The sequence below is a fragment of the Lacerta agilis genome, chromosome 18, assembly GCF_009819535.1.
Source record: "Lacerta agilis isolate rLacAgi1 chromosome 18, rLacAgi1.pri, whole genome shotgun sequence".
Lineage (NCBI taxonomy): Eukaryota > Metazoa > Chordata > Lepidosauria > Squamata > Lacertidae > Lacerta > Lacerta agilis.
Genome location: NC_046329.1, coordinates 148,023 through 217,729, shown reverse-complemented (window position 1 = coordinate 217,729; position 69,707 = coordinate 148,023). Strand labels below are relative to the sequence as shown.

General features: G+C 48.2%; 4 protein-coding genes across 4 annotated transcripts in view; 1 reads left to right on the top strand and 3 right to left on the bottom strand.

Moving 5' to 3' along the window:
* Positions 1–1,277, bottom strand: part of GDF1 (growth differentiation factor 1) — a 5,957-nt gene extending 4,680 nt beyond the window's left edge. The window contains exon 1 of the mRNA XM_033136830.1: positions 818–1,277. Coding sequence (XP_032992721.1) covers positions 818–1,103 — 286 coding nt within the window. The 5' untranslated portion in view covers positions 1,104–1,277. The remainder of the gene's footprint in view (positions 1–817) is intronic.
* Positions 1,278–9,388: 8,111 nt separating this feature from the next.
* Positions 9,389–32,439, bottom strand: CERS1 (ceramide synthase 1). The gene is made up of 7 exons (XM_033136804.1): positions 32,189–32,439; positions 16,811–16,970; positions 14,042–14,222; positions 12,224–12,385; positions 11,757–11,904; positions 10,609–10,742; positions 9,389–9,489 (listed from the first exon to the last, which is right to left on the bottom strand). Exons 1-7 carry the CDS (start codon positions 32,408–32,410, stop codon positions 9,447–9,449), a joined length of 1,050 nt encoding a protein of 349 aa, XP_032992695.1. The 5' UTR covers positions 32,411–32,439; the 3' UTR covers positions 9,389–9,446.
* A 5,750-nt stretch (positions 32,440–38,189) lies between these two features.
* On the bottom strand, positions 38,190–53,250 carry COPE (COPI coat complex subunit epsilon). Its single transcript, XM_033136520.1, has 10 exons — positions 52,879–53,250; positions 51,974–52,036; positions 51,677–51,777; positions 48,684–48,836; positions 46,697–46,750; positions 43,788–43,869; positions 42,272–42,427; positions 41,454–41,522; positions 40,036–40,110; positions 38,190–38,462 (listed from the first exon to the last, which is right to left on the bottom strand). The coding sequence occupies exons 1-10, from the start codon at positions 53,233–53,235 to the stop codon at positions 38,415–38,417; spliced, it is 1,158 nt and encodes a 385-aa protein (XP_032992411.1). The 5' UTR covers positions 53,236–53,250; the 3' UTR covers positions 38,190–38,414.
* Positions 53,251–53,563: 313 nt separating this feature from the next.
* On the top strand, positions 53,564–64,990 carry DDX49 (DEAD-box helicase 49). Its single transcript, XM_033136519.1, has 13 exons — positions 53,564–53,701; positions 54,093–54,216; positions 54,872–54,957; positions 55,414–55,535; positions 57,616–57,803; positions 58,391–58,531; positions 59,544–59,619; positions 60,002–60,078; positions 60,422–60,519; positions 60,687–60,761; positions 62,000–62,088; positions 63,225–63,296; positions 63,796–64,990. The coding sequence occupies exons 1-13, from the start codon at positions 53,587–53,589 to the stop codon at positions 63,964–63,966; spliced, it is 1,434 nt and encodes a 477-aa protein (XP_032992410.1). The 5' UTR covers positions 53,564–53,586; the 3' UTR covers positions 63,967–64,990.
* The last annotated feature ends 4,717 nt before the right edge of the window (positions 64,991–69,707 follow it).

Genomic DNA, 69,707 nt, shown 5'->3' with positions numbered 1-69,707 from the left:
GAACATATAGCGAACAGCTGGCTATGGTTTTCTTGAGGTTTTTTTTTATAATATTGCCCAATCCACACTCATGCTAATTTATTTATCTTTCTTTGTTAATCACTTTCCACACAGGGATTTCAAGGTGATGTACAGAATGCAGTAAAAATGCCTTTAAAAAAAATCCCCGAGTGAAAATAAGGACAGGGAATAACTATGGAAATATCACAGAGGAATGATCAGCCGCGATGTTTTTATTGTGATTTCATAGAATCTTAGAACTGCAGGGCAGGAAGGGATCCTGAGGATCATCTAGTCCAACCCCTTGCAAAGCAGGGATGTGCAGCCATCCCATATGGGGATCAAACCTGAGACAAAGCACAGCTTTTATAATAATTGCAGACTACTTTCAACACCTCTGGCCTGGTGAATAGTTATTTAAAAAGCAAGAACCCTAAATCAATCAAAACAGTTTTTGTCCTGGACTTGGGACTATGCTCTCTGGTGAACTAAGTTCTATTCAGAATAGACCCAATGAGCTCGGTTAGCCATGCCCAATAATTTCAACGTGTCTACTCTGAGTAGGATTGACATTGCTTACCATCCTGGGCTTTTATTCCCCAAACTGGTCTGATTTTATGAATTTTAGGAGAATTTAGGGGATGCAGAATCCATTTCTGGTTTTATTGGGTGAAGAAAAGCAAGCTATAAAATGACCTCAGTGGGACTTGCTTCTGAGTAGAGCTGTGCAGAATGGCACCTCTTCTAACCTCAGGGCCATTTCAAACCAGAAACCCACCAATCAAACAGACCTCCCAAAACCTTTGCAACAACGTACCTTGATCTGGGAAGACTCGGATGATATTCCCAGGTACCCTGAATTCTTCCACCCAGCAAGGCGTCTTCCCTTCCTCGGAAGCCGGAGAGAGGTTGGCTCTCTTGTGGAACATCTTCCAGAGCAGATGGGGCACGGGAGGTGGAGATCTGGGTCTGGGCCTTGTCGTGAGTCCCAGAGATTTCAGCACCAAACTTTCCTGCCTTTGCAAATCCATCCCTCCGACCAGCAAGACCCAAAGCATCCCAGCTGTTGCCAGAGTTATTTGGAAATAGTGCGAATGCTCCATTCTATTCTGTTCTGTTCTATTTTGGGGAGACGCTTGAGTTTTTCAGACCACCCTTTGCTGGTGATGGGGAGAACTGGGGCAAGAAAAGAGATCTGAATATTCCCTACTTGCTTTTGCGGGGTGGGGAGAGAAGCCGGAGAAAGGCGTGGAGGAAGAGGCAGCTGATCGGGGTTGATTGGCTAATGGGGACCCTTTGATCTTTTGGCAGCTGGCAAGGAGCCGAGGGGGCTTCTGGGTAAGGACCCGACCTGAGGGTCTGGGTGATGGGCGCATCTGGTTAACCCTTCCCCGCCCAGGGCAGAGGGAACTCGCAAACCAGGTGAGTTCAGTCCTGGGTGCTGCTTTTATTCTACTCAATTTATCCTCCATATATGGATGCAGTTGTTTTTAACCCCAGGTGATTGCGCAGGATCATAGAACTGTAGGGTTGGAAGGAACTTGAGGGTCATCTAGTCCAGCCCAGAGCTGTCAACCTTCCTTTTTTGCATTGGGAAACAGCCCCCTACAATCCAGGGGTCTCAACTAAAGCACCATGACTGAGGGCTGCCCAACCACTGGAGGGGCTTTGGGTGTTTTTTCCCCCATGTGGCATTTTTACACATCAGTTTTGTTTGTTGAGACATTAGGAAGAAAGGGGGGGAGAGAGGTGGGGGGATGAGGAGATGGGTGGGGTGGGGTGGGGATGTTTCTACTTTACTTAATATATGTAGGGTTTGGTGTCAGTGTCCTTTGTGCAGGTTCTCTGTTGTTCGCTTGTGCTCCTTTGATGGTGAGAGAGTTCGGGGCTGGCGTAGGGTGATTGTTCATTTGTGGTTGGTTGTGGTGGTCTTTGGTTTCCTGTGTGAGTGGGGTGGGTGAGTGTTTTTGGTCAGGTTAGCCATATTGATTTGTATGCTGTCGGTAGATTTTTGTCATTGTCTTTTTGGGCTGCGTGTGTGATGAAGAGGAACCATACCGGGGTGAAGTCGTCTTCTTCTGTTTGTTCCCGGGTCTGTTTCAGCTTACTGGATAGCTTTTCTAGTAGGGCTGTTTCCCATACTGCTTGGTACCATTGGTCCATGCTTACTCCTGACAGGTCTCTCCAGTGTCTGGTTATGATGTTTCTGGCTGCCAAGACTAGGTGGGTTATTAGTTCTTTGTGGTGTAAGTGGGCGTTGTTATCTTGGAAGGTGTTTAGTAAGACCAATTCTGGGGTGATTTCTAGCACTTGTTTGGTTATCTTACATACTGTATTTCTCATATGGTTGTTGTCCAGAATAATTGGATTTTGGGGCACTCCCACCACATGTGGAGGTATGTGCCTGTGGAGGTGCACCCTCTCCAGCATTTTGATGAGGTTCCTGGACGTATTAGCACTAGATTTCTTGGCGTTAGGTACCACCTGTAGGTGAGTTTCAGAGCGAGTTCTTCTCTTTTCATTGATATGGATTTAAAGGGGGGGTTAGACCACATTTTGGTCCATTGGGTGGGGTTGATTTCATATCCTATGTCATCCTCCCACTGTTTTTTGATTGTGTCTAGGGAGTTTGTGGGATTTTGGAGCAGTATTTTGTATATTGCGGATACCACCCCTCTGCCGTGTCCCTTTGTCATTAGGAGGAGGCTTTCGAAGGCTGTCAGGGGTCTAGTTGCTGCTGATTTTACTGCTGGGTTAAGAGGGCATGTAATTGGTGTCTTCTAGTTTGTCTTGTATTTTCCTGTGTTGACAAAGGTTTGTTATTTTTATAAAAGTCTGTTAGGCAATATAGGCCTTTGGTTTGCCAGGTTTTTATTTGGAGGTTTTGTGCTGTGTGGTGGAATAATGGGTGGTAGGCCAGGGGAGTTAGTGGGGATGGGGTTGGGGATAGTTTGCCTGTTTCTGTTTTCCATGCTTTGAGCATGGTTTGTGTTTACCTGTTGAGTGTTGTGGGGATTTTCCTTAGTTTGTTTGGGAGGAATGGGTATGCTGTGGAGCAGATATTTTCAATTGTGTCCCTCTCTAGGTGTATCCATTGTTTAGTCTCATCTTCTAGTATATACGGGATTATATGGCATATTTGGTTGGCACTGTAGTATGCTTCTATGTTGGGGATTCCCCATCCTCCTTCTGAGGTGGGGAGGTGCAGGTATTTGGTACTTATTCTTGGTTTTTTGTGTGAGAAGATAAAAGAGTGTAGTTTTCTCTGCCATCTGTGAAGTTGGGTTGGGGGAATCCAGATTGGGAGGGTTTGGAATAGGTAGGTTAGTTTTGGGAGGGTGATCATTTTGATCATGGCTATTTTGTCTGAGAGAGTGGAATTCATATTGTTCCATCTCTTTAGGTCTTTGTTTATTTGTTGCCACAGGGGTGTGTAGTTGTGGAGGCATAATATATTGAGGTTTCTGGTTATTTCTACTCCTAGGTATCTGAACTTGGTGTGACAGAGTTTTATCTTGGTGGTATTAGTGAATTCTTTTTGGGTGTGAGGAGGGGTGTTGAAGCATATGGCTTCTGATTTTGAAAAATTTACTTGTAGGCCCGACACCGTTGCAAATGTGTTGAGTTCTCTGATTAGGGAGGATGCTGTGTTTAAGGGATCTGGTGTTGTGACCATTAGGTTGTCTGCAAAAAGCCCTAATTTATAGGTTCTGCCTTTTATTTCCACTCCTTTGATGTCTGTGGCTGCTCAGATTTGGATTGCTAGGGGTTCCAGGGCCAGGATAAATAGGAAGGAAAACAGTGGGCATCCTTGTTTTGTGTCTCTTTGGGTTGCTATGGTGTTTGAGTCCATATTATTGATTCTGCATTTTGCTGAGGCTTGGGAGTACAGCGGTACCTCGGGTTACATACGCTTCAGGTTACAGACTCCGCTAACCCAGAAATAACGCTTCAGGTGAAGAACTTTGCTTCAGGATAGGAACAGAAATTGTGCTCTGGCGGCGCAGCGGCAGCGGGAGGCCCCATTAGCTAAAGTGGTGCTTCAGGTGAAGAACAGTTTCAGGTTAAGAACGGACCTCCAGAACGAATTGAGTACGTAACCAGAGGTACCACTGTATATTTGTTTGAGGATTTGTAGGAAGTTGGGGCCAAATTTCAATCTTTAACGTTTTGTAAGGTATCTTGGGAACCCACTGAAAGTGAAGAGAGGCAGTGTGGTGTAGTGGTTAGAGTGTGAGGCTGGGGTCTGGGAGAGACCATGGTTGGAATCCCCCACTCCACCATGAAGCTAGTGAGTGGTGTGGTCCTACCTCGCAGGGTTGTGTGGGGATGAAAGGAATGTGGGGAGGGGAGAGACCCCTGTGTGTCACCTTGAGCTCTTGGAGCAAAAAAACTAGAATATAAATGCAATAAATTAATAGAATAGCAAATCGTTATCCCGCTATTATCTTGCAACCTTGGTTCTCCTTTCCAGTTAAGATGCAGCTCTCTCTCCCCTCTTGTCCCCTCTGTCAAGCAGCAGCAGAAAACCCATATCAGGAATACAGAACTCTACGCTCAACTTTAAGCGGCTAGAAAGGTACCGGTAATAAACAGCTCTTACGACAAATATGATTTCTCCTTCTTTTAATGAGGATTCCGCCACAAGAGTTGGCATTTAAATTAACACAGAAACAAACACAATGCCTCGGATCCCTCTCACAGACAAACACCTTTCTGAAGCAAAGCCACAAGTCATAAAAGAGCAGGGGAGGAAGTGTGAACATTGGTGCAAGGGATGGATCCGGACCAGGCCTAGGAGTCTGGAATAAACTTTGTCATAAGACTCTCCTTGCACCAAACAGGAACCTTTTGTGTGTGAAGAGATAATCCACCTGGATGGGATTTGACCCCCCCCCAAAAAAGCTTGCCTCTAACTTACTCAAGAGTAGACACATAGAAAGGAATAGGTACAACTAATTTGGGCCCGTTAACATCAGTGGGCTGCATCCACTATCCAGCACAACCTGCCTAGGACCATTAACTTCAATGAGTCTACTCTGAATAGGACTACTGCCAGGAGCAACCCATTGAAGTTAATGGGGCCCTTAGTCACATCCATTCATTTCAATGGGTCTACTCTGAGTATGATTCAGTTAGCTGCAACCTTGTTTTGCCCGGAAGCATCTTGGGTCCCATAGCCAGAAACTTTTCCCGACTTACTCAGAAGTCAACTGGCCTTTAGGATTGCAGCCTTAGAAGGGGAGATTTCTGTCCACACATTGGAGATGGGGGGGCAAATTTAACTTGACAACACATCCTCACATCTTTTGAGCTAATTACACTCTTCCAGGATACCCATTGCAGATGAAGAATCTGGTGTGGTTCCTGAAGTCTGAACATTTATTTTTTTAAAAAAATACAGGCTTTAGGTTTTTTAAAGGGAAATATCTGGCAGGGTGCCACCTTCTTTCGTCCCAACATCTGGAGAGTCACCAGTTCCCCATCCCTGTTGCACCTGGGTGGCCACATGAGAACAATGGGCCCTTAGTAACCACATTTAGAGGTTCACAAATCCATCCGTGTCTTATTTTCCTTCCAAGGGAAGACTCACCAGAAGTCAACAGGCTGCTGTGGACAGGCATGCACAAAACTCAAGTGGCAAGGGATCCTCTCTCTCTTGGCCTTCTGTAGGACAGATTTGGTCAAGGAACAAGCCGCGTCACCAGCGCAGTCAGACTACGGGACACAATTTATTTAAGGTATTCCTAAACTTTTGCTTAATGTTTAAAATCTCTAAACAGTGTGCAAAACAAATTACAGTGCAGGAACACCAGGTGTGTGTGTGAGCACAGCATATTGTTTGTGGCATATGGCTTGCAGAGAACATCGGTTTTCACTAGAGAAACCAAGGTGCTAGCCCCTATGGATGCAATGGTATGCCTGAATCCTTTGGGAGCTGTGCACCAAATAAGATTCCCAGTGACAGGGAGGGGTTCAATGCTTCACACTTCTTCCCTAGGAACGAACCTCCAAACCAGGGTTTCCCAAAATTGGGTCTCTGGCTCTTTTTGGACTACAACTCCCATCATCCCTAGCTAGCAGGACCAGTGGTCAGGGATTATGGGAATTGTAGTCCCAAAACAGCCGGAGACCCAAGTTTGGGAAACTGGCAGGTGTGTGCAAAAAATCAGAGAACTTGTTCAAATTCCCATCATTTATGCAAGTCAGGGAATCTAACTCTCCCCCCTCCCCAGTGGCGTACGGAGCAGCTTTGTTCAAAGATTGTACACTTGTGGGATATAGTGTGTGAACACCCTGAAAATGCAACTTCTGGGTCCAGGGATGCTTTTGGGTACAAATGTCCTCATCTGCATTGCAAATTCCTCTCCCTCCTGTGTCTTCTTCCACCTTAGCAAGCAATTATTTGCGTTCACATCTACTGTTGCTAACACAGGGTGAGCAGAATATGAGGAACACCAGCAGTTGCCCTATACCAGGCATGTCCAACAGGTAGATCGTGATCTACCGGTAGATCACTGGACGTCTGTGGTAGATCACCGGTAGATCAGTGGCTCCCCCCAAAGAAGCAAAAAAACTTTGGCTCCCCTAAAAAAAAACCTCAACGTCTTTGCCCTGCACCCCTAAAATCACCTGAACCACCAAAACAGGGCTTTCCTTCCTAAAAAAAGCTCAATGTTGCTTTCCTCCTCCCTAAAGAAGCTCAACAACTTTTACATGAACTCCTAAAAAACAGGGCTTTCCTTCCTAAAAAAAAGCTCAACAACTTTGACCTGAACCCTCCAAAAGAGGGTAGATCACTGCCAATTTTTAACTCTGTGAGTAGATCGCAGTCTCTTGGGAGTTGGCCACCCCTGCCCTATACAACGACGTCAGACCATTGGATAAAACGAGATCAAGATTGTGTGCAGCTCTCCCAGGTTTCAGGCTTGGGGGTCTCTCCCAACCCAAACTGGAGACGCCGGGGATTGAACCCCAGGCCCTTCTGAATGCAAAGCAAATGATCTACCGCTGAGCTGTGGTCATTCTGGTCCTCATGGAACATAGAGCTGGCTTAAATAGGAAGCCAGTAAACTGCCTTCTGTTGCATCAATGGGTCAGCAGAGTTCAGTACTGCCTACGCTAATTGGCAGCAGCTCTCCAGGCTTCCAGACCTGGGATGTCCTTTCACGGAGATGCCAGGATTGAACCTGGGACCCTCCACATGTGAGACAGCTGTTCTAAGCTCAACCCTTTCCTGGTAGATCTCTTGGAGATGGGCAACTGTTTCCGACTCTGGGGTGGCTGTTGGTAGAGCATAAGACTCTTAATCTCAGGTTCCTGCATTGCAGGGGGGTTGGACTAGATGACCACTGTGGTCCCTTCCAACTCTGATTCTGTCCCCTGCCAGCCTTGCGTTTGCCACTCGGGTTTTCCGCCCCCAAAGTATTCTTACCAACTTCCTCTGCTTTTCCCTGGGGTTAAGGATTGGAGTGTGGGAGCACCAGGGGGGGGGGGTAGTAGCATGACATGGATGGGCGCTGTCCCAAAGCCAGCTCTGGGGAGCCCAACTGAGCCACAAACATCAATTGGTGCTGTATTAGTGCGCTGGGACTGGCGGGCAGACCCACGTTCGAACCTCTGCTCACCTGGTGCCGTGAGATCCTTGGAGGCTGGGTAGGATAAAGATAATAAATCTGCCACCAGGGGTTGCAATAACATATATATGTCAGGGAACTATCCCCGACTCAGCGCAGAGTGGTGCAAGGGCTCTCAGGATGTTCCAGAGAGCCCCAGTCCCACCTTGCCAGCAGCACCTCCTCTAGCAGCGGGAGGAGTGGTGAGGCATCCAGCGAGGAGGGGAAGGTCTCTCAGGGGGAAAGGAGTCGAGGCTCTGGGGATGCACGAGAGACCCAGCACTCACACAGTTCTGCGGGCGATACAGGGGGCGCGCAACTTCCGTCACCCCAAAGGCGTTGTGGGGTGAAGCGAAAAGATGGGAGGTGGGGTTTTTTGTATCCCTAAGCTCTTTTGTTGGGGTCAGAACCGGAAGGAACCATTCCCGGATTCTGACACCACTTGATACAGACTTGAACTTTTTAGCTCTGCACTGTACATAGTTTGCACAATAAAAACCTTAAAGGAAACAGCGGAGTTCTGGCTGCTTACTCATGAGCAACTAACTGAGAACCTTACAGTATATATATATATAACTTCATTGGAGATCCATGCTGGTGCTGCTTCAGGGTACTCCCTCGCAGGAGAGAGAAAGCAAAATGGGTGTCACCTCCGTCCATCTGAATAGACAGACGCCAATAGTTTGTGCTGTCTGAATGAATGGCACCCACATGCACTGGCAGGAAAAGAAGCTGTCCAGCTGACTCTGCTCATTGGATGCTATCTCACTCACAGACACTCCTTTTTCCTTGTGGGGTGCTATGGTACAGTCCTTGCAGATAGACTCTGAACGCAGAGGCTCCACACAGCCCCATTGACAGGCTTCCCTCCAGGGAAATAGGGCAGACACAGCCCCTACCCTCTGTCTCCCCATATTCCTGGTCCCCCGTTTTTTCATCACAAACATTTTAGATATAAAAACAGGCAGCTGATTTCACCATCGTCTCCCCCCACCCGTCGCTCTGCCCTTACAAACAGAATGTTTTAAAAGTCTGTTTTCAGAAACTGTTTTGGAAAATTAGTTTTGGATACTTCCTTTGCACACAACAGGAAAAAAGCACACACAACCCTTCTAACGATATCCAGTAAAATATCTGAAGAAGTGTGCATGCACACGAAAGCTCATACCAAGAACAAACGTAGTTGGTCTCTAAGGTGCTACTGGAAGGATTTCTTTTTTCTTTTCTTTTTTACTATGGCAGACCAACACGGCTAAAATATATATATTTTTAAAAAGCGGGGTGTGAGTGCTTGCAAGGCAAGGAATAAAGTGCCGCAGAGCATTGTGGGATAACCGTCCCCAGGTGAACACCACCACTCCTCCTGTCAATCAGTTCACATGTGTGATTCCCCACCCCCTCAATCTGATTGGCCACTCGCTTCACTTAACCAGTCAGGGCTCTGGAGAACGAGGAGGGTGGGGAAAGCTGTTGCATCCTCTTGGGGGCGCAGGGCAGAGCTGGTCTTTACAAGGGGACGTTGGTGGAGGAGGGACTTTTGCCGCTCCCTTTGTGGGTCTCTCTGCTGGGCATGCCGGATCCACCCCAGGTCTGTGAAAAAGGCCCCCTTTCAATCCACTCCATGTGAGTCCTTACCGCCAGCGCCAACTCTGGCCAAATGCAAGAGGTTTTTTTAAAAAAAAAAACAATGCAACCGCCAGTGAGTTGCCTGCAGACCTCCCCACCCCACAGCTCTAGGTATCAAGGCAGAGGGCTGGGGGGGGGCGGACTCTTCTCTGGGTTGCCAAGCAAGCTGGGGGTCCTTGCCAGCGGAGATTCAGTGGGTGCCATCTACAACCGCTTGTCTTTCACGAGTCCGTTCTTCAAATGTTTCCTGTGGAAGAGAGAGCAAGAGAGCAGTTGACACAGAGGAACCCCATGGAATTAATGGGCCTTAGTCAGCCCTGGCAAAAGAAGCCAAGACTAGCCTGCTGGATCAGGCCCAAGGTGGCCCCTCTAGTCCAGCATCCTCTTCTCACTGCAGCCAACCAGACACCTGTTGTGGGAAACAGGCAAGCAGGATTTGAACCCCGAGCCACATGCCCTCCTGCATCTGGGATGCTTCATTAGATTCTTCCAAGTTGTAGCATTAGGAAAAAAGGTCTTTCTCCCTCTCGCCTATAAACTTTCTCTATGCCATGAATCATTTTTTAATATCACGCTGCCTCTTATTCACCTTTTCTTGAATAGAAAAAGCCCCAAACACCCTTTGCCTCATAGGGGAGCCAATCCACCCCCTTGAGGGAAAGGGCCCTTTTCTGCCTATTGATTTCAATAGGACGACTCTGAGTAAGACTATTGTAAGGACACAACCCTATGCTTCCGTATAGCAACCTTCCAGAGGCTTTAACACAACTTTTGTGTGTTTTAAATTCCTGTCACAACAATGGCTGCAATTTACTTAACATGCTAAAATTACAAACCACTTTGAGAAGCTTACGCTCCAAAAACCCGAATGGGAATAGTTGACACTAAAATTCAGATTTAAAAAATGCATTTGTCAAACCCTTAATAGCGGGTCGCCACGCACCCCTGGCCTGGATGCTTTTATTGCCGCCTGCCTCCCCCTGGGAAAAACACCCCCCACGCCTTTCAATGCAAAATAGCAGAATGGAACATCCACATTCAGACACAGTCTACCTCAGAGTGGTTTACATGCTCCACTTCTGGGCTTCAAACTAACAGAATGATGGCCATGGGTAGTGAAGGTTTCATCCAACAAGACGATTCTTGTGGAGGAAGAACTCCACATCCAGGAGCAAACTATCCCTGAATGCTGGCGGCGGCGGGGGGGGGGTGGGTTTGCAGGGAGGGCAGCTAGACGTGTGGGAGAGGGTGAGTTTCTGGAAACTCGTAGGGTTTCCAGAAGAACGTGGCTGTCCACTGATGGAAGCAGGGAAGCCAGGCGAAATGAATTTGACTTTCTTCCTCCCTCCCTCCCTGGCACACTAACCCCTCCTTCCAGCAGCTGGGGATGTGAAACTCCCGGTCTCTCTTCTTGCAGGCTGCGTCAACATCATATTCCCGGACGTCGTTCACTTCCCGAACTTGCCCCAGCAAGACCTTCACTATGAAGAGGGTGATGTACTGCAAAGAGGAAGGCAGAGGGGACAATCATAGAAATGCAGACCCCAAGGTTCATCTAGCCCACCCCCATGCAATTCAGGAATCTTTTGCCCAACATGGGGCTCGAACTCATGACCCTGAAATTAAGAACCCCATTCCCCTCTCCCCACTTTCCTGAGAACCTGGTTCATCCCAGCCAGGGTGACTTGGGCCTGCACTCCCATGATAAATAAAAGCGTAATAAAAAGCATACTGGCCGACAGACAGACAGACAGACAGCCTAATAGTAAAAGAGCCATTATGATAACAGTCCTCTTCTTTTCACAAAGCAATGTGTGTGGCTGTTATTTTTAAGGGGGAGAAAAAAGGCAACAACAGACAAAATCCAGTCTGCCTTAAAGCATCCTGGATTATTATTTTTAAATCTTCCTTATTAATTTTTCACCTAAAAGAAATCTTTACATATTTTAACATAATCCATAAATTACTTTATCTGTTGACTTCCTGTCCCCCATTTCCATGGTTTTCATATTTACCCTTAAATGCTGCATATTTTGCCTATACTATTGAATACACACAATTTTACGTATTTATCTTAATAACTTGTGCTGTCACTCATATTTCAAGTCCCGGTCATCTCACTATAGTAGTTCTTTAAATCCCCAATAAAAAAAAATTCAGTCCTCAAGGCATTTTTAATCATTTTGATCTCTAATCTTTGCTGTTAATCTTGCCAGTTGCACGTACTGCATCATTTTCAAAAGCCAATCTTCATTTGTTGCTAGATTGGGAAGGTGGATTGTTGTTTCTAGAAGGTTAAATCAACCTTGTCTTAGCTTCCAAGTTTATGCTGCAAAGGATGGTCCTCTGCTGCCCTCACTCAGGTGAGCAAGGACAGGTGATAACTAAACAATATATCCTTTCCTAGTATCTAAATCCTTTCCTACAGGACTGAGGCTCACGAGGCCTGTCAGCTGGAGGTTCCCAACGCCTGCATTCCTGCAGGGAAATGCAATGGTGAGGCTCGCTACTCACCAGAAACCAATAGATGTTCATCAGAGTCAGGATGAAGAGCAAAGCATTGAAAAAGAAGTAGAAGGGGATGTCCGGGACAGTCTGGAGGCTGGTGTGGCAGGTGGCATAGAGCACTTTGAGAGGGAACCAGTACAAGCGGAACCAGAACCTGCAGGGACAAGCGACCTATGAGGACTAGAATCTTGTTCTTTCACTTAATAAAATCTATATATGGTTTGATTGTAAATAATAATAATAACCTCCAAGCGATTTCTAATTTTGGAAAACCTTTTGCACAAGAGCAGTCTATCTGAACAGCAAAATACTGGGATTGCAGCACCACAGCGATTTATTTTAGCCACAACCAAACAATAATTTGTAATACGCCTTCCTACTGGGTTTTCTTTTTGAGGGGAGTGGGGTTTGCAGAACCGCCCTCCCTCACAATGGGCTGTGTATGTGTGGAGTTTGAGGGCAGCCAAACTCACCAGCTTATGCTGAAGGAGACGCAACCGGCGTTAGAGATCAAATCGTTCAGACGATGGTAGACCCCGCCCCGATATTTGAAGTAGACATTGAGCTTTGTGAACTCCAGCTGAACGTCGCTGATGTCATGAAGGAAGAGGACGAGGATTCCCACGTTGTGGTACCTGAAGGCAATGTTGCGAGGAGGAGAGGATACAAGCACAGGTGAGCCAAGCACAACCCTTTATGCACACCTGGGTTCGATTAATGGCATGTAGAGTTAAAGTGCATATACTGCATGGAAAATTTCTGCCCGAGACATCTGCAAAAGCCACAGTGCTGCCCAAAACAAGAATAATAGAATCGTAGGGTTAAAAGGGACCCAAGGGTCATCTAGTCCCACCCCTGCAACCAGGGCACTGAATGTCCTGCCATAAATTATGTGGTGCGGCAGCATCCTCAGTCACTTGTTCCTGGCCTCCTAAAATCTTCGCAGTGGTTTGCGGATGAAATATTAGATCTCCAGTAAACACTGACGCCGGCACCAACTGATTTCCGAATAATCACCTGGAGACTCTCCAAGCAGCCGGTGGTGTCTAGAATGAGCCCCACCTTTTTCTACTTTTGAATTTGGAACATGGAAGAAGCTGGTGCCAAGCGCCTTTGTCTGCTTTCCTCTGGACCCCGTCCGCGAGGCCAAGAGGGGGGTCTTGTTGCCTGGGCAGACCGGGACCTCCAGACACACGGCCAGCCACTTCGGAGCAGCAAGAGCAGTTAGGCGGAGGTGCTGGTTCCCTGTTTCTCATAAAATAAGACGTCCCTATAAAATAAGCCATGGCAGGATTTTCAAGCATTTACGAAATGTAAGACATACCCTGAAAATAAGCCGTAGTGCTGGGCGCAGTTCTGGGGGGCGCCAAGGAGGAGGCGAGGCTGCCCGCACCTTAAAGCCTCCTTCCTGCTGGAGGAGCCGCCCTCCAGCTGCTGCCCATCTTCTTTATCGCAGCGCCGCACCGAGCGGAACAGCCAGCAGCCTCGCCTCTGCCTGGCCCGGCCGAGGCCTGCCAGCTCGGCGCCCAGAACCGGCTGCTGCTGCTGTAGCAGCACTGCAAGGGACGTTCAGCAGTGCCGCGTGGAGCGCTCCGAGCCAGCGGCCTGGCCTCCGCCTGCCAGCTCGGTGCCCGGAACCAGCTGCTGCAGCGCTGAGCGTAACGCCCGACAGCGCTGCGCGGAGCGCCCTGAGCCAGTGGCCTCCCCTCTGCCTGGCCTTGCCTCTGCCTGCCAGCTCGGCGCCCGGAACCGGCTGCTGCTGCAGCGCCACATGGGATGCTGAGCAGCGCCGCATGGAGCGCCCCGAGCCAGCGGCTTCGCCTCCGCCTACCAGCTCGGCGCCCGGAACCGGCTGCTCCTGCAGCGCCAAGTGGAACACCCGGCAGCGCTGTGTGGAGCACCCCGAGCCAGCAACCTCGCCTCCGCTTGGCTCGGCCGAGGTCTGCCAGCAAGGCACCAACAACCGGCTGCTGCTGCAGCTGTGAGAGGGACACCTAGCAGCGCCATGTGGAGCCCCGAGCCAGCGGGACCCAGCAGAGAACCCAAGAGGTTAAACTATTGGGATTGGGACTAAATTACTCCTCCCCCCCCAAAAAAAAATACTTGCCATTGTATTTGAATTTCCTGGAGAGCTGCTGCCAGTCAGTGCAGACAATGCTGAACTAGAGGGACCTTCGTCTGGTTTGGAACACAGGACTTTCTGCATGTACAGAGTGCGCTCTGCCACCAAGCAGAGGTGTAGCCAGGAAGGAAACAAGGGATGGAGGGAGCATGTGTGGATGGGGACGCACCTGAACATATAAGAGAAGGTGATGAGCATTAGGGCGACTATGTGGTGGACGAGCATGACGACTGAGTCCCTGCGCCAAGCGTCCATGTAGAATGTGGCATAGAGAGAGTGGCCATAGAAGCTGCCGTGCATCAGGTAAGCGATGGCAATGTCTGGCGGGACCTCCATGCCCCTCTTCCAGCCTGGAAAGCCGCAAAGGAGAAGGGAGAAAGCAGGGTCAATGAATCATAGAAGGGACCCCCAAGGGTCATCCAGCCCAACCCCCCGCAGTGCAAGAATCAATTATTATTCTAGCTGCCATGGAGAATTTGATCTCACACTCTGGCTTTCCGTCTACAGCCCCCTACCAACTGAGCCAATGGCTGTGGGAAGCTTTCAAGCAGGGCCTGGGGGCAAGAATAATACAATCAAAGAATTGCAGAGTTGGGATGGACCCCGAGGGTCATCCAGTTCAACCCCCTGCAGGGCAGGAAACTCAGCTAAAGCATCCAACCTCCAAGGAAGGAGAGCCCACCGCCTGTTCCACTGTCGAACGGCTCTTACTGTCAGAATCTCCTTTCTTGTAACTTGAAGCCATTGGTTCGAGTCCTACCCTCCAGAGCAGAAGAAAGCAAGCTTGCTTCCTCTTCCACATGAAAGCCCTTCAGATACTGGAAGATGGCTACCGTACCTCCTCTCAGTCTCCTCTTTTCCAGACCCCTGAACATCTCATTCGCCCTCCTCTGTGCATATTCCATCTTGTCAACATCCTTCTTAAATTGTGGCGCCCAGAACTGGACACAGGACTCCAGGTGGGGTCTGGCAAAGGCAGAAGAGAGCCTTTCCCTTGGTCAGCCTGCTGGGAGCCAAAGCAATTCAAGGAACAGAGTTGCCACACACCCAGATCCACTCTCACCCCCATCAGGAACCGCAGATGCCCCAGAATCCCGCAAAGTCATACCAACAAGGAAAGAACAAAGCGTGCTAGCTAGGGGCGCATCCTGAATGCACATTCCAGGCTGTGACCACAAGGGGGCATTGCTGCAAAAAAGTGAATTAAGATTAATTCACTTTTGGGTCCCATCCTGTACCCAGAGACACCTGTGATTTTGCAGCTGCAGAAATGCAGGAACCCACATTTTCTATTTTGCAAAAGACGAAGGAAAAAAGAGGCTCGTTGTGAAGTTAAGGGAAAACATCTAGTGAAAGTGAACTATTAGGTTTTCATACACGCAGAAGGAAGGAAAGGAAGTTTATTTTAGAAATAATTGTTGAACTAATTTGATGAACAGCCTCACTTGTGGATACTGGAAATGTTAAAATATTGTACGTGCAGGAATTGGCAAGCAGACAGCTGATGGTTCAGGGGGGAAAGTTAAAAGCAACAACAAAAATTGTAATATAAGATTAATTATAGAGAATAGAAGGCGACTAAGGAATAACTAGGAAAATAATGCAGCAACAAGAAGAAATTATTGGCACAATGAGAATGGAATGTGGGAAGCCAGTTTTTTGGGGGGGAAATTGTATTAAATTTGCTTTGATTTGTTACAATTTGGAAAATCAATAAAAAAAATTCTTAAGCAAAAAAAAAAGAGGCCCTCTTTTATTTTCTTTCAAGGACCAGAGCGTTCTGTGCAGAAGGTTCCTGGTTTAAGCCTCAATGGTATCTCTGTGTAGGGGAAGGAAACCCCAGAGAAGCTGCTGCTGAAGGAAGGAAGAGCAGCTGTAAAGCAGCTTCCTTTGTTCCTGTGACATCAGCTCTTCATTCATAACCTTGAGGACTAGCACCCTGTCTTAATTTTAGGGGAGGGGTGTTAGCTTAGTGGCACAGTTCCTGCTGCCAAAAGCAGGCAGGGCAACAAATGTAAATTTTGCCAAGTTTCTTCAAACACGGAGTGAGACACCCAGCATCCTCCATCCTCCATCCAGGGAAGCAGAGAAGCATCACTGGAGTTGTAGGAGACATGCAGGTTCAACTGGCAGCTGTCCTATATAATACAGGATTGTCACGTATAAAATGCTATGCCCTGGACTGATACGGTTTTGTCCTGTATTCCGGGTCTTCTCTCTCTCTCTCTCTCTCTCTCTCTCTCTGCAAATTAGGGATCCTCTCCAAACACATCTTTGAAAGGCGAGTGAAAGCTCATGTATTTAAGCTCTGGGTAGCCAAGCACAGACAGATTCACAAATGTCTCTCTGTGTTTGTGTGTGTGTGTCAAATTCTGGAGGGGCCATCCTGTTAGGCTGCAATAGCAGACCCTCCCCATGTTTCTATTTTCCAGGGACAGTCCCAGATTTACAGAAGCCACCCCAGTTTCTCATTTGATCCCGAAATGTCCAGCTTTTCCTCAAGACGTTCCTATTTTCATCGGAGAAAATTAATGTTGGCAGGTATGCAATAGATTGTAATTGATTGCTTTGAAGTCACTTCAGCACCAGATAAAAAAAAATATCGCCCCCCAACCACCCCGCCCTGTTCTGTATTTTGCCAGGACAAAGGTGGCAACCCTAATCTCCATATAGGATAGCTGCATATTCCTGCATCGCATGGGATTGGACTAGATGATCCTCAGGGTCCCTTCATACTCTCCAATTCTATGATTCTAAGTCCATTCTGGTGAAAACACCCAAGGTGGGGGGAGGGGTCAGGTGAGGGGGTAGCCTAGACTCTCAAGGGTTGGACAGAGAGGTTTGCAGGGCCTGAGCTACCCTTTTCCTAATGGGGAAAGGTTTTACAAAAGGGAAGCCTCTGCCCAAATCTTGACTTGACCTGCGCTGCTTACCGTACCATAAAAGACCGAAGGAGGGTCATGGAAAAAGGGGTAGCCAGCGAAGAAGAGCAGGTAGGTGCCATACGACCAGGAGAGGGTGTAGAAGGCCAGCTTCCAGGCACTCTCGGGCATCTTGGCAGCATCCTTGGGGGACAGCTGGCACCACTCAGCAAAGGGCTGGCAGAGAGAAGAAAGGATTGGCGGTTAATGGATTGAGGTTGAATCCTGGCAAGACAGAAGTGCTGCTTCTAGGGGACAGGGGGCGGGTGGTGTGGGGGTAACTGTGCCCCTGAAGGATCAGGTGCGTAGCCTGGGGGTCATTTTGGACTCACAGCTGTCCATGGAGGCGCAGGTCCATTCTGCGTCCAGGGTTGCAGCAGACCCTTCTGCAGTGCAAGAATCTCAACGAAAGCATTCACAAGAGATGGCCAGCCAACCTCTACTTAAAAACTTCCCATTCTCCACTGAAACTAAGAGGTGGAGGAATGCTTCCATTTAGAAAAGGCATTCCTTCCTGGGAGATGGAAATGCCTCTTCTTTGCATCAGGGATGAGGCACTCTTATCGCTCCAGGTATCCATAAAGGTAAAGGACCCCAGGGCAGTTAAGTCCAGTCAAATTCACCTATGGGGTGCGGCACTTACCGAGGGAGTCGGCGTTAGTCCGCAGCTTTCCAGGGCATGTGGCCAGCAGGACTAAACCGCTTCTGGCACAACGGAACACCGTGACGGAAACCACGGAAATGCCACTTACCTTCCCTACTTGCGCTGGTGTGCTTTCAAACTGCTAGGTTGGCAGAAGCCGGGACCGAGCAATGGGAGCTCACCTTACGATCAGCAAGCCCAAGAGGCTCAGCGGGTTAGAGCACAGTGCCACCTGCGTCCCTCTAGCAGATATCACTAGAGAGATGGTGGGGAACCTGCAGTGCCAGATTTACGTGTAAGCTAAGCAAGCTATAGCTTAGGGCCCCACTTTCTTGGGGGCCCCAAAATAATTTAAAGGGAAAAACCTGGGTGCACGTTTCCACAATACAGTGGTGCCCCGCAAGTCGAAAATAATTCGTTCTATGAATTTTTTCATTTTGCGGTTTTTCCGTATAGCGAAGCGGCAATTTTTCGTCTTGCGAGGCAGCCCCATAGACTTTTTCGTCTAGCGGGCAGCCTTCCACAAGACGAATGCCTTCGTCTAGTGAGTTTTTCGTCTAGCAAGGCATTCGTCTTGCAGGGCACCACTGTACAGTATAAGATAAAAAACAAATGTACAACGATTCTTGGGTTTCAGCAACTTCTATCAGAAAGCATTTAAAGACTATTTAGGGAATTCTGTGGAGAGGGCTGATCTCCTAGCAAATGTAAGAAAGGCTCAAAAGGTAAATAGAACAATTAGAAATTACAGATATAGGTATACAAAGAAATGAAGATACAGAAACTGCAATAAAGATCAGGTTGGAGGTCAACACAGGGTGAAGGGGGGCGAGAAAGTGTCTTATGTGTATAGTTAATTTTTTGTATATTATGTATATACTAAATGCTGTCTTTCTTATATTTTCTGTTTATTTCATTTATTTTTCTTTGCGTTTTTGGTTTGTTTTCCTTTTGTGTTAATTTGTGTAATTTTTTTAAAAAATTAATAAAGCATTTTTAAACTGGGAAAAAGTAAAAAAAAAGTAAAAAAAAAAACAAAAAAATAAAACCTACATACAGCAACAGTGTTTTGTGTTGTATAGGCTTCTGTGATGTAAGTCGCCTGTTCCCTAAAATACCACTGGTTAGATGCCATAGCCTAGGGCTTGCCGATCACAAGGTCGGCAGTTCAAATCCCCACTACGGGGTGAGCTCCCGTTGCTCGGTCCCAGCTCCTGCCAACCTAGCAGTTTGAAAGCACGTCAAAGTGCAAGTAGATAAATAGGTACCGCTCTGGTGGGAAGGTAAACAGCATTTCTGTGCGCTGCTCTGGTTCGCCAGAAGCGGCTCAGTCATGCTGGCCACATGACCCAGAAGCTGTACGCCGGCTCCCTTGGCCAGTAACGCAAGATGAGCGCCGTAGCCCCAGAGTCGGACACGACTGGACCCAACGGACAGATACCTTAGACACAAAAAGCGACAATTTGTTGTTGACAAAGGACAGCTGGACATATAAAGGGCCCCATTACCTTCAGTAGTTTAGGGCCTCATCAAACCTAAATCTGGCCCTGGGAACCCACAATTTACAGATGGTGTCCCAGTCTCTGATTTGATCCCAGAATGTTCTGTGTTTCCCTAGGAACGTCCCTATTTTCATTGGAGAAAATTAATGTTGGAGGGTGTGCTGGTCTCAAGGGTAATGCAAGAGGCAAGGTCCAAGTCCGGTCCGAAGTCCAAGAACTGAATGAGGGGTCAGCCCGATGAAGTCGAGGCAGGGGGCAGGGCAGGAACACAGGCAGGATCTGGCAAGCAGCAATGTTGCTCCCACAACCTGGGACGGGGTCTGCCGAGGTAATGGCCGGTCCCGATCCCCCGATGACTCACCACCCTGTCTCGCCTGAAGGTGAGCACTCCTCCTGCGAGTACTCAGGTCCCTCCTTCTCTCAGTCCTGAGTCTCTGCAGGTTACTAGACCCAGGGGCCGCCTCAGCCTCTGATGGCCCAGCTGTTGGCAATGAGGTATCCTCAGCACCTGGAGCCAGGCCAGGCTCAGGCCCCTGACTCGGCCCAGCTGGTGCTTGTTGCAGGGGAACCTGAGCAGACTGAGGCTCTTCAGAATCAGGCCCCAAGCTAGGTTCAGCTCATGCCTGCGGCAGAGGATCCGACACGGACTGAGCCTCCTCCGGTTCTGAGTCCAAGCCCGAGTCCCAGGCCAACACAGAAGGTATGGAAGGAGGAATGCCTCTTTTCAAAAGAGATAAGGGGAACACCTCTTCTCAGATCAGAGACAGGGGGGACCTAAATCCTGCCTAATTTTGCTGAGGCTCCAAACGCAGCCAGCATGCCCAATGGAAAGTGCAACATTTGGAGAGCCACAGGTTAGTTTGATTTATTTTTCGGGTGGGAGGGGGCATGTAAGCTGTTCTTCTGATCTTGCCACAGCAGGGCTTGTCCTGGCTCTGGCTGTGAACTGATCACCCGAGCAGCTGAGGTCTTAATATAGCATTCCCAAGCAGGGAGCCCGTCTCAAAAGCTGCTGAGGTTGTGGCCTCTGTTTCACGGTCAGTTTTTTTTTCCCTTTCCAGTTTCTACCTCCTCGAGTTTCCCTCTGCTTTTCCGGCCCAGGAAAACATTCCCTTGTGTTGCACGAGCCCCTGGCGGGATTCCTGCTCTGCAAAGATGCCCAGGAAAAGCAGGAGATGGCGCCCAATGAAGCCGAAAGCCGGAAGTGTCAGGACTAAAGCTGAGAGATACTGTATCTGGTTTTCAATATCGCAATATATCACCAGCTAAACATCACAATACTTATTGTGCTTATCACGATGTCTGAAATAAGCATGGAGCCTGCATCGTGCATTTTTGCATAGCACACACACACACACATGATTCATGATATATTGCCAGGTCAAAAATTATGAAACCTGTCAGGGAACTGCCACATGGCCCGCTGAGGGGAACGGAGGGTCCGTTAGCATACAGAGAGCCCCAACACCAATTGAGCAGCAGCCCCTCTTCCAGCGGGGAAAGCTGCCACCCCTCCAGTGGGGAGGAGAGGGAAGGAACCAGCCTGGTGGGGAGGGGGCCACTGAGAGCCCCAGCACCTCTTCTAGCCAGGAGCCACAAGCAGGGAGCCTAGTGGGGAGAGGGCTTGGGGATGTTGCTGAGACCCTGCGCTCACCTCACCCGGCTGGTCAGGAGGGAGGCACGCCATTTTCATCACCCCAGTTGCGCAGAGGGGTGAAACGCAAGGAGGGTAGGAGGAGACTTGGGGTGCCGAAGTTCTTATGCTGGGGGAGAAGCCGGAAGGGGCCACTCCCAGATTCTGCCAGCGACTGAGACAGACATGCTTTTTGTAGCTCTGCACTGTAAATAGTTTGCACAATAAAGCTGCAAAAGACTGTCTGGGCTCCTGCTCCGTTACTCGTGAAGCACCTTCACGCGAACCTTACAAAACCAATATGGACTTCAAATCAGTAATCCACTTATACAACCCATCCCTCCCGCTATTTTTCATACACAAAAGTCTGACTCGTAATAATAAACAAAAAACCCTCTCCCTTTTTTATTATACCATTCTGTTGTAAATGGTTGGCTTCCTTCTCCAATCTGTGGAGCCTTCCAGAAAGAATAATAGAATTGCAGAGTTGGAAGGGATCCCCCCCCCCAAATCTAGCCGAAGCCCCAATGTTGATGGACTACTCATAATGAATCTGGTAAGTCTTTTAAGGGGCCACAAGACTCTCAATCATATCAATCCAGTTAGATATGGCAAGTTTTACACAGGCTCCTCAGATGCAAAGGCTCCAAAGGAATCAGCCATGTGGCTTGCTGCCAGGTTATGGTCTCCTCAGAAGGTGGTGGCCTCTCCTTCCTGGGAGGTTTTCCAGCAGACATTGGATGGCCGCCTGTCAGGGATGCTTTAGCTGAGATTCCTGCATTGCAGGGGGTTGGACTAGATGACCCTCAGGGGTTCCTTCCACCTCTACAGTTCTGTGATTCTATAAAATTCCACTTAGAGAACAACCCATTGAAATGAGTGGCTCCGAGTTCGACACGCCCTTTCATTTCAGTGGGTCTGCTCTGAGTAGGACTATTACTGGATGCAACACACTTTGCCCTAAGGTTAAGCAAGTTTTGCAGGACTTATTCCATCAAATTGTGCGAGAGAGAAATTATCTTTCTCTCCAAACGCTAGATGTCCACGCTGGCCCTTTAAAAAAAAAAAGAAAAACCACATGATTTGGCTCATTTTGGATGTAGGTGAGCCAGAAGGCAGTCAAATGTCATTAAGGGGGGCTGTGGGGGTGAACCCACCTAGAGCAACTCTCTGCATGACCTCCTTCTGAAAAACCTGAAGTTGTTTTTGTAACAACGCAAGAGACAGACACCACCATCAAAGGCATCCTCTTCCAAGTGTGGTCCCTGGTTGCTGCTAGCAACAGAGGTCTTCCTGTGCTGGTTGCCCTGGCAACAGCAGCTGGCTGGCAGCCAGGGGACCAGGAGGCTGTCATTCCTACCCTATACTTATTTTCAAAAAAAATGAGAACGAGGAGCAGGAGGAGGAGAAATTATTGATGCCCGAGGCTACAGTGCAGCTCTCTCCCTGGGGGCAGGAGAAAGCCCAGTCTTGGGGGGTTATTTTTTGCAATTAAGGATGGGAATATATGAAACAAGTCTGAGGAAACAGCCATCTGCCTGTGTCAAATTATGTTTTTCTCTCTCTCCTCCACCCTCAATTTTCAGAGGTCTTCCACCCCTCTCTTTGAATTTCTGGTCTGGTGCCACCTAAGTTCTTGAGGTCTAGTAACGTCACCCTTTTATAATCAGTAGCAGCCGTGAGTGCATTTCTGTATCTTACCTTTCCTCCCCAAGGGGCTCAAGGATGACATAAGGCTTCTCCCCAGCCCCCACCCCGACATGCGAGGTAGGGGAACCCCAGTCCAACCCAAGGTTTTTTTTCTTATAAAAGGTTTCATATGAACGCACCTGCCCAGATTTCCTGACACACACGCCCTACATTTCACTTCATCCCCTAAACATCTCCCGACCTCAACACAAACTCCCATACACCTTGCCTCCTTAAATGACACCTTGACCTCCCCTTATTTTTCTGAATTGCAGGGGGTTGGACTAGATGACCCTTGGGATCTCTTCCAACACAGCTGGATGGCCAGCTGTATTTCACTCCCCTGTTCCTTACTCTCTAGACTGTTTTTTTCCTTGGGGCAAAGTCCAGGATTATGGAAATCCATAAAAAGCACCCAGGTACACCAATGGAGCCCTATAAAATAGGAAGGGGTGGATTCCTGTCTCTGCAGGTGAACTTGCTAGGCAGCCCTAGATCTGGAGGCAAGCCCACTTTGGGCCTCAGTCTTCCCCATCTTCAGTATGGGCATAAATCATACTCGTCCATCTCACAGGGTTGCAGCAAAGGTTACCTGGAGACACTGATTTAATTTTAAAATGTATAGGGGGAAAGTGTGATTTATTTTTCAGTGTTCAATGCATTAAAATAGTGAGGAATACATGCACAGTGACTAACACTAAAATATATAGCAATGCCTGGCTAGCTCAGTTTGGTTACAGCATGGTGCTGATAATGCCAAGTTGGCAGATTTGATCCCCGTATGGGACAGCTGCCTATTCCTGCATTGCAGGGAGTTGGACTAGATGACTCTCAGGGTCCCTTCCCACTCTACAGTTCTATGATTCTATATATAACACAATAAAATTTTGATTCAGTTTAAGAAGCAGCTGGAGAAGGCAGAAGCTAAAAATACATAACCTGCCCCAAGACAGCAATCTCCCTTGTTATGTTGGTTGTGATAAGCAAATCTATATGGATTAGGTAATTAACCACATCTTTCTGCAAATCCACCACAATCTTGGCCAAAGTGCTGCTTTTATGCTTTAAAAATGGTTTCCTCCCATAGATGCAGGAACACACACATTTATGTCCTTTTTGGTGTCAGGGAAAAGAAAAGTACACATACACTTGCTTCTCACAACCTATTTAAACCTGATTACTTTTAAACCTAATTTCTTTGTACTTTGCTGAATTAAACAGAGCTGTTTTAAATATTGTTACCCTCTTCCTCCACGGACAAGGACTGTCACCCTGGGAGACTCAGAAGTCAAGTGAAATACCTGAAGGCGCAAAGGCATTTCCTGCTGCCTGGCTGAAGCAGAAGACATTTTAACAGGACTGGCTGTCAAGGCAGGGCAGATTGCAACACACAACACTGTGGTGTAAAATGCAACCCAGATTCACTTTACACTCCCTGGTCCTTATCACACCTTTGCCCGCCACAACGACACACCTATCAGGTTCTTTTTCCATTGCCTGCAACAGATCAGATCACTGCAAGAACATAAGATAGCTGCGTTGGTAGAGCATGAGACTCTTAATCTTGGGGTCGCGGGTTTGAGTTCTGTCTTGGAAAAGATTCCTGCATTGCAGGGGGTTGGACTAGATGACCCTCATGGTCTCTTTCAACCAGTGTTTCAACCACTTGAGACCAAGGGAAGATGCTTGGGCTCCAGGATGGCACCTGACATCTCCACCATCTGGTGATGCTTGCCTGGGGATCCTTGGATCTGGAATAATTTCACACACTGATACCCCGTCCTGTAGAATCTATTTTATCTGCACAATCAGAATGAATTTCAGGAACCAAAATGCTTTTTCTGTGCAGCCTGAGCAGGAGCAGTGAACAGCGTTATAGTGACCTGGCCTTCTTAAGACAACCTCAGCTTCTAAACCCCCCTGATCCACGGACCCTCCCACAGCAGATCAAAGACCCATTTGCTGAGCCAGAGATCAGTCATGGTTGGGAGAAGCCACGACTTCTGCTGACAATTTCTCTCCCCTTGTGGTTTCCTCTGCAGCCTACGCAGATAGGCTGAAACTACCACGATCTGATCTGATCCTGGCAATAACTAAAACGGATGTGCAGTCGGGGAGGGTGGGGTGAGAGAGAGAGCAGCCTTCAGAAAGAGGCAGCTGTTTGCTGAGAGATGGGGAGAGAGTCCATTTCACTTTGCTATGTTCTCATCCGGCCTCCCTGGAGGAGAAGAGAAGCTGAAGCCAAGCTGCAGTGCCTGGAAGCTCTGTTTGCTCATCTCACCGCAACTGCATGTACCATGCAAAGGTGACCTTCCCCAAAATTGATGAGCCCGGCCACACAAAACCCAGATGTAGCCTTCAACACGGAAAGTTTCTCCCTCTCTTTCTCCGCAGGCCGCATAGAAAAGCAAAGAATCACAACTCTATTTTTTATTGAAAAATTAGGAGGCAGTTTTTAAAAAAATGGGAGGCAACTTTCTAGTCCTCAAGCACAGTGAGATTTGGGGAAGGTGAATAGAAACCGGAGGCAACAGAAGCCAGAGCTGCTGTATCTTTAGTAGTTGCATCGAGGGAGTTTTTAAAGGTTGTGATCGTTACTCAGTTTAGACATCTCTAGTCTGCAGCCCTCCCCAATTTATTTTATTCTTCTTAACTGCTTGATTGTAGCGAAACTGCTAAGAAGAGGGAATTTTGGCAAGCAGAGATGAGGAAACGCATCAACCCAAAGCCCTCACTAGGTGTTCTTCAAATTCAGCCCTGCAATGACAGCTAGAAACTTGATTCCATTTTTAAAAGTGAGAAAGAGGGGCACATCTGGAAACAAGGGGTGGGATTAAAACTGACTTTTACTCAGGGACTTCCGGTTGGCCGCAGCGCCATTAGGATGAGGGTCTCTTCACATAAGAGTCCCTAGCGCTTTGAAGCAAGGGGGAGCCACAAAAGCACTGCGCCCCTCCCCCCCCGAAAAAACCCAGATCGAGCATTCTGGGGGCTTGGAGATCCGGTGGGTGCTCAAACGACTGCCCCCTCCCCAGCAAAGCTCTTTTTAAGACCCCCGAGAGTGAGGGGGGGTTGGAGACGGAGCACTGTGGATTTATCGCTTTCTTCTCAGCGCGCAGCTTCAAGTCCTGCAGGAGCCAGTGACCAATTCTCCAAATTAAGAAAAGTCATTGAAAGACTGCAAGTACAATTTAGATTAAAATTTGGAAGAATTGGCTAATGCAAGGGATAAAAATTAACGGAGGTCGGTCCCTTGCCGAGCAGTCTGAAGGCAGCATTCTTTGAAGCTGAAGCCATGGACATAGTTAGCTATTTACATTGAAAGTTTCCTAAAAGCAATTACAATAGTATTGTGTCACTATTGATAATAATAGATTGGGCAAAGAATGTGGGCCATAATATTATGTTAAAGGATTGGGAGAGGTTGTGGAAAAAAAGGAATTAAGTTTTCCGCATGCAGTGCTTTGAGAGAAAATTTGATGAAAATGATGTATAAATGGTATTTTTTGTTGTTGTTCAGTCGTTCAGTCGTGACCCTTTGTGACCCATCGTAAATAGATGGTATTTAACACCTGTAAAACCTGCAAAAATGTATTGTACATCTGATAATAAATGTTGGAGATGTAAAGAGAAAGAAGGAACCTTTTACCATATGTAGTGGACATGGCCCAAAGTAAAAAACTTCTGGGAAAAGATTTATAATGAGATGAAAAAAGTGTTAAAGGCACTTTTATAAAGAAACCAGAAGCCTTTTTACTGGGAATAGTGGGGAAGGAAATCCCCCACAAGGACATTACATTCTTTCTGTATTCCACAACTGCTGTGAGTTGACTATTAGCTAAGCATTGGAAGAGCCAAGATTTACCAACTATAGATGAATGGCAAAATGAAAATGTTAGACCTCATGGAACTTGCCGAGCTGACTGGGAGACTCCGCGATAAGGGAGAAGAGATGGTGGAAGAAGATTGGAAGTAATTTAAATTATATTTGGGGGGGAATTATGTAACATTTATTAAAACCTAGGGAATTAATTACAGGTTTACGGAATTTACCCAGGAATTAGGTTAATTTTAAGGTGTTTTTGAAAGAAATATTGGTTAAGATGGTAATTTGTTAGAAACTGCCAAAGAAGATTAGGGAACAGAAATTCAGAAGGGGGGGACTGGGGGAAGTCACTTACTGGTGTAAAGAAAAAGTTATGTTATTGTAAGAAGAATCTCTTTTTATTTTTATTTTCTTTCTTTCAAAATGAATATTTTATTTTTTTAAACTGACTTGTACTCAGAGAGTAGGGCTGTTGAAATTAACAGACCTAAAAGGCATATTCCTTAATTTCACTGTGTCTACTCTGAGCAGGCTGAGTGTTGAATTCCACCCATGGAGATTAAAATCACCACTGGTAGAAACTGAATATTACGTCCCATCTTGACCACAGGCGGGTGAAAGCCAAGACTTAAAACTACCTCTGTGCTAGGCAGAAATGGGCACTCAGAAAATGGCCAAATCATTTGACCTAATGCTAAATTTGTTCCCCGTAATGCTGTTTTCCTGACTTCCTCAAAGATGGTGAGGCAAGAAAGCCCCCCCCCAAGCAGGCAAGTTTCTATTCACAGCTTGGTGAATAAATTTAAAAGTTACAAGTCCACATGCCAACATATACCAATTTGCAGGTCCATTTGTCCAAAAGGTGCAGGTGACACAATACTATTGTATATGCTTCTCAATCAGTGTGAAAACATGTGCACACTTTGGTTTCCCACACGCACACCATCTTGCCTCCATCTCCTCCTCTTGCACCAGACTCTTCTGCAACCCAGACAACCTCCACTACTACACAGGTTCAATAGCAGCCAGGGGCTCATCCCACGCTTTCTGTGACATCACGGAAGTCTTAGCCAATGGCTATCAGATGCTTCCTCCTCACCCCATACTGCCTTGGGGCACACTATTCCTAACTTCTTTTTTTAAGCATTTGCACCCAGCCTCCCCCCCCCCCACTTTTCCTTCTGCTGTTTTTAACAATAAAAAGAACAAAATGTTTCAGCCCAGATCCTTGAAACATGCAGGAGAACATTCCACAGCCCCAAACAAAGGGTTGTTTCAAAATGTTTCCCCTTGACTGCAACTTGTCAGTTGTTGCTTTCCTCTCAGAGGGGTGTACAAGGTTCATCCCTCCCCATTTTATCCTCACAACACCCCTGAGATGCAGGCTAGGCAATGACTGCTCCCCGCAAAGGCACCCAATGAGCTTTACGGCTGATTGTGGGGTTGAACCCTGGTCTCCCAGCTGTTTTTGGACTACAATTCCCATCATCCCTGACCACAGGTCCTGCTAGCTAGGGATGATGGGAGTTAAAGTCCAAAAACAGCTGGAGAGCCAGTTTTGGGAAACCCTGCTCTAACCACTACACACTGTCTCTGCTGGGAACGGCCTGTTGTCACCATCCCTGACCACTGGGCATGCTGGCTGGTGGGGGCTGGCAGGAGCTGGGGTCCAGGAACATCCAGAGGGTGCAGCATTAGCCAACCCTGATCCAGCCAGCAGCAGTTTTCCTCTTCCCCCACATCAGGTTCACTCCATAGGTGGCTGAATTACAACTCCCAAAGACAGCAGAAGAACTGTGCAGGATGAGACCCAGGGGGCCCCCATTTAAGTCCAGCCTTCTGTCCTCACAGTGGCAGACCAGTGAGAGCTGCAGCCTCTTCCCATTCTAAGTTAGACTGCCTCTCTCCACTGAGCCCTGCTACAGCTGCATTGGGCACAGTGGCAGACCAGGCAGCACTTTGTGTTTCATAGCAACTGGTATTAAGAGTCACATTTTCTCCCGCTCTCAAAATGCTGGAACTCATGGCCGTCCAATGAAGGTTCTGAAGAGAAAAGAAAGCCCTTTGCATTAAACTATGGAACTCACTGCCACAGGAGGCACCGATGGCTACCAGCTTGGATGGCTTTAAAAGAGAATTGAGCTAATTCATGAATAACAATAATCATTTTAGTTACAGGTAGGTTCCTGTGTTGGTCTGCAGTAGTCAAAATAAAATAAAAAAATAAAAAAATCCTTCCAGTAGCACCTTAGAGACCAACTAAGTTTGTTCTTGGTATGAGCTTTCGTGTGCATGCACACTTCTTCAGATACCAATCATCATTTTATTATTTGTACCCCGTCCATCTGACTGGGTTGCCCCAGCCACTCTGAGCAGCTTCCAACATATAAAAAAGATTCCCTATACAGGGCTGCCTTCAGACGTCTGCTATACGTCAGATAGTTGTTTATTTCCTTGACATCTGATGGGTCCCTGTAACCTCTGCCTGGTTCCCTGTAACCTAACTTCTCGCAGGGAGGGAACTGCCAGAAGCAGAAGACCCTTGGAGCTGGACCTCAGGAGATGGACGATGGGGATGGAGACGCTCCTTCAGGTATACTGGACCGAGGCCGTTTAGGGCTTTCAAGGTCAGCACCAACACTTTGAATTGTGCTCAGAAATGTACTGGGAGCCAGGGAAGATCCTTTAGGACCAGTTATATGGTCCCAGTCACCAGTCTAGCTGCCTCATTCTGAGTTACTTGCAGTTTCTGAGTCACCTTCAAAGGTAGCCCCATGTAGAGCGCATTGCAGTAGTCTAAGCGGGAGATAACTAGAGCATGCACCACCCTACAGGCTACAGCTGTGAAAAGTGAGGACACCAGTCTGGCAGCCACATTCTGGAATGGCTTTTGATGGCTGCTCCCCATGAAGGCTCTGCTCAACCTTTGCAGCTGGGAATGATAATGACTTCTGAATTTTCACTCCAAAGCACAGGAGGGGTGGGCGCTGTGGGGCTTGGATTCTGCTTGCAGGTTTCGCACAGGTGTGTGGTCGGCAGGACGTTGGACCAGATGCGTCACTGGCCTGATCCAGGAGGCTCTTCTGAACTTCTTAAGAACCTAAGACGGGTCCTGCAGCCATTGCATCAGGTCAGGGATGGGGGAATCTAGTTCAGTATCCTGTTTTCACAACAGTTAACTGGTAAGTGTAAGGAAGCTCTCTACATTCCTGTTTAAACTGGCCCTTTACACTGAACCAAGAGGACTAGATCCTTACCACTCTTGGCATCTAAAGAGAGTAACTCACAAGGAATGGCTGCAACTCAGAACTAGGACACCTGCTTTGCATGCAGAAGGTCCCAGATTCAATCCCCATCATCTTCTCAACCCCAGAGAGCATCTAATACCCAGTGTCAAAGATACTGAGCTTGATGGCCTGACTCAGCATGAGGAATCATAGAATCGTAGAGTTGGAAGGACCCATGAGGGTCATCTAGTCCAACCCCCTGCAATGCAGGAATCTTTTGCCCTATCTTTTGCCCTCAAACCTGCAACCCTGAGAGTCTTCTGCTCTACCCACTGAAAATCCAAACCAATGATGACATTAGGGAGTATCTTATCAATGTATCCAGTACTTTTGAAAGCTTTCAACACGCAATCGAAGCCTTTTCGGATTACCTAAAGAAATACTATAGTATGATGAACTCACGAGCAGGATTTGAACTATGAGCAACAGAAGGAATTAGAAATTATTTTATTGTTGTTATAGTATAAGAGATAGAAGATAGAGTACAGCAGAGGGGAAGAAATAAAAACACAACTGAAATGGGGTGGGAGGTTGACAAAACTGAAGGAAAAATTATTACGTATTGGAGTGTATATGTTAAACTTTAGAACGTTTAATAAAATATCATTTAAATAAAATAAGTATTTCAACAGGAGTCTTAGTGGACCACCAGCTTAACATGAGTCCACAGTGTGATGCAGCAGCAAAACAAGCTAATGCTATTCTAGGCTGCATCCACAGAAGTCTAGCGTCCAGGTCAAGGGAAGGAATAGTGCCACTCTATTCGGCCTTTGTCAGAATAATGTGTCCAATTCAGGGCACCACAATTTAAGGATATTGAGATGCCTGGATATGTGCAGAGGAGGGCAGCCAAGATGATCAAGGGTCTGGAAACCAAGCCTGATGAGGAGTGCTTGAAGGAGTTGGGGATGTTTAGCCTGGGAAAGAGGAGATGGAAGAGCCATTTCCCTATATCTCAAGGGCTGTCACGTGGAAGATGGAGCAAGCTTGTTTTCTCCTGCTCTGGAGGGTAGGACTCGAACCAGTAGCTTCAAGTTACAGGAAAGGAGATTCCAACTAAACATTCAGAAAAACTTTATGACAGCAAGAGCCGTTCAGCAGTGGAACGCACTCCCACAAGAGGTGGTGGGCTCTCCTTCCTGGAAGGTTTTCAAGCAGAGGTTGGGTGGTCATCTGTCCTGGATGCTTTAGCTGAGATTCCTGCCTTGCAGGGGGTTGGACTGGATGACCCTTGGGGTCCCTTCCAAGTCTACCATTCTATGATTCTATTATTCTAACATGCAAAGCTTTAAAAAGAAGAAAATTCCTATATGCCCCAATTGTTGTCCCCCCCCCCCCCCGGAGATGCAGACATTTATGAGGTGTATATTTTGGACCCCCCCCCCACTAGTCCCAGTGAATTAGTCACGTCCATCCACTTTGGTCAGTCTACTCTGAGGATGGCTCTAACATCAGATATCATCTTTGAATCTGAACACACACTCTTAATACTGTTTTTTTTTTTTTAAAAAAAAAAAAAAAGCTAGCCAACCCACAATAAATAAGACCTCTCGTTCCCTGCAAATTTTGCATCCCTGCCTCCCCACACCCAAATGGGTACCCAACAACAGGCTTCAAGCCACAAGACTTTGAGGCCCCATTCCAGCACCACCTCACAGACAACACCACTGTTTCGCTGCAAAAAATGCCATGTCAAGGATGCAGATTTCACACACGGCAGGAAGATGTGACGACATGTTTTCACACATACACACACAGAGAGAGAGAGAAAGAGAGAGAGAGAGAGAGTGAAAGCATTTTCAAGGCCACCCTGTTCCAAATGGAGTCACCCCAAGAATACAACACAATGACTGATTTTACTTCCTCCACGCCCATGGCAATGCAAAGGACCCCCCACCCCGAATTTTTTTTTTTATAATGGCACATTTCACTTGCCTCTCTGGATATAATGCAAAGACAGTTTTATTCCACCACAGCAAAATAGATTTCTTGGTTGTGCCCTCTCTTTCTCTCATACACAAACAAATCTAGTTCCACTTCATGCAATGATTTTACCCACTCCATCAATGCACAAACGAGATGCTCCTTTTTCTGGAGGCGATGCACTGACCCATTTCCACCATGGATTTCATTTCTCCCACCACATGCACCAGATTCTTCCTCAAAGGTGATGGTTATTAACCCTCCCTGCAGTGCAAAGCCATCTCACTCCCCACCGCTGCTCAAAAAGAGGGGCTTTTTAATGACCCATTTTACGGCCCTGAAATGCAAAACCAGATTCTTCCTCCCTCACCAAAAGAAGACAGTGTGCAATGGCCAATTTGACCCTTGCGGTACAAAGCCATATCATCCCCAGGCCAAAAAATGCAAGGAAAGAACAAATGTAACCCTTGCAATGCAAAACCAGCCCCCCCCCAAGCCAAGAGCCAATGTAATATTTGCAATGCAAAATTAATTCCCCCACCCACACAGGAGATATGAGGCAGGCTCCAATTTCACTCTTGGAATGCCACCCCCAGCCAAAAATATAAGGCCAATTTAACCCCTTCAAAGCAAAGCTATATTCTCCCCCCCCCCAAATAAAAATCAAGGGTGGGTTTAACCCCTGCAGTACAAAACCATATTCTCCCCCTCCCCAAATAAAAAGAGGAGTCAATGATGGATTTAACCCTTGCAGTGCGAAGCCAGGTTCTCCCCCTCAAATCAAAGCCAAGGATCAATTGAACCCTTGCAATGCAATATCAGAAGGGAAAGAGAGCCGCGGCAATGCATGTGGCCAGTGTGGTGGAACCCCCCCCCCAAAGCCCCCACCAACCCGAAAGAGGCGCCGGGTGGCGGCTCGCCGGGCGACTGTCCAGCCGACGGCGCAGAGGAGGCAGAGCAGCAATTCGCTCCAGGCCAGCCGCGCGTTCTCGGCCCACGTCCGCCGGGCCAGCTCCCAGCCGCAGCCCGTGCAGCTCCGCAGCGCCCCGGCCAGGCTCCCGTAGCTGCGCCGCACCAGCGCCTCGTAGCCCGGCATGGCCTCCGCCGCCTCCATCCTGCTCGCCAGCCCAGCGCCGCGGACCCGGAGAAGCGCTGCCGCTGCCGCTGCTGCAGCGCAAGCGCGCGCCTGCTGCCTGCCTGCCTGCGCGCAGGACCCGCTCCAGATGTGGGCAGCTGGAGGGCTGGCCGGGCCCCCTCCGCGCACACGCGCGCACTCTCTCGCTGCGGGGGAGGGAAAGGGGAGCGGCCGGCAGGGGGCGTCGGGATGGGGGGGGGCAAAGGAAGCGCTGCGGAGCCAGTTTCCGCACTTACGATCTTTCCAATTACCTGGGATTTGGCGTCCATAAATGGTAAAAAAAAAGGTTAATGATAGCAGTTCCCAGATATCGGTTTTGCAAATTATAGCCCCGCCCAGATACTCATCTTCTGCTAATAACTGACTTTACAAATTCCTGATATTAAAAATATTTTTCCTAGGAAATCCCGGGTCTCTCTCTCTCAACAATATTTTTCTATCAATTACCGGTATAAGGCAGACAGAAGAATAATTGGTCAAATATTTTGTAACTAAAGGCAGATCCCGGGTATCAGTTTTGCAAATTATAGCCCCTCCCATATATTACCTTCCATCTAATATTGTCCTCAGCCAATCCCATATATATCTCTCTCAACAATGTTTTTTTAAAAAATCATTTAAAAGATAGACAGATAGGCATCTGGGATTTATAAAATAGATGTCTGGGATTTATCAATAACATATTTTATCCATAGATATCTGGGATTTGATATTCATCTGTCCACAAAATATTTTCTAAATTATATACAGAAGACGATCTCTTTTAACAATACATTTCATATATTATAAGATAGAGGAATATATCTATCCATTTTATAATCTGTGAAATATTTTGTTGGAAGAGTTAAAAAAGATGGGAATAAATTGGCTGGAATATTTTCAACTAAAAGCAACCTTTGAAAAAGATATAAAGAATAGAGGATTTGAAAATAAAATATCAAAATTAGACAAAGTATTACAAAATAATCAAAAAATACTTACAAAAATGTATAAATTATTAAATAATACACAAACAAATCAAGAAACTAAAAGAAAGAATATGCTAAAGTGGGAACAAGATTTAGGTTATGAAATTGAATATAGAGATTGGGGAAAAATTTGGATAAAAAATATAAACTTTTAAGGAAGGCCTGTTACCAAATAAAAGAAAATTTTATGAAGATGCACCACAGATGGTATATGTCTCCAGACAGGTTAGCAAAGATGAATAAATTGGGTAGCAACAGGAGGTGTAATAGAACGATTGGCACCCTATATCATATGTGGTGGTCCTGCCCTGAAATTAAGAAATTCTGGAATATGGTACATGAGGAAATTAAAAAGTTGATAAAAAATATCATACAACAAGAGAGCAGAATCATATTTATTAGCAATCTTGAATGGAGACATTCCGAAAGATACAACTAATATTTTCCTGTATGCAACGGCAGTGAGAATGTTGATAGCCAGCCATTGGAAATTACATCCCAACTAAAGAGGAATGGCTTAACCAACTATGCAAATACTTGGAATTAGCAAAGTTAACTGATTTAATAAGACAAAAACCATAAAGTATAATTCAAAAACAATGGAAATGCTTAAATGACTATTTATGCAGACAAGGATCAAACACAGTACAAGGTTTTGGCTGTGTTTAGAGTCACCTTGTGAGAGACCCAGAGAATTTAGTGATTGATCATTCATGTGGGATTCTATGGGAGAAAAAATATGGAATAACAGATATAATTTTGTTTAAATTGTCTATAGGAAGTGCAGTGAAAGCAGTGGAAGTCAGTCAATGATATTTTACTATTTTTTACTTATTGAAATATATGTAGAATAAATTTGGAAGAAACTCTGCCTATTCTTTTCTTTTTCTAACTTTCCTTTTCTTTTCTCACACTTATCCTTTCTCTTTTCCTTTCCTTTTTCTTCTGTCTTTCTTTTTATAAATAGTAATATTGAAAATTTGTATATATGTGTGTAATTGCAATGCTTTGTCTTGACTTTGTAATAATTATGCTAAAATAATAAAGTAAAATAAAAAAAGAAATATTTTGTTGGTAGGTATCAAATCCTAAATATCTAATTATCTTCTTATCTGTAGCTTATACAATATACTGTTGATATAAGTTTATGGGGTTTGTTATGGTGGAAAATCCCCGATACTGCTTATCATTTGTAAGCTGTATTGTTAGATATAATAATATTGTTGTATTTAATGATATAAATATGGTTGCATTTTCCGAGCACATTTATGCTCCAGATTTACTCCCAGGAGCTCAAGATGGCTTCTCCCCACCCCAATTTTTAGATTCACAACAACCCAGTGAGGTGGGTCAAGCTGAGAAAACAGCAACTGCTCCAGAGGCTACCTGCACTGAACTTCATGGCTTAAGCTGGGGGTTTAGTTTGCCTTGTACTGAATCAGGGGTGTAGACTGAGGTCAGTGTTGTCAGCAGCTGTTCAGGGTCTGGAGATGCTGTCAGGGAATGAACCTAGGACCTTCTGCAAGCCAAGCAGGTGCTTGGCCACTGAGGCATGGGCCTCTTGTTGAAAATAAACTAAGTTTGCAGTCCTCGAGGTTAAGAACACAGGAACTTGCCTTCTACTGAGTGGCAGTCTCTCCCAGCCAACCTAGCAATGCTGCAGACCAAACCTGGCACCTTCTACATGCCAAGCAGGTGCACTAACCACTCTGTTACGGCCCTTCTGCATTCAAACCCTGGTCATCCAGATCCAAGTTTCACAGTCACAGGACCCACACTGCACTCGTTCATTATTTTATTACTATGTATAACTTTTTTTATCATGCGGCTCTTTAGCCCCCACCCCCAAAAGAGGCACCAAGAACAGTTTACAAATCACATGGATGAGATAGTCCTGCTCTCAGGAGCAACACTCTAAAAAGACACAGCACTAGAGGGAAAGTGATGGGGAGGGAGGAGGAGTTGGAAGCAGTGGTGCCAACTTGAATAAAATATTTGGGGGGGGGGCAGTTAAGCCCCACCCAACATAATCCATCACAAGGCACAGCACAAACACACAATTTGAATGGCAAGCCCATCAACTGGCACATTTTGGATGTGGCTTGGACTAGATGACCACTGGGGGTCCCTTCCAACTCTCTGATTCTACAACTGTTGGGCTGACGCTGTTGTGCAAAGAGGCTGTTAGGTTGCAGGGGCTGGCCAACCTGTTCCAGGTTTCAAAGCACGTCCAGAGTGCTGGGGAGGAAAATAGCCCCCACTTCTTATTTCTTGCTGCCAACCCCCAAGAGTGATGCAGGGTGTGGGGAGAGGGAGAAATAAAAGAATGGAATGGCGTCAGCGGCCCTATCGCCTTTGTTCAGGCCATTCAGAGTCCGGCCATTGTTTCCAAACCATCATGCAGGGGTCTAGAGGCGCTGAGACACACATACTCTCTCTCTCACACACACAAGCCTGCCTTTCTTTAAAAAAAGATCTCTCCCCTCCTACACAACCGCTAGACAAAGGAGACCTTCATTCGGACCCCCTCCCCATCAACAGGGGTTCTGCCAGGGAACAGCTTTCCCTGGGAAAGGACAAAGGGCCCCATTCAGAAATGTTGCATGTGCAGCACAGGACACCACGGCCTGACAGCGGGGGGTGGGGGGTTGAAAAAACTCCCCACCACCTTACACAATGTAGCTTCCCCCCGCTGCAGCGGGGGCCACGGCATTAAGGCAAGCTTTAACCCCTGCACCTCAAACACAGCATTGAAAGAGCACGAGGGAGGAGGGAGGAAGAGAGAAAGTCCCCCACAAGAAGATTTGGTTTGCAACCTCAGCTAGTTTTGCAAAGACTCTCCAGGTGTCTATTTTCCAGGGACACTCCAGGATTTACAGATTTGATTCTGGAATGTCCCGCTTTTCCTTAGGACATCCCTATTTTCATCAGAGAAATGTGGGAGGGTCTGGAGTTATGCGACCCCCAAGCCGAGGAAGAACAATACAACCTTTAGAAGACATCTGAAGGCAGCCCTATAAAGGGAAGTTTTTTAATGTTTAAATTTTTATTATGTTTTCATATATGTTGGAAGCTGCCCAGACTGACTGGGGCAACTAGTAAAATTATTATTATTATTATTATTATGCAATAGGACGTCCGTATTTTCATTGGGAGAAATGTTGGGCATATTCTTTCCACAAAGAGCAAGTCTACCTTGCTTGGGACAAGCAAGAGGTTTCAATTTCATGAAAGGCAGGTGGAAGGTTCTGGGTTCAAATCCTGAACCACCTCCAATTCTGGTCTCTGTGTGGAAGGGCCCCCAAAGGGCTCGCCCTCCCTCCCACTTTAACAGCAAGTGCAATTTTTGGCATGAGCTAAAGGGCTCTTCCCATCCCCTAGAAAGCAGAAAGGAGCTTCTCAACTGCTCCTGTCTTGCAGGAAACAGGAAAATGTCCTTTGTCCCTTTGAAATTTCATGCATCTTGGGTAGCTGTACTCCTGCGCAGGAGCTGCCCAAGGTCTTGAGAATAATGTTTGAGTCTTTTGAGCAGCTTACCCTGTAAAAGAAGGCATCAAGATTTTTGTGAGATCTGATTGAGTTGAAGGCCACCTTCCCAACACTGCTTACTTCTTTTTTTCCCTTTTCCCTTTTTATATTTTCATGGTACAGAAGACAAATTTTGAGAAAACAATTGTCTTTCTGAAACCTCGCTGCATTATGGGCTCCCTAACACTAAAAAGCTTTGGCCAAACTGCGGGAGGCAGTGGAGGATAGGGGTGCCTGGCGTGCTCTGGTCCATGGGGTCACGAAGAGTCGGACACGACTGAACGACTGAACAACAACAACAACAAACACTAAAAAAAAAAAATATTGGAACATGCAGAGATGGGAAGATTGATAGCACTGATAAGAGATACAAATTTTGAATATTTTAAAGGAGACTTTTCTAGTCTATATAAAAAGTTGTTTCTCATAAGTGAAAGCCACAGCCGTGTTTGGAGAGTAAGAAAACAGCAGAACATATTAAGAAATATGTTAGGGTGAAATTGGGTAAGACAGGACCTTAAAATGCCATTGTATGTAATTTGGGTTATAAACATCGATGTTGGATGAGTGGGAAGTCACTAGTTCTGTCGAACAGGAATAAAATTGTTGAGTAATAAATGCAACTTTCTATATGGAAAAGGGATAAAATATTATTATTTAAGAAACCAAACAAAATCTATAGGCATGTCCCCAATCTTGAAAGGGGTGCCCCATTTTTGCCAGGGCTTCAAGATGACACCCCCCCCACACACACACTTCATTTGGTATCTACTAATACATAAAGGAAAACCCAAGGGTCAGGAAACGGTTCTTTTATCCCAGGGTGTGAGGAAACCTTTTCAGGGTGGCATGATCTGAATTTCCACCTTGGGGGGTTGCATGCCAGTGTGTGCAAGGCCCCAGGCAAAAGCAGCAAAGGGCCCCATTGTATAGAGAGAGAGATTTGGGCTGCACCAAAAGCCACCCTCCCAAAGCACCCGTTATGGCCAGGTGGCTTGGAGGTGAGCCGAGGAGAGAGGCCGCCCTGGGGAGAGTGGGCACCATCCAAGTGAAGTCCTTTTGGCCTGGGGGGCTGCAAAACAAACCTCCTGTCTGGGCTCCCGCGAAGGTGAACTCCGGGGCAGGGAAATGATTTCAGCTTAGCGCGGCAGCCATGACGCTCCAGGTTCATCTCCACGTTAACGATCCTGGGCTGCAAAGACAGATGCTCTGCCCTCGTCCAAGGCGGCTTAAGGTTTTCACAATCAGAAAGAGCCAGGTAGTTAAATCTAGCAGAGGTTTTATTGGGAATGTTTCGAACTACAGTCTGCACAAGTCTCTTTTCTGCATAGCAGAGGGCAAAAAAACGTTTTGGGGTTTTGATGCTGTCCCATGGCAGACCCGTGTGGGGAGCACCGGTTTCAGGTTTCACCTGTACAGGAGAAGCGATGATCCCGGCACACAGAATCCTGCTCTGCAAGACGCAGCCTTCCTTGCAGCCAGCCAGTCTAGGCGCTGGGCGCATACTGCAAAGCCAGGCGGTCAAAGTCATTCTCCTTCAAGGCAAACAGACAGACGAAGCAGAAGGAAGAGTGTGAATTACAAGGGGTTGGAACCTTGATTGAAAGACCTAGAATCACATAAAGGTAGAGCTGGAAGGGACCCTGAGGGTCACTTGGTCCAACCTCCTGCCATGCAGGAATCTTAGCTAAAGCATCCCATGGACCTGACAAGAATGTGCCATTTGCCCAGTGATCACGAATGGTGCATTGGGAGAAGTAAGTTGTTCAAGGCTCCAGAGAACACCCCTCCCCCCCAAAAAAGTGTCCACCCAAGTGCCCGTTGCATCTCTGAATGATCTACCCTTCCAGTATTCTCAATCAGTCTCTGCTTGGGGGCAGAATTTTCACCTCCACATGACTGGAGGTAGCAGAATTGCCTGACATGAAAGAGGAGGCTGTTGCTTGCCTCTCTGCATGAACCAAACCCAAACCGGAAATCCTCCAGTAGGACCAGAGCACAAGAGCAACTCTACACTCCTGCACTTCCAGCTGTTGGGATCCAGGAGCACGGCTGGGCCAGGCCGTTGTGGAGAGTGGCCATCAACTCATTTCTCTAATCCTCTCGGAAAGCCACCCAGGTTGGCAGCCATCACTGCCTCCGGCCGGAGGAGTTCCACGGTTTACGTCCTGCATGGAATCAAGTCTCCCTATGGCACGCATGCCAGACTTGACACACAGAGCCCTCGCTGCTGGCATGTGCGCCATCGGCCCATCAACACTGTTGTTGTTTTCCCATTTGTTCTCCCACTCCCCCCCCCCAATGCTACAGCTTACGTCCGCTGTTAAAACCCAGAACTTTTTCTTTCTTTTTTGCTGTAAGCCGGAAATTGTGTTGGCAATTGGTCTGTTTTTCAGTTTGCTGCGTCAGTGGCTGTTTCTGATTGGGCGTAACAGCATTCATTTTTAAACCCTTATTGTGCTGGGTTTTTTGACGCTTTGGCAAACGATGATGTCAGTGCTACATGTTAGTTCATCAGCAGCTTTGGGGTGACTTTTGTGACCCCCCCCCAAAAAAGCTCCAAAACTTTGGTCAGCATCTCCCTCCAAAAAGTTCAACAACTTTAGGGAGCCCCCCCCCCAAAAAAAAACTCAATGAGAAGCTCAACAACTCTAGGCACTTTGCGATAAATAAGTGGGTTTTGGTTTGCAGTTTGGGCACCGAGTCTCTAAAAGGTTCACCACCACTGCCCTAGGCACATCCTTGTGAATGTGTGAGGGAGGGAGGGAGTGGCCTGCCCACCCACTGCTCTCATGGGAGCTCCAAGACAGTGTTTCCCAAACTTGGGTCCCCAGCTGTTTCCGGACTACAGTTCCCATCATCCCTGGCCACTAGTCCTGCTAAATAGGGATGGTGGGAGTCGTAGTCCAACAATAGCTGGAGAACCAAGTTTAGGAAACCCTGGGCTGAAAAGCTCTGTCTTTGTTCTTACCTCCTTGAATGGCCATCTGTCATGGAGGCTTTAGCTGGGGTTCCTGCACTGCAAGGGTTGGACGTGGTGACGCTACAGTTCTATGATCCCCACCCCCCGCGGCTGGGTGAACAGAAGAGAAGAGACGGTCCTATTACCTTGGTCTGATGTTCCTTGATAAAGGGGTGGTGTCGATGGGCATCCTTCAGCTGTGACAGGTAACGGTTGGTGACCTCAAAGGGAGGAAGAAGACGGAGAGTCAGACAAAGGGAGAGTAAAGGGGTCGTCAGGAAGGGAGAAAATGGCACAGGTGGGGGGCTTTCCAGGGGAGGGGATTGTGACATTTTGCTCTTTGGGGGCTGGCAGAAATTCGTGCTGCTGTCAGTTACAGAGCAAACTGTCCCTATGGACCCAAAGATAGAACTACACATCTCTCCAGAGTTTCACAGCTTAACAAAGGAAGATTTAATCATGCACCTGAGAACAGCTGCAAAGCTAGTCATCGCCAGACAGTGGAGATCTCTCAGCATAGACTTTTTTTGTAGCTCAGGTCTCACATGCCCAGGGCTTGATGCTCATGGACAAATTAAAAGCCTTAAAGCACGAACATCGTAGGGGGATGAGGAGTGCCATGGTTGCATTTTAACATGCAGAATCCACGGAGCATGGCTTTCGCACACCAGGAACACAATGGAACGACACTTTCCATAAATTACTTTATTGATGCTTGTGAAAACTTAAGAGCTGCACAGAAGCTGCATCCTACTCAGAAGCAAATCCACCCTCTGGGAGGAAAGAGTTTTATTTATCATGTAACTCTGTTTTAAGTTTTTTTATATAAAAAATGTGTTCTTTAAAATCTAATGCATGTTTATTTATGGTAACATTTAAAAATCCACTGCAGGTTGCTTGGAGAGCTTTGAGTAACAAGCAACTAGGAAGTTTTCCTTTTTATAAATCACTTTGAGGTTTTTCCACAATCATTTCATGAAATTAAAAAATAAAAACAAATAATAAGAGTAAGAATAAAACAATAATAAGCACCAACATGAAACCAAAGAATACCCTCTGGTCTCTTCCACTAAGTGTAGGAAATCCAGATTAACACAAGCAAATATTTAGGGGAGAGGAATATCCTTTAAAAGGGAGGGAGCAGGAGAGATGCGGGGTGGGGTGGGCACTGATTTTCCTAGATGAAGGGCAGTGGAGAGGGAAGGAAGGCAAGGAGTTGGGGGCAGAAGCGTCTCACTTTGTATGCTTTTTAATGTAAGGTCTTAAAAAAAAATCCCACTAAGGTCTCTGCTGGAAAGCTTCACTTGGTGCAAATGTCTCCCCCACCCCAGATTGTAGTTGGAAAGAAAAGGAAGCACAGATTTTGGAGCAGGCCGGGAAACACAAAAGGTGCGATGAAGCGAGAAATGCTAGGAATGCTAGTTTTCAGATATGGAAGGGGAGCATCTGCATCCCTCCTGATGCTGTTGGACCTCCCAACCGCTGCCGGGGATGCTGGGAGTTGGAGTCTGGTGGGTTGCAGTGACCCCCCGCCAAGCCTAAAAAAAGAGGAGGCGACCCTCACCTCTGGAGGCTTCCCCAAGTGCTGCGAAAGGACGACAAAGTTGATCAAGGTTTCAGGATGGCTGCTGTCCTGGGGGAGGGGGGAGAGAGAAATCAATGCTAAAGGAGATGGAGCCAGCTTGTCTTCTGCTGCTTCAGAGGGTAGGACCTGAACCAAGGGATTCAAATCGCAAGAAAGGAGTTTCCGACTCAACTTTCTAAGGGTAAGAGCTGCTCGACTCCCTCAGAGGGTGGCGGACTCTCCATCCTTGGAGGTTTTTAAGCAGAGATTGGATGGCCACCTGTGGGGGGGGGGCTTTAGCTGAGATTCCTGCATTGCAGGGGTTGGACTGGATGAGCCTTGGGGGAGTGTCTTTCAATTCTGCAATTCTAAGAAGGGAGAACACCTCATAACCAGGCCAGCTGATAATTCCTTTAGCTTGTGATTATCTGCCCCTGAGCTGGTGGCACAAAACCTGCTTGGGCTGCAGAAGATGCCAGGTGCAATCCACACGGGGCTGAGTCTCCCTGCCTGAATTCAATTGGTAGGGAGTTCCAAAATTTAGGAGCTGCCATCCTGAATGTGGAGCACCTGTAACAGGGGCAGCTCTGTTGATGGGGTGAGACGACCTCCTAAGTCCCAATGTTCTGGTGGTCCTCATTGAGCAAAGGACAGGACCAAAACCGGAAAGAGTCGGCTCTGCCTCTGGTTGGCTACACCTGCTGTTGGGGCTCCCTGGCTTCCACCCCGCCAGTTCCAATGTGGAGCAGCCACTGCTGCACTGACCGCCTCCCAGGTGGGGATCTCAGAGGCTCTTGGCGGGCAGGGGGGTCCCTCACCTTGTCCAGAGCCTCCTGGAGCACCCCCTCAGCATCATCCCACTTGCCCTGGCCCATGTAGCAAGCGGCCTGGCTGTTGAGGAGTAAGAGGGTGGGGGACCACTTCTCAGACATCTCCTGGAAGATGTAATAGGCGTCCTGCAACTTCTCGCCACCCTGCAGAGAGAGAGAAAATCACAAGCGGAGATGCCACCTCAAGCCTTTCTCCAGCCAGAGGGCTGCTTCCCCTGCCTGGGCCAGTGGTGGGCGGGGCTAAAGGTTAAAGTGGGTGGAGCTAGGCAGGCACATTCCTACACAGGCCCCTCACTCTAGTACTCTGTCCAGCAAGGGCTCTGAGGACACAGTTCCAGCCATGCAATTTTTTCCACTATTTCTATTTATTATACTTACATACCGCCCTTTAGGGACCCAGGTGGCGCTGTGGGTTAAACCACTGAGCCTAGGGCTTGCTGATCAGAAGGTCGGCAGTTCGAATCCCTGCCACGGGGTGAGCTCCCGTTGCTCGGTCCCAGCTCCTGCCCACCTAGCAGTTCGAAAGCATGTCAAAGTGCAAGATAAATAGGGACCGCTCCAGCGGGAAGGTAAACGGCGTTTCCGTGCGCTGCTCTGGTTCGCCAGAAGCAGCTTTGTCATGCTGGCCACATGACCCGGAAGCTGTCTACGGACAAACGCCGGCTCCCTCGGCCTATAGAGCGAGATGAGCGCCGCAACCCCAGAGTCGGACACGACTGGACCTGATGGTCAGGGGTCCCTTTACCTTTACCGCCCTTTAGGGCAGTTCATAGAATAAAACATAAGTAAATAATTTAAACGAAACAACAAAACAATAACCCTTCATAAATTAAATAAACAAAATCTTCCAAGGATGGTGCAAAGCAGGGCCAGGGGAGAGGCCTGGAAGGTTACATGTGGCCTCTGGCCGTGATGCTCCCTAGCCATGGTGAAGAACAAGAGAACGGCCCACCAAGCCCAGCGCCCGGATGCTCCAAATGGGAAACCTGCAAGCAAGACCAGATCACAAGAGCACCGTCCCTCTCTGGGGTTTCCAGCAACTGGTATTCAGATGCACGACTGCCTCCAACTGTGGAAGCTGAGCACAGCCACTCTCCATGAATTTCTCCAATCCTCTTTTAAACCCTTCTAGGTTGGTGGTGATCACTGCCTCCTGCGGCAGGAAGTACCACAGATTAACTATGGTACTTCCTCTTGTCTGTCCTGGATCTTGCAAGGTTCACGTTTGCTGGATGCCCACAAGTTCTGGTGTTATGACAGAGGGAGGAAAACCTTCCTCTCTCCACTGTCTTCGTGCCATGTGTCATTTTGTACCCTTCTGCCATGCCATCTCTTTCTCACTTTTTCTCTGAACTAAAAAGTCCAAACTTTCTTCCTAGGGAAGTCTCTCCATTCCCTATGTTGAAGCCTTTTTCGGGATGTCCCTCTCCCAGTGTTTTAAAAAAAATATGACACAATGACTTGGCTTCGCCCTCGACACAGGAATGCACAATATGGTACCCACCATGGCAAGATTCACCCAAGCCGTCGCCAGCTGGGTCAGAGTCGCATCTTCGTCTTGCTCCTGCATCTTCTTCAGCTCCTTCCTAGAGAATGGAGAGAGAGAGAGAGAATAGGGGGGCTGGGAAGCAGACCAAAGCCCTCTTGGTTTCGGAGAACATATATGCCTAGGCATGGAAAGTTGCCTTATTGAAACATCAGTCTCCCTCCCTCCTGCCTGCTCAGATTGGTCCTTCCCATCATATAATCATAGAATTGTAGAGTTGGAGGGGACCCTGAGGGTCATCTAGTCCAACCCCCTGAAATGCAGGAATCTCAGGTCAAGTATCCATGACAGAGGGCAATCTATCCTCTGCTTAGAAACTTCAAAAGAAGTTTCACAGCTTAACCCCCCCCCCCAACCAAGGGAGACCGTTCCACTGTCAGAAAGTTCTTCCTGATGTTTAGTTGGGATCTCCTTTCTTGTAACCTGAAGCCATGGGTTTGAGTCCTACCCTCCAGAGCAGGAGAAAACAAGCTGGCTCCCTCTTCCCTGTGACAGCCTTTGAGATATTAGAAGATGGCTCTCATATCTCCTCAGTCTCCACTGTTCCATGCTAAACAACCACAACTCCTTCAACCACTCTTTCCAGACCCTTGATCACCTTGGTTGCCCTCCTCTGCACACATTCTAGCTTGTCAACACCCTTCTTAAATTGTGGTGCCCAGAATCGGCTGCTGCTTAACCCTTATTACGTGCAGATGCCTGGAACATTCTGCATGCAGAGCTTTTGGATCTGTTCTGCCACTAAGCCATGTGTCCTTCCCCAAAGGGAGCTGTTCCTTCGGGGCTGTCGAAGGAAGTGGGGCATTTCACCCAAGGCACCACCCCCCGCTTCAGCAACACCATCTCCCGCTGAGGCGAGAGAAGGGATGTCACCTCCTTGCAAGCACCTTGCTCCCCAAAATGACAGAAAACTTCACCAGGTGTTACCAACTCCCAGCCGTCCCAGCCAGCTTGGCCAATGGGATACAGGAAGCTGCCTTCTGCTGAGAGGAGCCACTGACCCAGCTTGCTCAGTACTGCCTACAGCAGTGGTTCTCAAACGGTGTGGTGCGCCACCCTGGTGTGCCAGGAGAGGAAGTCAAGTGTGGCAGGAGGAGTAAAGGACAATCAGAGGAACACTTAAACATTTCAGTGTACTATAGGGTAGGAACAAAATTACCTGCTGCCTTGGGAGACATCTTCAGGGGAAGAAAATGCTCAGGAGTAAACCCTACACAAATCTGGAGCAGAGTCCCAAAGACCAAGCAGGTGCCAAACTTTTCTTGCTCTGCTTTCCTTTGGACCCCCTCAGTGAGGCCGAGAGAGGGGTCTTGTTGGCTGGGAAGCCCAGGACCCCCAGATACACAGCCCAGGGAGGTCGCTTCAGTGCTGTGAACGCAAGTTAGACTTCACCCCTGGAAGCGCACTCCATTGTCTCTCGAAACAGACGGACACCAACAACAGTATCAAAATGTTTATTATTACTTTTTAGTTGCGTTCTTTGTTATTGAGTTGTTTCTCGTTATTTTCCAATGTATTTCTTATCCATAAAAATATCTGTATGCAACAAGCAACCCCCCACCCCCGAAGTGTGGCCCAGAGAAGGAAGTTTGAGAACCACTGGTACTGACAAGCGGGTCTTCAGGATAACATATCCAGCCCTACTTGGAGATGTTACTGGAGATGGAACCTGGGACCTTCTGCAGGCAACACAAGTTCTGTAACACTCAGCCATGTTCTTTCCCATAAAGACATACGAAGATTCTAGTCCTCATGGTCCACAGCAAAAAAGATGATTTAAACATAGGAAGCTGCCTTATCCTGAAACAGACGATTTAAACCATGTACTGTCTAGAGCAGGGGTTGACAAAGTAAGGCTTGTGGGCCAGATCAGGCCCAATTGCCTTCAGGATCCAGCCTGCAGACTGTCCATGGATCAACATGGGGATTCCATTTCCCCACCCCATCACACACACCACGGCGGCGCCTCCTCCCTCCCTCCTCCTGGCTTCTCCCTGCCCTGCCTAGAGGAGGAAGGGGGCTGGGCTGAGCGCCATTTTTGCAGCCCCTCTCCAGAGCTAGTCCTTTTGCGCCACTCATCTTCCCTCCACTGCCGCCACCCTGGTGCTCCTGTGGGCCAGAGAGCGGAGCGGACGAGCTCACTCTGCCTACCCACAAGAAGCAGCAGCAGGCCCAGGGAAGGTAAACACAGTGGCTGGGGCTGGGGGGGGAGGAGGACCATTTGCCCCCCTCATCTCTTCTTCCAGCTCCCCCCCCCCGGTGCTGCTTCTCTGGCCCGTCACAAGGTCTGAGGGACAGTGGACCGGCTCGCGGCTAAAAAAAAAAAGCCGGCCCTGGTCTACACTGACCGGCAGAGACTCTCTCCCAGCCCTGCCTGGAGATGCTGATGGGGACTGAAGCTGGGACCTTTGGACCAAGGCTCTGCTGCTGAGTTATGGTCCTTCCTCAATGGATAGGGATGGCCCTGGGCTGGTACGCCGGATGAGACCCTGCCTGTCTACTCCATGTCTCGCCAGAGTGGCCATCTGGAGGCAGCCCTGTTCAGGAAAGCTTTTAGTATTTGATGCTGCATTGTGTTTTTACTATTTTTTGTCGGCAGCTGCCCAGACTGGTGGCATATAAACCAATATTAATATTAATAATTGACTGAAAATTTTGAGAAGGCCCATCCAAAACCACACCTAAAAGCTTCTGAGGTGCTGCTGCTCAGAGGAGACCTGCTGATGGCAGAGGCGTCATGTGGCTTATGTGTGATGGAGCCAAGCATTCTGCGGCTGCTTTCGCATATTGCACCGCACATGAAGGAGGAGGCGGACGGACAGAAGCCGGCTGGTGCCAAATGTGACTCCGGTTCTGGGGAAACTTACCGGGCCAGATCCAGGCGATCCAGTTTCAGAAGGATCTGAATAGTCATTGCCGTGCTAGAGGGAACGAGAGAAAGGAGATTTTTAGGAACTTATACCTGTGAGTTTGCTGCCTGTGGACCTTTGGTCAGACAAGAGCCAAGTTCTTAACGTCTGAAAGACTCGTGGGCTTGGTGCCCAAAGAATCCTGGGAACTGTAGTTTGATTAGGATGCGAAGAACTGTAAGGAGACACCCCCAATTCCTCTCCCAGAGCTACAGTTCCCAGGGAAGAGGGATTGGTTGTTAAAACACTCCAATAATTATAACTCTCTTAACTTTCAGCAGCCTTAGAAAACTACAGTTCCTGGTGTTATTTGCAGTTTAAAAGATACTGCTTTAAATGTTCAGTGCAAATAGAACCTAACTTAGTTCAATTAATTTCAATGGGCTGTATGTTAATCCTATTTTGCTATTATTAATTAGGGTTTGTGTACCACCCTATACCAGCAAGTCTCAAGGTGGTTCTCAACATAAAAACACAATATAAAAACACAAAATACATAGCAAAAATAAGAATAACAACAAACCAATAATCCCCCCTCCCCCGACACATTTTAAAAGGGCATTGGATGGCAATCAGCCAAAGGCCTGGTTGAAGAAGAAGGTTTTTGCCTGGCACGTAAAGGTGTATAATGAAGGTGCCAGCTGAATGTCCCTGGGGAAAGCACTTCACAGATGAGGAGCCACTGCAAAAAAGGCCCGTTCTCGTGTTACCACCCTCCAGACCTCTTGTGGTGGAGGCACATGAAGAAGGGCCTCAGAAGATCTCAGGGTCCAGGTAGGTTCATATGGAAAGAGGTGGTCCTTGAGGTATTGAAGTCCTGAGCAATACCTACTCAAGAGTAGCCCCACTGAAATTAGTAGACCTGACTTAGCCAGGTGCACTCAGTTAAGTGCATCTACCCCAAGCAGAGCCAAGCATTAGTGTCAGGGAACCGTCAGAGTCTAGCGGGGTGGTGGAAGGGCTCTGCGAGGCTGAAGGTTCCCAACACCACAGGAGCAGCAGGGAGACATCCTGTGGGAGCGACAGGCAGGAAGAGAGCTCCGTGGGGATGCTCCTGGTTCCCAACACCGCCCAAGCGGCTCAGGGGAGGAGGGGGCAACGGCAGTTCCGTTGCCCCAATTGCGTAGAGGGGTGAAACACAGGGATGAGAGGAGGAGACTTGGGGTGCCCAAGTTCTTTTGTTGGGGCGCTCTCGAAAAGCGCCACTTCCGGGATCTGAGAGTGACTGAGGCGGTCATGGACTTGTGAGCTCTGCAATGCATATAGTTGTACAATAAACCCTGTAAATAAGAGGATCCAGAGTCAGGACTCTTTACTTGTGAGAAGCCACTACAGAAACCTTACAATTAAGAGTCAACTCAGTGCATCTACTCTGAGTAGAACATAGCTGGACACGACCCCAAGATAATTATCATCCTTCCTGAACTCTTTGGATTTGGTTGGCTATCAGTTCCTCAAAATATGTTAAGGAGCCACTCTCTTGGTTAAGCTCCGGCCGCAGTTTTGTTTTGACTGTACTGGGCTCTTCAACCAAAAAGGTTCCCACAGAGCGGCTGACACGCATTCAATTGAAACAAGGCGTTCTGTGCCCACAGGCTTACAATCTAAAAATAAAAAAATCCTTCCAGTAGCACCTTAGAGACCAACTAAGTTTGTTCTTGGTATGAGCTTTCGTGTGCATGGTCTCTAAGGTGCTACTGGAAGGTTTTTTATTTTGTTTTGACTATGGCAGACCAACACGGCTACTTACCTATAATCTAAAAAGACACACACACAAAGAAAAGGGCACAGGGAAGGAAGAGGGGGAAATCAAACTCAGGCAACAATTCTTCAACAGTTGTTCTGACAAAGGTCAGCTGGCACAGTTCAGGGGTAGGAGGTACCCCCTGTTTGTGCTATAAGCCAAGAAAAAAAGCTGCCACCACAACAACTCAATTCTACTCACCCCTCTAAGCTGTCCCCCTGGTGCAAGGTCCGCAATGCTGCATCCAGGTTCTGGTCGTGGAAGTAGACCGATGCCGCCATAAGAAGGAAAGTGGTATGAGTGACATCAACACTCTTAGCCATCTTCTTGTCCAATTCAGCCACAATCGCATCTCTTTTGATGCAGGGCCCAGGGAGAGGGAGAGGGGGAGAGAGAGGAATGCCACAAAAGTAAGCATCAGGAAATGGAAGCAGCCCAGACCCCTCCACTCCCAGCTCTCACCTCCAAGCTGTGAGTTGCCCCAGGATGTCTTTGAAGACCACCGTTAATGGCAAAAACCACCATTTGCAAGCACACCTGTGACTGCCTCTTCCCACGACCCCTGGATCCAGCCGTCTTTTTCTCAGGCCGGTCTCTGCACGCCTAGTGTTAGAAATTCCCCAGGCGCGTTTTGCGACTGGCGCAAGGCCAACTGTGACCACATGGAGTTCTCTGGGTGCCAGGTTGGCGACTAACATCTCCATCTGGCTGGCCCCTCCATCGTTCTTAAGCAAGTAAGCAGAAGAGCTTATTCATTGCGTTTATATCCCACCTTTTCATCCAAGGAGTCCATTGTTCACCACCCCCTCCTCAGTTAATCCCTACAACAACCCTGTGAGGTAGGTTAAGAGGCTGTGACTGACTCACAAGGTCATCCAGGAAGCTCCATGACTCAGTGGGGATTTGAACCCTGATCTCCCAGGTTCTAGTCTGACACACTCACCACTACACCCCACTGGCTTCCTAGAATCATTCTGCTATGGGGCAGGCAGCTGTATAAATCAAGTAGGCAAATAAATACAGGGGAAGCAAAATATCACTTAGAGAAGGGTCTGAAATATTTCCCTCGAAACTTGAATTTGTTTTATTCTGTATTGTTTTATTTGATGTTTTACTGCGCTATATAAACCGCTTCGAGGTTTTTTCCTTTCAAAATATAAAGTGGTATAGAAATGAAATGAATAATAATTTTTAAAAAATTCACTTGGGGTAAAATGATGCCTAGACATTTTGTTGTGGCGACCGACCGTAACCCAGGTTTAAGGTGCCATTTTGCAATTAGCTTATGCATCTGAGTTTATACCACTGCATGCACCTCATCTGAGGGACTTTTCAGTGGCTGCGCCCCTTTTGCAGTACGATCTCCCCAAGCTGGACACCATCCTTGATGAGTTTCTTTTTTTATTACTTATCAAATTGCTTATAGAACCACAGAGACAACTAAACCAACAACAAAAATCCAATAATATACCCAACAAGAGGCAAGCACATGAATTAACATCAAATCTAAAATCATGGCAACCATAATTCTCTAGATGGAAAAGGGGGAGAGATTTGAAACTAAACTGCAAGAAATAAAATCCCACCACACTGAGTGGAAAAGATCAGGATCTTCCTGCCCCTTAGAGACCCTTAACATATGTGTTGTTTTTTCTGCAATAACTAAATTCAAAGGATTTTTTATGGTATATCACTGGGATAGAGCTAGGTTTTTCCACTGCTGCGTGATGGAAAGTTCCTTTTGGTGAAATGTCTTTATAGTACCGTATTTTTTGCACCATAGAACACAAGACGTACTTAGTTTTTAGAGAAGGAAAACAAGAAAAAAAATATTCTGAATCAAATGTTGTACCAAACTGGTATTTAATAAACATTCGGTGTATCCGCATAATATTTCAACCATGTAAACTGAATAGCAGTGGCATTAAGAACCATCATCACTGTGTGTGTGTGTGTTGAATCAAGTCAAGGTGTGTGTGTGTGTGTGTGTGTGTGTAGGGGGGTGTTGAATAAACTCAAGGGCTCTCTCTCTCTCTCTTGTGTGTATGTATGTGTTGAATCAAGTCAAGGTGTTTGTGTGTGTTTGTAGGGTGTGTTGAATCAAATAAAGGGGGGGATGTTGAATAAACTCAAGGGCTCTGTGTGTGTGTGCGTTAAATCAAGTCAAGGGGTGGGTGTGTGCTTGTAGGGGGGTGTTGAATCAAATAAAGGGGTGGGGGGATGTTGAATAAACTCAAGGGCTCCGTGTTTGTGTGTGCATTGAATCAAGTCAAGGTGTGTATGTGTGTGTGTGTGCGTGTGTGTGTGTGTGTTTGTAGGGGGAGTTGAATCAAATAAAGGGGTTGTGGATGTTGTGTGTGTGTGTTTTTTTAGGGGGGTGTTGAATCAAATAAAGCGGTGGGGGTGTTGAATAATCTCAAGGGGTGTGTGTGTGTTTTGAATCAAGCCAGAGGGTGTGTGTTTTTGTGTGTGGGCAAGAGGTGTTGAAGAGAAGCTCAAGGGCTCTGTGTGTGTGTGTGTGATGGGGTTGGAGCAGCCCTCTGTCCCTCGCCGACGCCGCGTTCAACAAAGAGCAGCTGAGGGAAGCGACTCTCTTCCCGTCGCCATGGCTGCTAACATGGGTGGGCTGTTCGTTCCTCTCCCCCCCCCCCGCCGCTCGCAAAAGCGGAGGGCGCTGGTGGCGGCTTGGGAGCATCATTACGGGCTGCCCCCTCCCTCCCCTCCGTGAAGGCAGTCACTGTGCCTTCCCTGCTCCCTGTCAAACATCTCCCTCCCCCAGTGGCAGCAGCGGAGATGCTTTCCCGGGGCAGAGGTAGGCTACCAAGCCTGCCCCAGCTGATTTGGAGGGAAGGAGGTGGAGTCGTCCTCCGTGGCTCACCCCAACGCAGCAAAGAGGGAGAAGAGCTCCCGCGACCCGTCCCTCCTCCGCGCAGCATTCAGCTTCATAAGACGCACAGACATTTCCCCCTACTTTTTAGGAGGAAAAAAGTGTGTCTTTTGGAGCGAAAAATACGGTATCTATGTACATATGTAACAGGGATAACTAGGGACAGCTTTTACATTCTACGGGTCAACCTGGCAGCCAGAGTGTGCTGCAATTTTAAAATCTGGATATTACGCTAGAATCCAATCACCATTCCTAGGAATTTGATTTTCCAGGAGAAAGGCTGCTGTGTTTGGGCACCCAGACCCACCTTTGGCTCTCATTGGAAAGGTATTCTGCAAACATCCTCACAGCTTGAAGTTCTGGAGGTGAGCTGGGCTTGATTTCATCCAGCACCACGCCATATTTTCGCTGTACAAAAGGAGAAATGGGAAGTCTCAAAAGTGAATTTGGAAAGACAGAAGGCATGGCTGTTTCTGAGACAGTTACTTTCAAGGTGTTACAAACAGTGGTGTTATAAAGAAACACACGTGGAACGTCAAAACTCAACCCACACATTAGGCAAGCCTGGAAGCAGGCAAACTGACATTTTTTTCAGAAGCCTCACCTGGGCAATGTAGGCACGATACAGGAAGATATCCCTTTCAAGCTCTTTGTCAGGACTGGAGGGCTGAAGAAACAAGAGGGGGGGGAGTAGAATCATTTGCAGAGCTGAAGGACAGGAATGGGAGAAAACATAGAAGAGGAAACTGTAAAAAAAAAAAAAGTCTCATAGAAATATAAGAAATGTAAAAACCAGCTGGTTCAGGCCGGGGGTGGTTGGGCATCTAGTCCACCATGCTTGGGCCAAGCAGATGTCCCAAAGCAAAAGCTGCAAGCAGGATTTGAGCACAAATGTCACATTTTGATCACCATTCCCCTGACAAACAGGCATTTGGCAGGCTGTTGATATTCCATTCTCGATCTCACTCCCTTCACCTGTCCTATCTGCCAGGAAGCTTCAAGGATATGTTTGGAGTTACACTCTGGTGATAACTACTAGAACAACATCCTTAAGGAGCTGCTGTGCCACTTTCAGGGTTAGATGGGGCTCCTTGTTTATGGCCTATAGAGCACAGGGGTTATAAAACATTTTTTTTAAAAAGGAGCCATATACAAAAACTATTCAGTGATGCATTCTACCTTTGTAAAGGTTAAATGTCATTTACAGACCCTCCCAGTGTCCCTATTTTCCAGGGACAGCCCTGGATTTACAGAAGCCATCCCGGAATGTCCCCCTTTCCCTTAGGATGTCCCTATTGTCACTGGAGGGTCTGGAGTTCTGCGACCAAGCCGAGGAGGTAAGTAACCGTACAACCTTTTGAAGACACCTGAAGGGAAGGTTTTTGTGTGTGTGAGGCTGGCCAGGGTGTTGCTGCTGTTCTTATTATGGACCCGGGCGCCTCTATTTCCACCGGGGAGGCGCAGTCAATCCCAACAGACCCCCCGCGGCGTCTCTGGCTCTTCCGTCACCTTGACTCGCTGCGCTTCGTTAATAGCCGCCTGCGAAGCGCCGATGTAGAAGTTGTTCCTCACGTCGAAGAGCTCGTCGGCCTCGCCCTGGGTCCCCCCCGCCGCCGCCGCCATCGCTCCGCTTCCCTCGCCTTCGCCTCTCCGCCTCCGGGACCGGACACGTCTTCGCCTCCGAGCGCTCCCTGGCAAGGCACGCCGGGACACGCCGATTGGCTGGCACTCGCCCTTTAGCCGCGCCCACCCGCCCGTCTGACCAATCGGGAAGCCCCGCGGGCGAAATGCTTGCCGGGAGCTGGAGTTTTGGGGCGGAAGAGATAACGTCGCCAGAGGATAAAGGACGCCCTTCAGCTTAGACATACGAAAAAGGAAGAGTGACCTGCTCACTACATACTGTCTCCACCAGCTGGAAAACAACTAGCTAATGTTTTAAACAAAACCACCGCCCTCTTCCTGTCAGAGCCATTGCAACCCATTAACCCCGCATGGGAGTTGTATACGCTGCGAATACGGCTTCGTTTATTGGGCGCAATGCATGCTGGGTGTCGTAGTCCAAACGGCAGACCATTGGAGGGGAACGCGGCGTCACGCTGCAAAGCCCGGCGGCGTGACGCACAGCAAATGCGACGGCGCCTGTCGCGGTGCTTTGTGGGATTGCTTCCCCTTCCTTTGCCTTTTTCCTCCTGAGCGGCGTGGGGAGCCGGTTTGGCTATGTCCGGCTTCCGCGCGTTGGGCCTGTCGCCCTGGCTGGTGTCGCAGACAGAGCAGCTAGGCCTGGCGAGACCCTCACCGGTGCAGGAGGCCTGCATCCCGCCCGCCCTCCAAGGTAAGCCCCGCTCAGCTCACGCCTGCAGAAACGGACACTCAGGCCCCGGCCACGCCTCGGCCTCGGCCTACCTATTGCTATTTAAGCCACGCCCACTGTGACCGCGCTTCTGGAAGCCACGCCTCTTCCACGAAGTCCACACTTGTTCTTCTGACCACGCCCCTCCGCACCCTTGCCTCTTGGCTTCTCGGCCCCTCCCCTTCCACGAAGGCCACGCCCATCGATGCCAAGGCCTATTGAGTCCTCTCTCCCCATTGCTCCAAAGCAGCTGCCTCAGCCATTCCTAGGAACAGCTGCCCAGGCTGGCTCCCTGGCTGGGGAAAGAGTGCATCTGAGCGCATGCAGAGCACCTCCCTGCTTGCTGCCCTTCTCATCTGCTTTTCTCCCGCAGGCCGTGACTGCATGGGCTGTGCCCAGACTGGCAGCGGCAAGACGGCCGCCTTTGTGCTGCCCATCCTGCAGAAGCTATCTGAAGATCCATACGGCATCTTCTGCCTGGTGCTGACGCCCACAAGGTAAGGGCTAGCCTGCTGCTTTTTCGGGACTTGGTCCTCATCGAGGGCGGCTCCTGCGTTGCACCAACGGTCAGATATCATTGTTGTTAATTGAATTATTATTTATTAAGTTCTTATAGGGAAGCGGGTGGCGCTGTGGTCTAAACCACTGAGCCTGGGGCTTGCTGATCAGAAGGTCGGCAGTTCAAATCCCCGTGACGGGATGAGCTCCCGTTGTTCGGTCCCTGCGCCTGCCCACCTAGCAGTTCGAAAGCACGTCAAATTGCAAGTAGATAAATAGGTACCGCTCCGGCGGGAAGGTAAATGGCATTTCTGTGTGCTGCTCTGGTTTTGCCAGAAGCGGCTTAGTCATGCTGTCCACGTGACCTGGAAAACCTGTCAGCGGACAAATGTCAGCTCCCTTGGCCAGTAAAGCAAGATGAGCGCCGCAACCCCAGAATTGTTCATGACTGGACTTAACTATCAGGGGTCCTTTACCTTTATGTTTGTATAGCGCTTTTTGTCTCAGAGCAGTTCACAAAAATTTAAAAAACAAGAAATACATCATTATCATCATCATCATCATCATCATACCCCACTCTTTCTGCCTGAGAAGTGGCATGGTGTGAAACAGCAGTGTTGCTTTGCTAATATCCTGCCATTCCTTCTCTGGCAGGGAACTGGCCCACCAGATTGCCGAGCAGTTCCGGGTCTTGGGGAAGCCGCTGGGCCTAAAGGATTGCATCATTGTTGGTGGGATGGGTACGTAAGTCCTGTTCAGAAAACGGAGGGGTTCTTCCTCCACCCTTCTCCCAAACAAAATTAAGGACATCTTGCTGTCCTTCCACTGAGAAGCTGAAGATAATTTATTGGTAAATCTGCACACAGCAGGGTGGGTGGGGTGTCACTCTGCGCCCTTTGAGAGGGACTAAGGCAGGGGTAAGCAACATTTTCAGCAGTGAGCTGGTCCACACGTCCCTCAGACCATGTTGTGGGCTGGACTATATTTTGAAAAAAAATATGAATGAATTCCTATGCCCTATATATAACCCAGACATGCATTTTAAATATAAGGACACATTCTACTCATGTAAAAACATGCTGATTCCCGGACCATCCGCAGGCCGGATTGAGAAGGCAATTGGACCGCATCCGGCCCATGGGTCTTAGGTTGCCTACCCCTGGGCTAAGGTATCCCCTTCTTTTCCCGCTTCGCAGATATGGTGGCTCAAGCCCTAGAGCTATCGCGCAAGCCCCACATCGTCATTGCCACCCCGGGCCGGCTGGCCGACCACCTGCGAAGTTCCAGCACCTTCAGCCTTCAAAAGGTCAAGTTCTTGGTAAGTCCCAGAGAGTGCACCCTAATTTCCAAGGAAGGCCCCTAGTTTGGCAGCCAGGCCTGCACCTGGCCACTTTCAAGCCTCCAAAGGGCTATGTGATGCCTCTCTCCCCACAGCAGCTTAGAAAGTTTTTTTGTTTTTGTTTTTGGATTTCTGTTTCTGTTTCTCAGTAAGAAAAAGTGCAAATGCAGCAAAAAAAGAGAAAAGAAACAAAGGACATGTCATGTATAATTTAGTTGTGATTCCTGCATTGCCGGGGGTGGGACTAGCTGGCCCTCAGGGTCCCTTCCAATGCTGCAATTCTATTATTATGTGAATAAAAAATATGAACCGTAAGCCTTCACAGCCTGGAAGGCGTGGGATCACTGCTGCCCTCTGCCATCAGTGGCCCCCACGTGGCCCCGACCTCCAAAAACAGCGTGCCCGGGAGAGAAACAGAACAATTTCCCTGGAAAATAGAAACTGGCGGCACATAAGCCTCGTACAGCGAGATAACTTGACACATGTACGGTGCTTGGCTGCATCGGAACTCTGAATCCTTCACTTTTGCGGTGAAGACGGCAGAGCTGCGGTCTCCACGGGGGTGCAGCATAATAGTTGGCTCTGCCTGCTAGATTTACAGGGGTATCATGAGCATCGCCAGCGCACCCATGCCCACGGGGAAGCCTCTTTTCTCCAGCTGGGATTTGAGAAATGCTTCGAGCAACACCCCCGTCCTACCCCGGGTTTCCTACCCTTTCTTCCTACCCTGCTAGAGATGTAAAATTTCCGGAAATTTTGAAGCTCGGAAAACCCCCCCGGTTTTTCCCGGTTTTTTTGGGGGGGGGGAGCGGAAATTTTTGAAAAAATTCTACATTATCACTTCTTTTTTCCTTTCCAGATTGAAAGTCATTCTGTTACTTTAGAAACATAAAATATAAAGAGCCAGTGTGGTGTAGTGGTTAAGAGCGGTAGACTTGTTATCTGGGGAACCGGGTTCGCGTCTCCACTCCTCCACATGCAGCTGCTGGGTGACCTTGGGCTAGTCACACTTCTCTGAAGTCTCTCAGCCCCACTCACCTCATAGAGTGTTTGTTGAGGGGGAGGAAGGGAAAGGAGAATGTTAGCCGCTTTGAGACTCCTTCGGGTAGTGAAAAGCGGGATATCAAATCCAAACTCTTCATAACTATGGACAATTTTAATGGGCATAAAATTATCACAACTAGCATATTAAAAATATAGTGTACTAGCTGGCCCGGCCATGCATTGCTGTGGGGTTTTTTGCTTTTTTTAAATTCTGACCCTGAAAGTATTCTGGAAGCTCCTGTTTTCATTCTTCCCTGTCAATCTAGAGCAGGGGTCAGCAACCTTTTTCAGCCGTGGGCCGGTCCACTGTCCCTCAGATCATGTGAATGAACGAATTCCTATGCCCCACAAATAACCGAGAGGTGTATTTTACATAAAAGAACAAATTGGTCAGTGGTATTGATCACTTGGGACTCTGTGTGTTGAACATGGGAAGCTGCGGCAGCCATTTTAGGTGAGGACACTTGGGAAATTTTAAAATGCCTGTGAGTGTGCAGCGGCCATTTTAAGTGAGGGCACTGGGCACCTTATGGAGGCCTACTGCAGGCCTTGCTGTGATTTTTTTACTGTAAAAGCGCAACCCCCCCACAAAGACCCCTCTCCTCACAATTAACTGGCCCCATGCTCTACACCATTAAAAAGAGCATTCTCCCCCACCCCAGTTCCAAAATTACGCACCCCAGTGACAAAATCCCCTCAGAGCCGGTCTTACTCACTGCGACCTCTCAGGCAGCCTTGGGCTTATTTGGCTCCCGCATTTTTTTTCTCCCCCCTCTCTTCCGCAACTGGTGAGACAGGTGTGGGTTTTTTTAATTTTTATTATGCCAGATCCTTCCTTGATGGTCAAGTTACGCTTTGATGCTGTTTGGTGCAGCGGTTACGGAGAACATAGGTTCCCACATGCTTTCCAATCCCTATCTTTCCCTGCAAGGATTTCCCTTTCTACTCCGTCCTCTTCCATATCTGGCAGTTCACTGGTGACACACCTGTCCCTGCCCCCTCCATTTTGGCTCAGGTCCTGGATGAAGCTGATCGGCTGCTGGAGCAGGGCTGCACCGACTTCACCAAAGACCTGGAAGTCATCTTGGCAGCACTCCCAGCCAGCAGGCAGACGATGCTCTTCAGTGCCACTCTGACCGACACCCTGAATGAGCTCAAGGAGATTGCCATGAACAAGCCATTCTTCTGGGAATCCAAATCTGAGTGAGTTTCACCTCCAGGCTCTTGAGTGGTAGACAATGTACATCAAGGTTTCCCAAACTTGGGTCTCCAGCTGTTTTTGGACTACAACTCTCATCCCTAGCTAGCAGGACCAAGGGTCAGGGATGATGGGAACTGTAGTCCAAAAACAACTAGAGACCCAAGTTTGGGAAACCCTGGCTTAAGAGATACCTGAATGGATAGATGAGAGGCAGCCAAATGTCCTATTTATACATGGGTATAAATAAATTATTATTATTATTATTGTTGTTGTTGTTATTGGTGTTGTTATATATTGTATTATTGTGTGGATGATGGTGATGATTTGGAGCCCTCACAACAACCCAGTCTCAGTCCCAACCTGCCATCTTCTTGGCAGAGGGGAAGAGACTTTGTCTCATACTTTGTGTGCTGGGAGGTCCCAGGTTCAGTCCCCTCCTTTTGGAGAGTCAGGAAAACCACTATTGGAGACTCAGGGCCACTAAGAGAGGAGACAGCCTTGTGCTGGGGAGGCACAGAGCCTGGTCTGGTGCAAGGAAGTTCTTAAACTCTCTGTCACCACTAACTAGGCCTCTTCTTCCCCATCCCAGAGTCCGGACAGTGGAGCAGCTAGACCAACGTTACCTGCTGGTGCCTGAGAAGGTGAAGGATGCCTACCTGGTCCACCTGGTCCAGACATTCCAGGACAAGCATGAAGACTGGTCCATCATCATCTTCACCAACACCTGCAAGTGAGTCTGGGGTTGGCCTCCCCGCATTTCTCTGCTACCCTTCCATTTTTATTTCCCAAGAGGGGAGAGTTCCCCAGGATCACGGTTCAGCCCAGACTCCTCACTCCTGTCCCCAGAGGATTAACTGAGGCTGTCATTGGCTCCTAGCTATGATGGCGATGCTCTACCCTCAGCTGTCTGGAGGAAGTAAACACCTCTGGATAACACCAGTTGCTGAGGAATCACAAGTGGAGAGAGTTGCTTTGCTCTGATCTTGCTTGTGGGCTTCCTGCTCAGGGCATGGGGTTGACCACAGTGAGGACAGGATGCAGGACTAGATGGTAGGGAAATTCTTACGCCCTCAGGACTTCGATAATAGCTGGCTAGAACCCCATGGAGTTCTATCTTTGAATTCCCATTGCTGGGGAAGAGCAGGAGAGGGCCCTGGTGCCCTGCTTGTGGGCTTCTCTTGGGGGTTTCTGGTTGGCCACCTCCTTTGGTCTCTTTGGAGGAAGATGCCTTTGAGGTGGCTGAAAGGCAGTTTGCTTGTGCTCAGAAGCACTCTTCCCTGCCAGCTGGCTTGTGGAAGCTTTTGACCAACAGCTTTGCAGATACAAGAATATGCTTGGGCAGGGGAGAAAAAGGTTCCAGGGTAAGACAGAAACCTTTTTGGCTCTTTCCAATATATTGCATTCCCCTCTAGGCAACTCAGGGTGATATTTGCAAGGTTGGGAAATCAGTCCTCTGAACAGCCCTGCCAGGTGAAGTACAGCTAGCTAGAGTTGATGGGTGCTGTAGTCCAAAAACAGCTGGAGATACAAGTTTGGGAAACACTGACCGAGGTCCTACATTAGTAATTTGTGGCCACAGAGAATGGAAGCAACAACCATAACAGAACACCCTTGGCTCCCTGGATGTGGCAAAGGGTCAGCTGCAGAGTTCCCCTGAAGTGTCAAGACTGATCCTCTTCCCCTCCAGACAACAGGGGCTGGGGGCAGGCAAGAGGAAGGACTTAAATCTCTTGTTTTTGCAGGAACTGCCAAATCCTGAATATGATGCTCAGGAGGTTCAACTTCCCTTCGGTGGCTCTGCACTCCATGATGAAGCAGGTGAGCCAGAGGCTGGCAGAGACCTTGCACTAACAGCAAGGGGGGGAAGCAACATGCGGAGCAACATGCTGATGTTTCTTAAAGCAAGACACAGTTGCTGTGTGGATTCTTTGGTGTGAGAGCATCTGTGGTCCTTTGTTTTGCCAGGAGCCCCTTCCCCCACAGGGGCAGTTCTTGCCGGGATTAGTTGTTCCTTCCTCTGCTTTCCCCCAGTGGGTGGGGAAGGACCGTACCTTAGTGGTGAGGGCACCTGCTTTGCATGCAGGTTTCACCCCTGGCACCTCCAGTTTAAAAACAGGCAGGGGCACCTGGACACTTAGCCCAGCCACTTCCGACATTTCCCTGCTCTTTCCCCCTTCTCTCTCTCCACTCTTTCTAACAGAAGCAGCGGTTTGCAGCCCTGGCCAAGTTCAAATCCAGCGTCTTTAGGATTCTCATCGCTACAGATGTGGCCGCCAGGTGGGTACTGCCTATCATTCTCTTCCATCTGTATTTAATATCCTAATTATTTTTCGCTGCTGCTCGCAGCTCAAGTCCTACTTGTAGGTTTATCTGACTGCTTAACTTCTTCAAATACTCTGCAAAGAGTTCCACTCCTCCCTTAACAATGATTCCTTTTGATCCCTAATTTTTGTTGTCATTCTTGCCAACTCCACATCTGAGCTTGTTATCCCTCTCTGGTGCTTTTAAATATATATATTTTTCCCTTTTTAATTTTTGGTGGGGACAGTGTTGGGTGGACGGGTCTTCCCAACTTCTAACCCTAACCCTGTCCCTCTCTTCTTCGTCTCTCTCAATTTAGGGGCCTCGACATACCCACAGTCCAAGTGGTCATTAACCACAACACGCCGGGGCTCCCAAAAATCTACATCCACCGAGTGGGCCGAACTGCCCGGGCAGGTAAGGATGTCTGCTACAACCTGCTGATTAGCCACCGTTATCAGAGTAGGAACTGGCTCCCACATGGATGGAACATGCAGCACTTTCTTTTGCATTGGGGGTCCCTGGTGGTGAGGAGAATTGTCCTGTGTGCATGCAACCCCCTTCTTCTCTCTACCCTTCCCCAGGCCGAAACGGCATCGCCATCACGCTGGTGACACAGTATGACATCCACCTAGTCCATGCCATCGAGGAGCACATCAGTGAGTCGAGAATGAGAGTTTGGGAGTGACAGCCCATCGCACAGTTATCAGTTTGGCGGCTCCTCCGGCCACCTGGGAAAGAGGGTGATAGAAATGGCTGGGAAGGGCTGATGTGGCAACACAACCTCCATTCAACCTGGTACCCTCCAGGCGGGAACAGCTCCCATCAGCAACTACCCAGCACAGAGTTGTAATCTGAAAAGTCCGCAGGGCACCGTGTTGGGGAAGGCTGCAGTCAAGCCCTAGTCAGCTTTACTGACATTTATAAGCATCCCATCCCACTGGCAAACCACTCGTTTTGCACTTCCTTCCTCTCACCTGGTTCTTCACACCGTTCCTGGTTTGCATGGTACCTCGGTTTAAGAACAGCCCTGTTTACGAACAATTCAGTTTACAAACGCCACAAAACCGGAAGTAGTGTCCCATTTTGCGAACTTTACTTCGGTCTAAGAACTGAATCCGAACGGTGGAAGGGCACCGGCGGCGGGAGGCCTCATTAGGGAAAGTGTGCCTCGGTTTAAGAACAGTTTGGGTTTAAGAACGGACTTCCGGAACGGGTTAAGTTCGTAAACCAAGGTACCGCTTTACTTCATTTGTGTTTTAAACTTGTAAGCTCCTTAGAAACCTGCTCTGACCTTAAGCAACATATACATGTTCAGTAACAATAAAACCAGCCAATAACAGCAGCCAGATAGAAAGCCAAAAAACCTGAGGAGGTTTGATGGAGGTGCTAAGAAATGTCTCAAATCCTTGCCCAAGATGCAAGCACATCACCCTTGCGCCACCAGTTCAATTCCGGAGGCGCTGTGTGAGCAGAGGCACTCACCTAAAAATAATAATTTTATTATTTATACCGCACCCATCTGGCTGGGTTGCCCCAGCCACTCTGGGTGGATTTGAACGCATATAAAAACATAATATAACATCAGACATTAAAAACTTCTTTTAAATGTCAGGTAGTTCTTTATCACCTTGACATCTGATGGGAGGGCATTCCACAGGGCGGGTGCCACCACTGAGAAGGCCTTTTGCCTGGTTCCCTGTAACCTCACTTCTTGCAGGGAGGGAACTGCCAGAAGGCCCTCGGAGCTGGACCCTGGCTAGACGATGGGGGTGGAGGTATATGGAGCCATTTAGGGCTTTAAAGGTCAGCACCAACACTTTGAATAGTGCTCAGAAATGTGCTGGGAGCCAGTGTAGATCCTTTAAGAACACCCCCATGCCTTTCTGCCTTGCAGAGATGAAGCTTCAGGAGTTCTCCGTGGAGGAACACACCGTACTGAACATCCTTACCCAAGTGAATGTTGTGCAACGGGAATGCGAGATTGTGAGTGAGGGCTTTGGGGTGGGCCGGGTTGAATGTGGAGGTGGCTTACCTACAGTCTGGGAATACCAGTGAACTTTGTGGGAAAGCACAGATTTGAACTCGGATCTCCCCACTCCAAGATCCATGTTTTAGCCTCCTCCCATTTCCCTGCCTCCCCAGGTAAAGCAGAACGGAAGCCTGTATATATATGCTTTGAAAACAGTGGTTCCATGAACTCATCCCCAGCACCCCCTGGCCTTTAAAAAAGCATTATTCAGAATAGCGGTTTGCATGACCCACTAAGCAATATAACAACACAATAAAATTCAAAACACTCGCAATTAATTCAGCAAAACTGATGGAATCACTTGCTCCAGCAATACCAGCTTTTCAAATCCCAGTAGTCCCTTACACCACCAGCGCCCCTGTAGGCAACGTATTTTTCGCTCCATAGGGCGCACCTCGTTTTTAGAGGAGGAAACAAGAAAAAAAAAAATTCTGGTTTTCCTCCTCTAAAAGCCCTGTTTTTTTGAGGATCAGCTAAAAGTTTTGCAGCTTTTTTTGCAAAGGGAAAAGCCCTGGTTTTTTTAGGATCAGCTAAAAGTTTTGCAGCTTTTTTTGCAAAGGGGAAAAGCAAAGCTCCTTTTGCAAAGGGGGAAAAGCAAAGAAGAAAAGCCCCGTTTTTATGGGGTTCAACTCACATTTCTGCAGCTTCTAAAGGAAAGGGAGCCTTTTCTACAGTTTCCAGACAGATATTCTAATCAGCCAGTCACATGTCGCTGGGGAAACAAACAACCTCCCTCTGCAGCACATTCAACAAAGGAGGGCGGGGCAAGAGGGCAGGGCTGAAAGGGAGCTGGGACTCTTATCTCTCTCCCAATCTCTTGCTGATCAGCTGCTGAGCGGGGTCCTTTCAGCACCCCCTTTTCTCTTTGTAAAATAAAAAGCACGATCCTCTTTTGGCCCCTGGGCAATTCAGCTCCAGGGACCACCATTCGCTCCATAAGACGCACAGATATTTCCCCTTACTTTTTAGGAGGAAAAAAGTGTGTCTTATGGAGCGAAAAATACAGTAATACCTCCCCCCCCCCCGGACAGTACTGCCCACTCTGGGAAACACTGCTTTAAAACAACCTTTATGTTTCTTTTCTTCCTAGAGATTGGAGGCAACCGATTTTGATGAGAAGAAGGAAATAAACAAACGGAAACAGATGATCCTAGAAGGAAAGGTGCGATCATTTCGGGGCAGGGAATGGCCCTTCTCTAGAGCAATTCCCCCTCTCGCCACATCTGTTTGCCTTAAGTTCTCTTTAAGAGTGCCACATCTGCAGCAACTCTAGTTGCAGCGCCCTTCAAGGCACAAAGGGTCTCTTGGCAGCACAGCTCACAGCCCTCCACCTCTCCCCTCCCTGCTTGCAGCAGCAGCAGCAGCAGCAAGCAGCCTTGGCTCAGCCAGGTTTCAACATCACAATGTATCACCAGATCGCGATGTCTGGCTGACATCACCCAGCTCCTAGTCCTTGAGCAAACCCTGCTCCAAGCTCTCCCTCAGTAAGCGGCAGGTCCAGCGCAGCCTCCAGCAGGTGCCCAGCCAGAACATCCCTAGTCAGATGTCAAAACAAAGCCTGTGGGCAGTGGGAGATGGGTAAAGTCAGGATGCTCTGCACACCTCTGGCCAAGAGGGTCTGCTTCTCAGTCTCCTTGCCTTCTCTCCTCCTCGCTCACCAGGACCCAGACCTGGAGGCACAGCGGAAAGCTGAGCTGGCAAAGATCAGGAAGAAGAATGTCGAGTTTCGGAGCAGAGTCCAGCAGGTCCTGGAAGACAAGAAGCAGGTTGTCCTCCATCGGAAGCTACGGAAGCGGCGGCAGCAACGGAAGCAGCCGGTGGCAGAGAAGTGAGGCTGCCTCCCCCCGACCCCAGAAGAAGCTTCTGGGGAAAAACTGTGGACAGGACAGGAGGATGCTGGGAGGCCAGTTTTATTGAAATTTTCCATGATAGGATAAAAAGAACAGACTAATGTAAGTCTAATAACAAGAGAGAAATTAGAAGAAAAGAAAGGAGATAGGAAACTACAAAGCTCTTTCTCGGTGCTATATCTTAACTTTTATCCCATACAGAGAAAGGCGAGCCTTCCCAACTCTCACCTGGGAGTATCCCTCTCTCTCCAAGCCTTTCACCCTGGGAGATTGCTGGGAATCCAGTTTCCGAGGAAATCTGAATATGGAACTGGGCACCTTATCTTCATCAGTTTACCATGGTTACTTTCTCGCCTATACAGGAGTATCTCTCATTCCACACAGCTGGGACTTTTGTTCCAGTTGCTTTTGACCCCTCAAGATAAGTCTGTTTTCAAACTGGTCCCTTCATTACAGGATCACCTTCAAAAGAATTCCTTAGTTACAGGACCACCTTCATTGTCTCTTCAATGTTTCTACTCTCTTCTCGTACCCACCCTCTGCTGACAGATTCCGAAAACAGTTGCACCACCCACCTTTTCCTGGGTCCTTTGTGGTTTGGGTCCTTAAGACTGCAGCGATGGAAGGTCTCACCGCCCCAGAAATCCAGCTGGTGGGAAAACAGGGTGCCTCCTATAAATTATAAGCCACGGGGAGGAGGAAATACCAGCGTTTCTGTCTAGATCTCGTTTGGCGTGGCTGCCCCTCCGCTTGGGAGTTGGGCTGTTAAGTTCTTCAGGAAGAGAAGCTGAAACCTGCCACCAGTGTGTTCGATTGCAAACTCTCGACACATTCTCAGGGTTCAGGAGACAGGCCAAAATGAAAATATGTGAGATAACACCTCTCCTCCTGCTCCATGCCCTGCATGGTTGAAGGGCGCCAGGTTGGAAAAGCTGCTCTCTAACCCCAACAACTAAGACCAGTAACCCCCAAACTCTCTGTCAATAAATACAAATTCTGGCGAGTCTAACCTACCCAAAATGCCTCTCTGTATGAGTCTGTGCTCTTTCTTGGGTAGGTCTTTGTCTTACACATATTTCTTTTCATGAGGGGGAAGGTGAAGAAAATCAGTACAGTTGAAACATACCTTCAGTTTTAATCGGGGAGGGGGAGCCCAGTGGGAGCAGACATGCAGATCATTTAATAAAAGTGAATTTTTAGAACTATGATTTGGCCTTGGATAGTTTGGCATTCACAACAACAAACCAAAGAGCTAAGGTCATAGCCCTCATGCACAAGGTTAGTTAGATCGCCGGCAGGTGTTAGTCTCACCCTGGCCACAGACCCATCATGAAGTTGGGAAATAAGCCACAAAAGTCTTTTGTCAATTCCCCGACGGGCAAGTTTATCCCATAGTATTTTTCTCGGGATACTGTCGAACTCCTCATGCACGCAATGCAGCCCTGTCTCGAAGGTCAGAAGGTGGCAGGGGAAGATGTATTCCAGGGAGTGGCAATTGCGGCTTCTCCCGGAGGCACCTTTCTCCATCCAACCTGGCATCTTCCAGGTGGCCATATGTCATTGTTGGGCACTGGAGCTGAGGATGCCAGAGGGAGGAAGGCACGGAGATCCAGCTCTGAGGGTCTTCTGGTGTTTCCCTCACTGCAAGTAGTGATGTTACAGGGAACAGGCAGAGGGCCTTCTTGGTAGTGGTGCCCGCCCTGTGGAACGCACTCCCAGCAGATGTCAAGGAGTTAAAGAACTGTATGACTTTCAGAAAACATCTGTATAGGGAAACATTTTTATGCTTGGTGTTTAATTGTGTTTTTATATATGTTGGAACCACTCATAGTGGCTGGGGAAACTCAGTCAGATGGGCAGGGTGCTACTAATATAGCCATCCTAAATCATGTAGATTCTGCCTTCTTGCTTCAAACTGCAGAGTAGGGCTGGGTGATATGTTGATATATCACCCAAAACCAGTTTGAAGTCCATGTTATGACCTGGCAATATATTGTGAATCTTGATGTGTGTGTGCGCACTATGCAAAAATCACAATGTGGGAATAACCATGAAGCCAGCCACGGCCACTATATAGCTGCATCCCTATTTCAGACATTGTTGGTATATCAGTATATTGCAATGTTTAGCCAGTGATATGTCTCGATGGTGAAAACCGGTTATTGTCCAGCCCTACTGCAGACCATGTGATGCCTCTTGTTTTTCCATAGCTTTGACAGAGTACAAGAATTTCCTTCCCCTGCAAAGGATCTGTGGTCTCTCCCTGAGTGTCTTTTTTCATGCGACAGCTTTAGAATTCAGCACAGTTCTGAACTTTTCAAATCGGGATGCTCCGTGTCTCACTCAGCCGCACCCTCGCCTAGCAGACTGGCCCACCCACTCCCAACCCCTCCAGAGTAGCTGCGCAGCACCGACAATGAGAGGGGGGACCCCATTTGCTGAAGAAGCAGGCAGATCGGCAGAGGAATTTTGCTCTTCTGGTCTTGCCGTCAGCTGCTCCTCATCTGCCAAAACACCCCTCTGATCTCACATCACGCTTCTGCCTTGGCAGGTATTAAAGAGATGGGTCTTGGCAGGCAGCCTTCATTTTCCTTATGACCTGCCGCTACCTTTCAAGGTGTTGCTTTTTTTGAAGCAGAGAGGCCCCCCCCCCGGTTCCACTCCCAAACCTCCCCATAGCTATTCAATAAGAGAGCAGAGGCACAAAGACTTGTGGGATTCTAGCATCTCCTATCCGACTTGACGGCTGATAGTGCATCATGCTGTTTGATCATGGTTTTTGAAAAAAACTTGCAGCTCCCTGTATTCCCTGCATATCGCGTTCACGTTTGAAGAGGGGGGGGGGCATATTAATGACTTCATTTTTTACTCTTCCTAGAGGAGCTGAAACACCAACACCACCCATGCCAGAATAACTGACTCCAGTTATTCCTGAACACTGCAAATTTTGAGACACAGGAAACTTCCTTCTGTCTAATCAGACCACTTGTCTATCTTCCTCAATACTGGCTACACTGACTGGCAGCAGCTTTCCAGGGTTTCTTTCAGACACAGTCTGACAGCCTGACCTGGATACACCATTGAGAATTGAACCTGCACCTCTCCTCGCAAAGCACTGAGCCACGGCCCTTTCTTGAAATTTAAGAAATTTAAGAACATGGTTGTGATTAGGAGATGGTTTCAAGCAGGAAGCCTTGGGGAGCTGTTTTCTATCAAATCAGACCGCTGGCCCACCTAACTCAGCCCTAGATGAGGTGTATTGGGGAGGGGCAGTACCTCTGTTGGAGGACACATTGTGCTCCTTGTGGGGCAGTTTGCCCACCTTTGGTCCCCAACGTGCACTCGGCTCTCACCTACACCACCTAGAAGCTGTCAGCATGCGACAGCAGCCACAATCCCAAGAAATGACTTTGACTGGCCGACAACCAGGTGAGGGGAGCCTATGGGCCTCAGACCCTTGGAGAGTTAGGGATGTGCCTTGCATGTGAAGAGAGGCTTGGGGCTGAAGTGGATAAGACCAAGAGGGGGTCCAATGGTCAAGAAGGCGATTTCTGCCTGTGCCATAGAGGGAAGTGAGGGGCAGATGGGACCTTTTCCACCTGGGAAGGGAGTCCATCCAGGAGAAGGAAAACAATGATCCTGAAGCTCTGCTACCGGATATCTTTGGGGGAAGAAAAGGCTCAGAAGCAAACCACAAATCCGGAGTCCCTAAGGCGGTTGGAAGGCGCCTTGCATGCCTGCTTCCGGCAACTCCTGCAACCAAGCAGGTGCCAAACATCTATCTCTGCTTCCTTTAGTGAGGCCGAGAGACACACAGCCCAGGCTTGTACCCGGGAGAGGTCACTTGGGTGCTGCAGACGTTTGACTTCACCCCTGGCGGCACACACTGTTGTCTCTTAAGACAGACTGATGCCAACAACAGCCTGGAGGCTTGAACCCATAACCTTCTGGGTGCAAAGCAGGTGCTCTGACTACAACATTCCTTTCCTTAAATTCAGGCTATGTGCCTTTGTGCCTCAACTGCTGCTCACATGTTCTCGCTCTCTTGCTCTCCATCAGCTGTGGTTCTTGGAGGAGTTCCCTGATTCGGTTGCCATGGACACCGTTCCCAAGGTAGCAACTCAACTCGATCCACACCTCTTTCAACTCTTCCCCTTCTCCTGTCAGGGTGCACCAGCCACAACCAGAAGAAGGGGAGGGGGAAACACACACACACACACACAAAGCGCGAACGCTTTCCAAGGAGTGACTTCCCAGTGGGCACACGCCCCAGGTGCAACTGCTCTGCCCTTCTTGCCAAATGAGGTGCTACCCACCAGCCATGGAGGCCTTGTTTATTACCTTGTTTGCTTATTTATTGCATTTTACCCCAACATTTTCCTCCAAGGAACTCAAGGTGGCTGGCTTGGCTCTCTTCCTCCCCATTTATCCTCACAGCAACCCTGCAAGGCAGGACTAAGAATCAGAGGCAGTGAAGGGACTGCAGTAATCTTCAGTAATATGGCTCCCTGAGCGAGGCCAAAATTGTTTGTCAGACACAGGTCACCAATAAAGGAAGTAGATTATAATTCTTCTTCTTCTTCTTCTTCTTCTTCTTCTTATTATTATTATTATTATTATTATTATTATTATTATTATTATTATTATTATTTATATACTGCCCTATACCCAGAGGTCAGGGTAGTTCACAGAACAAAAACAAAATAGAAAACCACAAAATATATAATCAAAATAAAAACAGCCACCCCCTGGGGTCATTTCCACTCAAGTTGGAAATGAACATACAACTCGGCCTAGTGGTCTCAGCAACACTTCCCAGGTGGTCTTGCCCCTATGGAGGCACTGCCAGGACTCAAGGTCCCTGCCTTCCACCCTCTCTAAGGCTCCTCCTCTCCCAGATGTTTCCCAAGCAGACTCAAATTGTGTCTGCCCACCTCTGGCCTCTGACCTTCCCTCTTGTTCTTGGAGAGAGCTTGTTGCAGCCAGAAAGAGAGACTCCCTGGTTCTTCTGCAGCCTCTTGACACCCCTCCTCTGCTTCAGCCTGGAGTCTGAACTGCTCCCTGTCACCGGCTCTTCCTGCTCACTAAACCCTGTTGCCCCTTCAGCATCCAACCCCCCTCCCAATCCTCTCCCTCTTACCTCTCCTCAGTGTCCCACCTCCAATCCCCAGGCTCAGAGCCTTCCTCCTTTGGGGGTTCCCCTCCTGATGCCTCCCAAACTCCTCTTTGCCCAGCCAGTCTGTGACAGGCTCACCAAATGGACCTTCTCAATAATGGAACGTCTTGGTTTGGCATCCCCTCAGTTTGGCACCCGGGGGGGGGGGGGGACTGCCTGCACTGCCCGAAATCTGATGCTGCCTGCTCTCATGGGCAACTGAGAAGCTGGGCTGGGGGTGGTATTTGCCAGCAGTCACACCAAGGTGGGCAGCAACCAAAGCAGGGGGGTCACAGTCCGAACAAGGAGCATCTATCTGAACAAGGGAGGGCAAGGCAGTCTGACTGTCCCCCTCCAATGCAACCTGGCCACTGCCCCCCAAAGGTTTGGTGTAAGACCAGGGCCTCCACTGATGAGGAATCCCCCCAGCTGAGGCCTGGCACACCCACCCACCCATGAGACCCTGGTGCAGCTGGCAAAACCAAGCCCTTTCAAGATCTTGGCTACGACTCCATTTGGCTTCCATTGCTGATCCTGGGCCAGGCAGTAAATCACTTCCTCTACCCCC

Bases quoted from the DNA above. Each gene is read 5' to 3' on its own strand.
- DDX49 (XM_033136519.1), top strand. From the start codon at position 53,587: ATGTCCGGCTTCCGCGCGTTGGGCCTGTCGCCCTGGCTGGTGTCGCAG. The intron at 59,620-60,001 runs GTGAGCCAGAGG...TCTTTCTAACAG, and splicing joins TGCACTCCATGATGAAGCAG to AAGCAGCGGTTTGCAGCCCT. The intron at 60,762-61,999 runs GTGAGTCGAGAA...TCTGCCTTGCAG, and splicing joins TGCCATCGAGGAGCACATCA to AGATGAAGCTTCAGGAGTTC.
- CERS1 (XM_033136804.1), bottom strand. From the start codon at position 32,410: ATGGAGGCGGCGGAGGCCATGCCGGGCTACGAGGCGCTGGTGCGGCGC. The intron at 16,971-32,188 runs GTTGGTGGGGGC...TCTCTCTGCCAG, and splicing joins CCACCCGGCGCCTCTTTCGG to CCCTTTGCTGAGTGGTGCCA. The intron at 12,386-14,041 runs GTGCGTCCCCAT...CATTGCCTTCAG, and splicing joins ACCTTCTCTTATATGTTCAG to GTACCACAACGTGGGAATCC.
- COPE (XM_033136520.1), bottom strand. From the start codon at position 53,235: ATGTCTAAGCTGAAGGGCGTCCTTTATCCTCTGGCGACGTTATCTCTT. The intron at 43,870-46,696 runs GTAAGTTTCCCC...TCCATTCTCTAG, and splicing joins GATCGCCTGGATCTGGCCCG to GAAGGAGCTGAAGAAGATGC. The intron at 42,428-43,787 runs GTGGGTACCATA...CTCTCTCTGCAG, and splicing joins CTTGGGTGAATCTTGCCATG to GGTGGCGAGAAGTTGCAGGA.